The sequence below is a fragment of the Aegilops tauschii genome, chromosome 5, assembly GCF_002575655.3.
Source record: "Aegilops tauschii subsp. strangulata cultivar AL8/78 chromosome 5, Aet v6.0, whole genome shotgun sequence".
Lineage (NCBI taxonomy): Eukaryota > Viridiplantae > Streptophyta > Magnoliopsida > Poales > Poaceae > Aegilops > Aegilops tauschii.
In genome coordinates, this window is record NC_053039.3 from 403,277,173 (window position 1) to 403,349,261 (window position 72,089).

A 72,089-nucleotide genomic window follows, 5' to 3' on the forward strand; every position below is an offset into this window, starting at 1 on the left:
TAATTTAGGTGTTTCGTATATTGTGTTAGCTAGCTAATTAATAGAGAGAAGTGTCCTCTCTTATCTCCGTGCTTGGTCGACGCTACGTACTATACATATAGAGAGGACTCGACACGCTAGCTAGTAAGCAAAAATGAAGGAAACAGAAGATCATCATGAACATATGCATACAGAGAGAAGTGATATCGACCTCTCCTTCTCCGAGAGATTGGTCGAACAACAAGTTTCTACTGGCTACAATATAAGATCTCTTACAATATAATCCCCTAATTATATATGAACTCAAGGTCCACATGGTATTCTCCATCTTTATCGATCATGTGGTCAAGAAAGAATGCCGCCAATTCCTCTTAAATTGCTCGCATGCGATCTGGTGCTAGGAGTTCATCCCGCATCCGAAACATCTAATTTGAAGAAGGGGGTCAATACATATATATGAATGAATGAAACTCAACACAAATGATGGTAATAAAATAAAATTGTGAATATTATTGCTTGCGCACTTCATATTGTTTTTTAGTGTAGCCCCGCTCACAGGTCGTGTGGCGGATGGACTCGCAAACGTAGTATCCACAGTAATTATTCCCGACTTCCTGCCAGAACCACTTTACAAGAAATAGAGGTCAATCAAACTGATAAGCAAGCATGCTAAATGGTATTGATGAAACTAGCGCTTGAATCACTAGGAGATGCGCGGAACATGCTAGCAGTACTTACTTTCGGGAGTTTAAATTGCAGCTTCTTTGGCAGTCTCGGAGCTTTTGAGGTAAAAATTTTCCAAACCCTGCCAGACAAAAAAACAATTACTTGATATCAGGAAATGAACAAAGTTGCCGATATGGTGCGATAATGATCGATTTAACTTACTTCTCGAGCATTTGAGTCATGTCCGCATACTCCTGGGGATCTTTTCGTCTCAAGTCTAAGACGGTTACTAGTCCCTGCTCAAGCTTAATCTCTAGGATAATATAGTGGAACCTGCGCATGCATGCATAACTCATCAATTACATTACTATAACCTCGACTAATAAGGGAAACCGAATATGCACAAGAAAGTAACACTCACTTGAAGTTGTAAGGAAAGAGTATTATAGCTTTGTTTTGATTTAATACCAACGATTGTAGCAAGTTGGCCTCGGTATCTTTTTCCTGAAATTCAACCGTATATGTATCTATGAGATTTGTGTTAATGAACACAATATCACCGATTTGTCTTTTCTTCAATTCGGCGATCTTCAGTCTGCATAATATAGTGAGGATAATTATAAATACATGCAATGAAAGAGCTGACCTATATATAGAGACTTAATGACAGAAGTAGTACTTACAGACAGTAGCAAGTGACCGTTAATTTATCGATGGCCTTCTGATTGAAAAACTGGAAGAACCCCTCAAATGGAACATTCAACAGATCAATTCCAACGAGGTCATGCTCCTCTTTAACTCTCAGCGTCAAAATATTCCTCCCCCCAGACTCTCTGCAGGTTTTCATGTACCAATCATGGAATCTTCGCATCATCATTGTTAGAGATCTTTCATCTTTGATGAGAGGCTTCCCGTACTCGTATATGTGTTCGTCCACCTCCAAGAAATAATAATGTACATCGTCGGGCAGGTAATCTCCAAGATTGGTATAACCGGGCACCATCCTCTGATCATTAGCGACGATATCGCTAGACACCTTGAGCGGGGGGCACGATTGGTTCGCTTGTTCGCCGAGCTGGGCAATTTTTTTCCTAGCTCGTCGTCCTGCTAACCTTTGATCACTGATAGTACTTCCCGACCGCTCCGCTTCGATATATGACCTTTCAATAATGCGCTCATAGTTGCCTTTCGGAGGAGACTTTGGTGGTTTCCTCAGGGCATCCAAAGTGCGCTTTGCTTTCACCGGATCTACCTTCTCCTCCGGAGGTGGATGTTTCTTTGCTTTCACCCCTTCAAAGAAGTTTGTCACTTTGGCTCGCACGATCTTCGCGTTTTCCTCCGGGGTCCTCTCGTATGGTAACTTCTCTGGAGTCTTCAGAGAAGGACCGAATCTGTATTGCCTCCCGCCTCTGGCTGTACTGCTAGACGCCGGAGCAGACGGAGCGGCTGCGGCTGTCTTCTTTCCTTGCTTACGAGGCGGAGGAGAAGGACTACGACGCGCTAGAGCAGCCGGCGGGGCGGCGGGTCTCTTCCGCCCTTGCTAACGAGGCGGAGAAGGAGGAGGTTGGCTGCTCGGGCGCGCCGGTGCAGGTGGAGATGGAGGTGGAGTGCCGCCACGCGCCGGAGAAGGAGGCTGAGTGCCCTGATCACTCGCTAGAGGAGGAGGCGGAGGAGGAGGAGGAGGAGGAGGAGTGCCCTGACTCGCCGGAGGAGGAGGAGGAGTCGGAGGCGTCCAGTTCGGAAGGTTGATGAGCTCCTTCCGCCATAGGCATGGAGTCTTCAGAGAAGAACCCAGCCGAGTCTCCCCTTCACCTGTAGGTCAAGCTTGAGGTCCTCAAATCTGTCCGTTATTTCATCCACCATCACCCTAGCATATCCTTCTGGAATTGGCCGGCAGTGATAGGTTGCGCCAGGTTCAGGAGGTGCAACAGAGCCAACAGCCGCCTTGACTTTCAATTTCATCCATTGTGTCATAAGGTGGCAATGTTGAGACTCCGTGATAGCATCCACGAGGTAGCTAGCAGGAGCCGTGAAGACAGGCTCCTGCTGAAGCAGCTCGGTGGAAGCCACGTTGCTTCTCCGCTGAGATGGCGGGGTAGCTTCGGGGGAAGCTTCGGCAGGTCGTTTGCTGCGATCTGCTTCTCGTTCCTCTATCGCTTGTACCCTTGCATGCAGCGCCTGCAGTTGGGTATGCTTCACTTTCTTCCTCCTCTCCTGGCATTTGTAACCGCCTGCGTCCGGAAACCCAGCCTTCCACGGAACGGAGCCTGGCGTGCCTCGTGTCCGTCCAGGGTGCTCAGGATTCCCGAGGTCCATTGTGAGCTCGTCGTTCTCTGTGTCTGGAACGAACGTCCCTTGCTGCGTTGCATCGATATACTCCTGAAGCCTCATGACGGATATTCTCAGTTGCTCGTTCGTCCAAACGCACTTCCCTGGTATAGGGTCCAATTAAGGTTCCGCCAACCCCGAAGAACCAAGTCCGGCAACGGTCTGGCCAGTTTAATGTCTCTGGTTCGACCCCTTTATCAACCAGGTCATTCTCAGCCTTGGCCCACAACGGCCGGGCTTTGAGGTAGCCACCTGACCCCGTGCGATGGTGAAGCTTCTTCTTCGCAGCATTTTTCTTGTTTGTCGCTGACATCTTCTTACTCTTGTCCGATGTCTTGTGGGCCACAAATGCGGGCCAGTGATCTCTGATCTTCTCATACCGGCCGATGAATTCTGGTGTCTTTTCTTTGTCGACAAACAATGTTTTCATCTCATTCTTCCACCTCCTGAATAGTTCTGCCATCTTCTTAAGAGCATGAGACTTGATCAATTGCTCTTTAACTGGCTTCTCCGGATCCTCCTCTGGCGGTAGGGTGAAATTTGCCTTCAGCGCGGTCCAAAGATCATCTTTCTGCATATCGTCGACATAAGACACCTCAGGGTCTTCCTTCTTAGGCTTAAACCATTGGTGGATGCTGATCGGGATCTTGTCCCTAACAAGAACCCCGCACTGAGCAGCAAATGCTTCCTTTGTCCAGATGGGTTCAATCGGCATGACCGCGCACGATTGCTGTGATCTCAAACCTTTCATCCGAGCGCAACTTTTTCTTCGGGCCTCGTCTCTTTACCGAAGTTGTGCTCGATCCGGAGGGCTAGAAAAAAGAAGAAAGACGAGAGTTAATTAATATGTGTACATACCAAAACAATGAATGCATCAATTAGCTAGTCAGCACAGACTTAACTAATATATATACCTGGCCGGACTCGGTTCGGTCACCGGAGCCGTCATCACGGTCTCCTTCTTGCACCGGCATTGGGTCACCGGAGCCATCATAATCATGTCCTTCCTCCTCCATTATTTGATCACCGTAGCCTGCTTCTTCACCCTGTCCTTCCAGACCATCGGTGTCATTGAGAAACGACAAGACGGCATCACTTCCTTGTGCGATTATGTCCCCCAACACCGCTTCTGTTGATTTGTCTCGGGGGTGCTCCATAGTTTCTGCAAATATTTACAACATGGCAATTATTATTCAAACATGACAGATGGATATATTAGTGGCAAACGTAGAACTAGCTAGCTAATCACAATAAGGAATCATATTAGTGGCCTCGACGCTGCTTCTCTAGGGTTTGGGGTGGCCTCGACAACGCTTCAAGGGTTTGGGGTGGCCTCGATGACAACACTCTTTTAACTTGGTAAATTTGGGTGGCCTCGAGAGAGTTTGTCGGGTAGGGGCGCAGCGGGAGGGGGTAGGAGACCAACATCATTTTTTTTAGGGTTTGGGTGTCCTCGAGAGTTTTGGTCGAGCGAGAGGGCCGGGGAGTGCTCCCGTGGTATAAGTTATCACGGTCGAGAGGGGGTTATATCGACAACGACGACATACATACATGGGAAAATAATGTTATTGGGGAGGGGGTATATCGAACCCCCCCCTCGTGTTGAAGTTATCGGGAGGGGGTATATCGACAACGACATACCCAATAAAAAATAAGAAGACAAAGAAGAAATAAAAAGAGGAGAAGAAGAAAGGAATAGAGGAGAAGATCGAAGAAAAAAAGAAGAAAAAAAAGTGGAGAAGAAGAAAGGAATAGAGGAGAAGAAGAATTTTCTCTTCTTCTCCTCCTCTATTCCTTTCTTCTTCTCCTCTTATTTTTCTTCTTTTTTCCTCTTCTTATTTATTTCTCCTCTTCTTCCTCTCCTCTTCTTCTCCTTTCTTCCTCTTCTTATTTTCCTTTTTCCTCTCATTCTTTTTCTTCTTCTTCCTTTCCTAGCTAGATATATAAAACTTTTCTAAAAATGTAACTTTTGCATATAAAAAACTTTTTCTTCTTCCTTCTTCTTCCTTCTATTCCTTCTTCCTAAATATATAAAACTTTTCTAAAAATTAAACTAACCTAAAATGTACTAAATCAGAGAACATATATAGATAAAACTTTTCTAAAAATCTAACTTTTGCATATATGTATTTTTAAAACATCATTACAATTGAAAAAAATACATACATACATACAAAAAACATGTAAAAAGTACATACATACATATATGAACATACATCAAAAAAATACATACATACATATATGAAAATCTAAAAACATGTAAAAATAGCATGTATAAGTAAAAAAATAGCACGGCGGCGGCGGGGCCGGCAGAGGCGCGGTGCTCACAGAGGGAGGAGCGCGCGGCGGGCAGCGTCGGGGCGAGCAGGGGCGCGGGGAGTGGCGCGGCGACGGCGTCGGTACAGGAGCGGCGCGCGGCGGGGCAGGGGCGGCGCGCGGCGACGGCGTCGGGCGAGGGCGCGGGCGACGGCAGGGGCGGCGGGCGGCGTCGGGGCAGCCTGGCGACGTCATGTGCTCGGCGTCGTCGGGGGCAACTGTGGTGATGAACTCTGCAAAATTGCTAAGTGCTACTTATATACCAAGAGCATTGGTCCCGATTCGTCCCACCAACCGGGACCAATGCCCCCTTTAGTCCCGGTTGGTGCCACCAACCGTGACCAAAGGTCAGTTTTCAGCAGCCCAAAGGGCGGGAAGTGGCGGCCTTTGGTCCCGGTTGATGGCACCAACCGAGACTAAAGGGGGGGCATTGGTCCCGGTTGGTGCCACGAACCGGTAGCACCCCTTTAGTCCCGGTTGGTGGCACCAACCGGGATCAAAGGCCTGTGCTGCCCACGTCGCGGCCAAATCTTTAGTCCCACCTTGCTAGTTGAGAGAGCTCGAGAGTGGTTTATAAGCGCTGCTGCGCCAACCCTCTCGAGCTCCTCTCAACTGCAGGCTTTTGGGCCTAATTTGTCACGATGTGCTTGTGGGCCTACTGGGCCTCCTGCGGGCCTGAATCCTGGCCCATGGTTGGGTTTCTAGTCTGATTTAAGCCGTGGTGGCCCAGTAGGTGGCACTTTTTTTCATTTTTTTCTTGCTTTATTTATTTTATTTTGTTTCTACTTACAACAAAAAACTAATTGTTCCTATTTTTATTTATTTTATTAAAGTTTATTTATTTTACTTTTATAAAGTTTATTTTATTTCTACTTCTTTATTTTATTAAAGTTTATTTTATTTTATTTTCTACTTATTTATTGTATTAAATTTTAATTTATTTTATTTTGTTTCTACTTATTTATTTTATTAAAGTTTATTTTATTTTATTTTGTTTCTACTTATTTATTTTATTAAATTTTAATTTATTTTATTTTGTTTCTACTTATTTATTAAAGTTTATTCTGTTTCTTTCTGCTTTTCATGTTTTGAACAGAAAATACTTGGGATAATTAGATTTATGCCCCTAGTTGTGTCCCACTCGGCTGTTTTACCCCTAATTTCCAAAAGTCGTCGCTTCTATCCAAGTCACTTCGCTCCTCTTATGCTTTTGCCCTTTGACCGTTTGGCCGTCAGTTTGAAAACTTCATAACTAATTCATACTAAATCAGAAAAATGCAAATAAGATACCAAAATGTTCGGAAAAACATCACCTATATGTCAGTGTCATTTGCATTCATGAAAAATGTGTTTGAAAGTGCCCATCCGAGTTTTAGCTCTTATGCTACCACCATGAATAATAAAATCTACAAAATTTCAAAAAACTCAAAAACAAATTTGGTGGCAAAGAATGACAAATGTTTTAAGTGCTTGCCAAGTTTCATCAGGGAATGACATTCGTGGGTGCCCCAGCAAAAAAACAATCAACACTCCAAAATAGATTATTTTTTTGCCACGACTTCCACGAATGTCGTTCCCTGATGAAACTTGGCAAGCACTTAGAACATTTGTCGTTCTTTGCCACCATATTTTTTGAATATTTTTGTATTTTTTTAGATTTTACTATTCATGGTGGTATCAAAAGAGCTAAAACTCGGATGTGCACTTTCCAACACTTTTTTCATGAATGCAAATGACACTGACATATAGGTGATGTTTTTCTGAACATTTTGGTATCTTATTTGCATTTTTTGATTTAGTATGAATTAGTTATGAAGTTTTCAAACTGAACGGTCAAAGGGCAAAGCATAAGAGGAGCAAAGTGACTTGGACAGAACCAGTGACTTTTGGAAATTAAGGGTAAAACAGACGAGTGGGACACAACTAGGGGCATAAATCTAATTATCCCAAAATACTTTGATAATTTCAGTGGCATGAATTTTATATAATTTTAGTTTAAAAGATACTAGAGGTTTATAAAAGCTTTTTAGTTCATTCCTTTTGCTATTAGAGTTTTATAAAAGTTTTTTAGTTAATTTTCTTTTTGCATTTCAAATGAACTGTGAAAAGGTTGAAAGTTGGCATGGTATCATCATTTCATCGACTTAGCATGTGCAAGAAAGTAAAGTGGGTTACGGCAAAACTGGATGCACTTCGTGTACAAAACGGACAATCTCTTTTGAAGTATCAGGGTTTCATACGGAAACTCGTCTGTTACAAAGGGATTTCATTTTTTTGAACTTATTTGAACTCCATAGTTTTTCTGTGTTCAAAATGCACCATTCAAAGCCACATCATCAATTTTCAACCCTTCCTGACTTCTTTTATTATTTTCATGCATTTACTGATTATTTTGAGCTATAAGACCCTGAAATTGAAAAGCAATTCAAATGAACTCTGAAAAGGTTGAAAGTTGGCATGGTATCATCATTTCATCCACATAGCATGTGCAAGAAAGTAGAGAGGGTTACAGCAAAAACTGGATGCACTTCGTGTACAAAACGGACAATCTCTTTCGAAGTATCAGGGTTTCATACGGAAACTCGTCAGTTACAAACGGATTTCATTTTTTAAAATTATTTGAACTCCAGACTTTTTTTGTGTTCAAAATGCACCATTCAAAGCCACATCATCAATTTTCAACCCTTTCTGACTTCATTTGTTATTTTTCATGCATTTACTCATTATTTTGAGCTATAAGACCCTGAAATTGAAAAGCATTTCAAATGAACTCTGAAAAGGTTGAAAGTTGGTAAGGTATCATCATTTCATCCACATAGCATGTGCAAGAAAGTAGAGAGGGTTACGACAAAAACTGGATGCACTTCGTGTAGAAAACATACAATCTCTTTCGAAGTATCAGGGTTTCATACGGAAACCCGTCTGTTACAAAGGGATTTCATTTTTTTAACTTATTTGAACTCCATAGTTTTTCTGTGTTCAAAATGCACCATTCAAAGCCACATCGTCAATTTTCAACCCTTTCTGACTTCATTTGTTATTTTTCATGCATTTACTGATTATTTTGAGCTATAAGACCCTGAAATTGAAAAGCATTTCAAATGAACTCTGAAAAGGTTGAAAGTTGGCATGGTTTCATAATTTCATCCACATAGCATGTGCAAGAAAGTAGAGATGGTTACGGCAAAAACTGGATGCACTTCATGTACAAAACGGATAATCTCTTTCAAAGTATGAGGGTTTCATACGGAAACTCGTCTGTTACAAAGGGATTTCATTTTTTTGAATTTATTTGAACTCCATAGTTTTTCTGTATTCAAAATGCACCATTCAAAGCCACATCATCAATTTTCAACCCTTTCTGGCTTCATTTGTTATTTTTCATGCATTTACTGATTATTTTGAGCTATAAGACCCTGAAATTGAAAAGCATTTCAAATGAACTCTGTAAAGGTTGAAAGTTGGCATGGTTTCATAATTTCATCCACATAGCATGTGCAAGAAAGTAGAGATGGTTACGGCAAAAACTGGATGCACTTCATGTACAAAACGGACAATCTCTTTCGAAGTATGAGGGTTTCATACGGAAACTCGTCTGTTACAAAGGGATTTCATTTTTTTTAATTTATTTGAACTCCATAGTTTTTCTGTGTTCAAAATGCACCATTCAAAGCCACATTATCAATTTTCAACCCTTTCTGACTTCATTTGTTATTTTTCATGCATTTACTGATTATTTTGAGCTATAAGACCCTGAAATTGAAAAGCATTTCAAATGAACTGTGAAAAGGTTGAAAGTTGGCATGGTATCATCATTTCATCCACATATCATGTGCAAGAAAGTAGAGAGGGTTACGGCAAAAACTGGATGCACTTCGTGTACAAAACGGACAATCTCTTTCGAAGTATCATGGTTTCATACGGAAACTCGTCTGTTACAAAGGGATTTCATTTTTTTAACTTATTTGAACTCCATAGTTTTTCTGTGTTCAAAATGCACCATTCAAAGCCACATCATAAATTTTTCAACCCTTTCTGACTTCATTTGTTATTTTTCATGCATTTACTGATTATTTTGAGCTATAAGACCCTGAAATTGAAAAGCATTTCAAATGAACTCTGAAAAGGTTGAAAGTTGGCATGGTATCATCATTTCATCCACATAGCATGTGCAAGAGAGTAGAGAGGGTTACGGCAAAAATTGGATGCACTTCGTGTACAAAACGGACAATCTCTTTCGAAGTATCAGGGTTTCATCGGAAACTCGTATGTTACAAAGGGATTTCATTTTTTTGAATTTATTTGAACTCCATAGTTTTTCTGTGTTCAAATGCACCATTCAAAGCCACATTATCAATTTTCAACCCTTTCTGACTTCATTTGTTATTTTTCATGCATTTACTGATTATTTTGAGCTATAAGATCCTGAAATTGAAAAGCATTTCAAATGAACTCTGAAAAGGTTGAAAGTTGGCATGGTATCATCATTTCATCCACATAGCATGTGCAAGAAAGTAGAGAGGGTTACGACAAAAACTAGATGCACTTCGTGTACAAAACGGACAATCTCTTTCAAAGTATCAGGGTTTCATACTGAAACTCGTCTGTTACAAAGGGATTTCATTTTTTGAACATATTTGAACTCCAGACTTTTTCTGTGTTCAAAATGCACCATTCAAAGCCACATCATCAATTTTCAACCCTTTCTGACTTCATTTGTTATTTTTCATGCATTTACTGATTATTTTGAGCTATAAACCCTGAAATTGAAGGCAACATATAGCTCTCATGAATAGATAAGTGACCAAATTAATAGAAGTTCATCATCACATTAAAACCAAAGTACATACATAGTTCTCATTGAACAACATATAGCTCTCGAGAGCATCTAATTAAACCATACATTGAAATTATGTAAAACATTTCAATACAACAACAAATGCGATGATAATCGCAACCAAGGTAACAATTCATCCAACTGCATAATGATACCAAGCCTCGGCGTGAATGGCATATTTTGTAATCTTTCTAATCTTCAACCGCATTGCATCCATCTTGATCTTGTGATCATCGACGACATCCGCAACATGCAACTCCAATATCATCTTCTCCTCCTCAATTTTTTTTATTTTTTCCTTCAAGTAATTGTTTTCTTGTTCAACTAAATTTAACCTATCGACAATAGGGTCGTTGTAATTTCCGGTTCAACCACCTCCTAGATAAATAAAATCTATGTCACGTTGGTCGGCATAATTGTCATAAACAATAAATGAACCAAATAGTTATAAAAAGATAATATATACCACATCCGAATCATAGACAGGACGAGGGCCGACAGGGGCAGATACCAAAACCATCGCACTATATAATAACAAGGAATAATAAAAGTAAGAAAATTAGACAAGTATCTATCTGAAGTAAGAACTTTTTTCTTTCAGAATGAAAATAAGAACAAGAGGCTCACCACGATGGTGCCGGCGATGAGATCGGCGCGGGCGATCAACGGCGGTGAAGACGGGGACGGGACGTGACGGACCGCTAAACCTAGACAAATCTCGGGGGAAATGGAGCTCGGAGGTCGAGTTTCGAGAGGAGAAAGATTAACTAGTGCGGCTCAGACATTTCATCGAACACCTCATGTGCATAGGAGCTGAGCTAGAGCACCCAAATGCCCTCCCCTCGCCGGCCATAAAAAACAGAGCACTGTGGAGTGCTCTGCTGTGGCATGGGGTGTTGGGAATCGTAGCATAATTTAAAATTTTCCTACGCTCACCAAGATGCATCTATGGAGTATACTAGCAACGAGGGGAAGGGAGTGCATCTACATACCCTTGTAGATCGCGAGCGGAAGCGTTCCAATGAACGTCGATGACGGAGTCGTACTCGCCGTGATCCAAATCACCGATGACCGAGTGCCGAACGGACGGCACCTCCGCGTTCAACACACGTATGGTGCAGCGACGTCTCCTCCTTCTTGATCCAGCAAGGGGGAAGGAGAGATTGATGGAGATCCAGCAGCACGACGGCGTGGTGGTGGATGTAGCGGGTCTCGGCAGGGCTTTGCCAAGCTTCTGCGAGAGAGAGAGAGAGGTGTTGCAGGGGAGGAGGGAGGCGCCCAAGGCTGTAGGTTGCTGCCCTCCCTCCCCCCCTTTATATAGGCCCCCTTGGGAGGGGGGCCGGCCAAAACCCATCTAGGGTTGGGGGGGCGGCGGCCAAGGGGTGGAAAGGGGTGCCTTGCCCCCCAAGGCAAGGGGGAAGTCCCCCCACCCTAGGGTTCCCAACCTTAGGCGCATGGGGGGAGGCCCATGGGGGGGCGCCCAGCCCACTAGGGGCTGGTTCCCTTCCACTTTCAGCCCATGGGGCCCTCCGGGATAGGTGGCCCCACCCGGTGGACCCCCGGGACCCTTCCGGTGGTCCCGGTACAATACCGGTAACCCCCGAAACTTTCCCGGTGGCCGAAACATGACTTCCTATATATAATTCTTCACCTCCGGACCATTTCGGAACCTCTCGTGACGTCCGGGATCTCATCCGGGACTCCGAACAACTTTCGGGTTTCCGCATACATATATCTCTACAACCCTAGCGTCACCGAACCTTAAGTGTGTAGACCCTACGGGTTCGGGAGACATGCAGACATGACCGAGACGCCTCTCCGGTCAATAACCAACAGCAGGATCTGGATACCCATGTTGGCTCCCACATGTTCCACGATGATCTCATCGGATGAACCACGATGTCGAGGATTCAGTCAATCCCGTATGCAATTCCCTTTGTCAAACGGTATGTTACTTGCCCGAGATTCGATTGTCGGTATCCCAATACCTTGTTCAATCTCGTTACCGGCAAGTCTCTTTACTCGTACCGCAATGCATGATCCCGTGACTAACGCCTTAGTCACATTGAGCTCATTATGATGATGCATTACCGAGTGGGCCCAGAGATACCTCTCCGTCACACGGAGTGACAAATCCCAGTCTCGATCCGTGCCAACCCAACAGACACTTTCGGAGATACCCGTAGTGCACCTTTATAGTCACCCAGTTACGTTGTGACGTTTGGCACACCCAAAGCACTCCTACGGTATCCGGGAGTTGCACGATGTCATGGTCTAAGGAAAAGATACTTGACATTGGAAAAGCTCTAGCAAACGAAACTACACGATCTTTTATGCTATGCTTAGGATTGGGTCTTGTCCATCACATCATTCTCCTAATGATGTGATCCCGTTATCAACGACATCCAATGTCCATGGTCAGGAAACCGTAACCATCTATTGATCAACGAGCTAGTCAACTAGAGGCTTACTAGGGACATGGTGTTGTCTATGTATCCACACATGTATCTGAGTTTCCTATCAATACAATTCTAGCATGGATAATAAACGATTATCATGAATAAGGAAATATAATAATAACCAATTTATTATTGCCTCTAGGGCATATTTCCAACAGTCTCCCACTTGCACTAGAGTCAATAATCTAGTTCACATCACCATGTGATTAACACTCACTGGTCACATCACCATGTGACCAACATCTAAAGAGTTTACTAGAGTCAACAATCTAGTTCACATCACTATGTGATTATCACTCAATCTGTTCTGGTTTGGTCATGTTATGCTTGTGAGAGAGGTTATTAGTCAACGGGTCTGAACCTTTCAGAACCGTGTGCTTTACGAATATCTATGTCATCTTGTGGATGCTACCACGCGCTATTTGGAGCCATTTCAAATAATTGCTCTACTATACGAATCCGGTTTACTACTCAGAGTCATCCGGATTAGTGTCAAAGTTCGCATCGACGTAACCCTTTACGACGAACTCCTTTCCACCTCCATAATCGAGAAAATTCCTTAATCCACTAGGTACTAAGGATAAGTTCGACCGCTGTCATGAGATCCTTTCCCGGATCACCATTGTACCCTATTGACCAACTCATGGCAAGGCACACTACATGTGCGGTACACAGCATAGCATACTATAGAGCCTACGTCAAGCATAGGGGACGACCTTCGTCCTTTCTCTATCTTCTGCTGTGGTCAGGTCTTGAGTCTCACTCAATACTCACACCTTGTAACACAGCCAAGAACTCCTTCTTTGCGGATCTATTTTGAACTCTTTCAAAATCATGTCAAGGTGTGCTGTCTTTTGAAAGTATCATCAGGCGTCTTGATCTATCTCTATGGATCTTGATGCCCAATATGTAAGCAGCTTTATCCAGGTCTTCCTTTGAAAAACTCCTTTCAAACAACCCTTTATGCTTTCCAGAAATTTTACATCATTTCGGATCAACAATATGTCATTCACATATACTTATCAGAAATGTTGTAGCGCTCCCACTCACTTTATTGTAAATACAAGTTTCTAACAAACTTTGTATAAACCCAAAAACTTTGATCACTCCATCAAAGCGTATATTCTGACTCCGAGATGCTTGCTCTAATCCATGGAAGGATCGCTGGAGCTAGCATACCTTTTAGCATCCTTAGGATCGACAAAACCTTTCTGATTGTATCACATACAACCTTTCCTTACGAAAACTGGTAAGGAAACTTGTTTTGACATCCATCTGCCAGATTTCATAAATGTAGCTAATGCTAACATGATTCCGACGGACCTAAGCATCGCTACGGACGAGAAAAACTCATCGTAGTCAACTCTTTGAACTTGTGAAAATACTCTTTGCCACAAGTCGAGCTTCATAGACGGTAACATTACCGTCCGTCCGTCTTCTTCTTAAAGATCCATTTATCTCAATGGCTTGCCGATCATCGGGCAAGTTTACCAAAGTCCATGCTTTGTTCTGATACATGGATTCTATCTCGGATTTCATGGCCTCGAGCCATTCGTCGGAATATGGGCCCACCATCGCTTCTCCATAGCTCGTAGGTTCATTGTTGTCTAGCAACATGACTTCCAAGACAGGATCACGCATTACTCTGAAGTAGTGCGCATCCTCGTCGTCCTACGAGGTTTGGTAGTGACTTTGATCCGAAGTTTCATGATCACTATCATAAGCTTCCACTTCAATTGGTGTAGGTGCCACAGGAACAACTTCCTGTGCCCTGCTACACACTAGTTGAAGCGACGGTTCAATAACCTTATCAAGTCTCCACCATCCTCCCACTCAATTCTTTCGAGAGAAACTTTTCCTCGAGAAAGGAATCGTATCTAGAAGCAATTACTTTTGCTTCCAGATCTGAAATAGGAGGTATACCCAACTGTTTTTGGATATTCTATGAAGATGCATTTATCCGCTTTGGGTTCGAGCTTATCAGCCTGAAACTTTTTCACATAAGCATCGCAGCCCCAAACTTTTAAGAAACGACAACTTAGGTTTCTATAAACGGTGTCGTCTCAACGGAATTGCGTGGTGCCCCTTTTAAAGTGAATGCGGTTGTCTCTAATGCCTAACCCATAAACGATAGTGGTAATTTGATAAGAAACATCATGGTATGCACCATATCCAATAGGGTGCAGTTATGATGTTCGGACACACCATCACATTATGGTGTTCCAGGCGGTATTAATTGTGAAACACTTTCCACAATGTCTCAATTGTGTGCCAAACTCATATCTCAGATACTCATCTCTATGATCATATCACAGACATTTTATCCTCTTGTCACGATGATCTTCAACTTCACTCTGAAATTACTTGAACCTTTCAATAATTCAGACTAGTGTTTCATCAAGTAAATACACTCAGCATCTACTCAAATCATCTGTGAAGTAAGAACATAACGATATCCACTGCATGCCTCAGCACTCATTGGACTGCGTACATCAAAATGTATTACTTCCAATAAGTTGCTCTCTTGTTCCATCTCACTGAAAACGAGGACTTTCAGTCATCTTGCCCATGTGGTATGATTTGCATATCTCAAGTGATTCATAATCAAGTGAGTCCAAACGATCCATCTGTATGGAGTTTCTTCATGCATATATACCAATAGACATGGTTCGCATGTCTCAATCTTTTCAAAAACGAGTGAGTCCAAAGATCCACCTACATGGAGCTTCTTCATGCATTCTACACCAATATGACTCAAGTGGCAGTGCCACAAGTATGTGGTACTATCATTACTATCTTATATCTTTTGGCATGAACATGTGTATCACTACGATCGAGATTCATTTTAGGTGCAAGACCATTGAAGGTATTATTCAAATAAACAGAGTAACCATTATTCTCCTTAAATGAACAACCGTTTTGCGGTAAACATAATCCAATCATGTTCAACGCAAACACCAAATCTCGATGGTAGAGGGAGCATGCGATGCTTGATCACATCAACCTTGGAAACACTTCCAACACATATCGTCATCTCACCTTTAGCTAGTCTCCATTTATTCCGCAGCTTTTATTTCGAGTTACTAACACTTAGCAACCGAACCGGTATCTAATACCCTGGTGCTGCTAGGAGTACTAGTAAAGTACACATTCATATAACGTATATCCAATATACTTCTGTCGACCTTGCCTGCCTTCTCATCTACCAAGTATCTAGGGTAGTACTGCTTCAGTGACCGTTCCTCTCATTACAGAAGCACTTAGTCTCGGGTTTGGGTTCAACCTTGGGATTCTTCACTAGAGCAGCAAACGACTTGCTGTTTCATGAAGTATCCCTTTTGCCCTTGCCCTTCTTAAACTAGTGGTTTTACTAACCATCAACAATTGATGCTCCTTCTTGATTTCTACTCTCGCGGTGTCAAACATCGCGAATAGCTCAAGGATCATCATAACTATCCTTGATATGTTATAGTTCATCACGAAGCTCTACTAGCTTGGTGGCAGTGACTATGGAGAACTATCACTATCTCATCTGGGAGATTAACTCCCACTCGATTCAAGCGATTGTGGCACTCAGACAATCTGAGCACATGCTCAACGATTGAGCTTTTCTCCCTTAGTTTGCAGGCTTAAGAAACTTGCCAGAGGTCTCATACCTCTTGACGTGGGCACTAGTCTGAAATCCCAATTTCAGTCTTCAGAACATCTCACATGTTCTGCGACGTTTCAAAAACGTCTTTGGTGCCACAATTCTAAACCGCACTGAACTATCACGTAGTCATCAAAACGTGTATGTCAGATGTTTCGTAACATCTACAGACGACGTTGAGGTTCAGCACACCGAGCGGTGCATTAAGGACATAAGCCTTCTGTGCAGCAATGAGGACAATCCTCAGTTTACGGACCCAGTCCGCATAATTGCTACTACCAACTTTCAACTAAATTTTCTCTAGGAACATATCTTAACCAGTAGAACTAAAGCGCAAGCTATGACATAATTTGCAAATACCTTTTTGACTATGTTCATGATAATGAAGTTCATCTGATTATGAACTCCCACTCAGATAGACATCCCTCTAGTCATCTAAGTGAAACATGATCCGAGTTTAACTAGGCCGTGTCCGATCATCACGTGAGACGGACTAGTCAAGATCGGTGAACATCTCCATGTTGATCGTATCTTCTATACGAATCATGCTCGACCTTTCGGTCCTCCGTGTTCCGAGGCCATGTCTGTACATGCTAGGCTCGTCAAGTCAACCTAAGTGTATTGCGTGTGTTCCGAGGCCATGTCTGTACATGCTAGGCTCGTCAACACCCGTTGTATTCGAACGTTAGAATCTATCACACCCGATCATCACGTGGTGCTTCGAAACAACGAACCTTCGCAACGGTGCACAGTTAGGGTGAACACTTTCTTGAAATTATTATAAGGGATCATCTTACTTACTACCGTCGTTCTAAGCAAATAAGATGCAAAAACATGATAAACATCACATGCAATCAAATAGTGACATGATATGGCCAATATCATCATGCTCCTTTGATCTCCATCTTCGGGGCACCATGATCATCTTCGTCACCGGCATGACACCATGATCTCCATCATCATGATCTCCATCATTGTGTCTTCATGAAGTCGTCACGCCAACGATTACTTCTACTTCTATGGCTAACGCGTTTAGCAACAAAGTAAAGTAATTTACATGGCGTTATTCAATGACACGCAGGTCATGCAAAATAATAAAGACAACTCCTATGGCTCCTGCCGGTTGTCATACTCATCGACATGCAAGTCGTGATTCCTATTACAAGAATATGATCAATCTCATACATCACATATATCATTCATCACATCTTCTGGCCATATCACATCACATAGCACTTGCTGCAAAAACAAGTTAGACGTCCTCTAATTGTTGTTGCAAGTTTTTTTACGTGGTTTGTAGGTTTCTAGCAAGAACGTTTTCTTACCTACGTATGACCACAACGTGATTTGCCAATTTCTATTTACCCTTCATAAGGACCCTTTTCATCGAATCCGTTCCGACTAAAGTAGGAGAGACAGACACCCGCTAGCCACCTTATGCATCTAGTGCATGTCAGTCGGTGGAACCTGTCTCACGTAGGCGTACGTGTAAGGTCGGTCCGGGCCGCTTCATCCTACAATGCCGCCGAAACAAGAAACGACTAGTAGCGGCAAGAAGAATTGGCAAACTCAACGCCCACAACTGCTTTGTGTTCTACTCGTGCATAGTAACTACGCATAGACCTGGCTCATGATGCCACTGTTGGGAATCGTAGCATAATTTAAAATTTTCCTACGCTCACCAAGATGCATCTATGGAGTATACTAGCAACGAGGGGAAGGGAGTGCATCTACATACCCTTGTATATCGCGAGCGGAAGCGTTCCAATGAACGTGGATGACGGAGTCGTACTCGCCGTGATCCAAATCACCGATGACCGAGTGCCGAACGGACGGCACCTCCGCGTTCAACACACGTACGGTGCAGCGACGTCTCCTCCTTCTTAATCCAGCAAGGGGGAAGCAGAGGTTGATGGAGATCCAGCAGCACGACGGCGTGGTGGTGGATGTAGCGGGTCTCGGCAGGGCTTTGCCAAGCTTCTGCGAGAGAGAGGGAGGTGTTGCAGGGGAGGAGGGAGGCGCCCAAGGCTGTAGGTTGCTGCCCTCCCTCCCCCCTTTATATAGGCCCCCTTGGGAGGGGGGCCGGCCAAAACCCATCTAGGGTTGGGGGGGGCCAAGGGGTGGAAAGGGGTGCCTTGCCCCCCAAGGCAAGGGGGAAGTCCCCCCAACCTAGGGTTCCCAACCCTAGGCGCATGGGGGGAGGCCCATGGGGGGGCGCCCAGCCCACTAGGGGCTGGTTCCCTTCCACTTTCAGCCCATGGGGCCCTCCGGGATAGGTGGCCCCACCCGGTGGACCCTCGGGACCCTTCCGGTGGTCCCGGTACAATACCGGTAACCCCCGAAACTTTCCCGGTGGCCGAAACTTGACTTCCTATATATAATTCTTCACCTCCGGACCATTCCGGAACCTCTCGTGACGTCCGGGATCTCATCCGGGACTCCGAACAACTTTCGGGTTTCCGCATACATATATCTCTACAACCCTAGCGTCACCGAACCTTAAGTGTGTAGACCCTACGGGTTCGGGAGACATGCAGACATGACCGAGACGCCTCTCCGGTCAATAACCAACAGCAGGATCTGGATACCCATGTTGGCTCCCACATGTTCCACGATGATCTCATCGGATGAACCACGATGTCGAGGATTCAGTCAATCCCGTATGCAATTCCCTTTGTCAAACGGTATGTTACTTGCCCGAGATTTGATCGTCGGTATCCCAATACCTTGTTCAATCTCGTTACCGGCAAGTCTCTTTACTCGTACCGCAATGCATGATCCCGTGACTAACGCCTTAGTCACATTGAGCTCATTATGATGATGCATTACCGAGTGGGCCCAGAGATACCTCTCCGTCACACGGAGTGACAAATCCCAGTCTCGATCCGTGCCAACCCAACAGACACTTTCGGAGATACCCGTAGTGCACCTTTATAGTCACCCAGTTACGTTGTGACGTTTGGCACACCCAAAGCACTCCTACGGTATCCGGGAGTTGCACGATGTCATGGTCTAAGGAAAAGATACTTGACATTGGAAAAGCTCTAGCAAACGAAACTACATGATCTTTTATGCTATGCTTAGGATTGGGTCTTGTCCATCACATCATTCTCCTAATGATGTGATCCCGTTATCAACGACATCCAATGTCCATGGTCAGGAAACCGTAACCATCTATTGATCAACGAGCTAGTCAACTAGAGGCTTACTAGGGACATGGTGTTGTCTATGTATCCACACATGTATCTGAGTTTCCTATCAATACAATTCTAGCATGGATAATAAACGATTATCATGAATAAGGAAATATAATAATAACCAATTTATTATTGCCTCTAGGGCATATTTCCAACATGGGGTATATATAGCCAACTCATTTGTCCCGGTTTGTGGCTGGAACCGGGACTAAAGCCCAGCCTTCTGTCCCGGTTCAAGCCAAGCACTAGGACCAATGGTTGTGGGCCAAGAGCAAGGCCCATTGGTCCCGGTTCGTGCCTAGAACCGGGACAAATGGGTCCATACGAACCGGGACCAATGCCCACGAGGCCCCGGCCGGCCCCCTGGGCTCACGAACCGGGACGAATGCCCCCATGGGTCCCGGTTCGTGACTGAACCAGGACTAATGGGCTTGCCATGCCCGAACCAAAGCCCTGTTTTCTACTAGTGGAGGTGAGGCGAAATAAAAACCGCAGGTACCGGCCACCAACCGAGACATTAGAAGTAAAGATATGCATGTAAGATATTAGTTCTACCAAGTAGCATCTGTCGGAACTCTATTTTGTTTGCATTTACTTCCGGTTGCTAGCAAGATATATATATACGTATCTCACTTAGTGCCATCATAATTTTCTCGTATGAGGGATCTACAGTGCATCGAATGGCTCTCGTGTTTTGACTAATATTCTTACCTTCAAACTTTCCAAGGGATGCTTAACTGGTCTAATGAAACTAGAGTTTATATATTTTCACACGAGCAAAAAGGTCCGCAGTCCGCAGATAATGAAACTAGCCAACACCAGAAGCACTTCCAAGATCAAGAACCATCATCCAGCGTGGGAATCCACGACGCTCAGCTCCTCCTTGCTTAAAGATCTCAAACACGACTTGTTCCAGCAGTTTTGTGCACCGCTGCAACCCCAGTTTTGCAAACTCCTCTTGCAAAATACTCCCTTCGGTCCTTTTCACTCCACGTATTAGATTCGTATCAGGTCAAATTTTGCAAAGTTTAACCAAGTTTATATTAAAAAATATCGACATCTACAATACCAAATATATACTATAAAACTATATTTCACAATGAATCTAACAATATTGATTTGGCATTGTGAATGTTGATATTTTTTTATATCTTTAGTCAAAGTAGAGATACATTGCCTTCGGACAAAACTTATATGTAGACTAAAAAGGACTGGAGGAAATACTCTAATCATTAATCCAATGCAAAACTATCTGAAAAGAACAACACCAGGTTGAGAAGGCCATTTTTTCTGGAAGCAAGCTAAATTGAGTGCTTTCCAAATACTCCACAGCACAGCTGCAACCCCAACATAAAAGGGCTTCTTTTTCTCAGAAAAGGACATTAAGCCACACATTAAAACAAGTAGTTGCATCAGAGAAATCACAGTTGATTCCTAAGCTACAACTCACTATGTTCCGAATACATCTGGCTAAAGGGCACCAAAAGAAAAGATGATTAATTGACTCATGCTTGCCACAAAAAAAGACAACTTGGTTCACAACTTCCACCCCTATGAATAATCACATCTCTACTCTGGCCGGCCAAAGAAGGACATGGGCAATGATCATCATTGTCTGTCGTTGGTAAATATGCAGGGCGGATATAAACGCAATGTTAACATAATCACTTGCAGACCATTCACGAGAAAAGTCCTTCAAATAGTTCGCCGATGGTTATTGCTTTGCTTCTTGCCTGTAGTTGGTCTTTGCGCCGATGGCTATAGTTGGTCTCTTCAAATAGTTCACTTAACTTCCATTTTATGCTTTAAATAGTGGACTTAGCTTCCATTTTATGTTTCAAATAGTTCACTGGCTTCCCGGGTGCAGTTGGTCTCTGCACCAATGGCGCAATAGGTCAACTAGTATAAGAAGAAGAACAAGAACAATAACAAGAATATTAAGATTCCTCCCTACTTAAAAGGTAATTCCTCTGTTGTCCTCATCCCTGATGTCCATGATGATATGGTGAAATTGTTGATGTTACTGGCTCTTAATGGTACTGAAAAATCTGCCATTATTCATGATATAACTGATAGTCAACTTGCTCATAATATTGCTTTTGCCAACAACAATCTCATGATTGTTTTACCATAATCTGATGATATCTTTTATGACTTGCATTAATTCCACTATGGATTATATGCCTTTTGAAGTGTTGCATGATGCTACTCTACCTCTTGAAACTTCTTAATGGACTATTGTGGGTAAATATAAGCACCACCCTAATATACATAATTATTCTAATGACATGTGATTAATATGAAATGTTAGGACTAGTCGTCTAGGTTGTATGAAAGCTATTGCAGACACTAATGCTGTTGATAATGAGGAATTTCTTGGGCTACATGAAACTAAAAAATAAACAATTTCTCCTGGTTTCCTTAGTTTCATTTGTGGTAGCTTTGATTTTTCTTGGGTCTCTCTTCCTGCTAAGGGGGCCGCTAGGGCTATCCGGGGTATGTGTTATAGTGGACGATTTAAAATTATTGGGTTTTCTTTGAAGAAGTACTATGTGGTAGTTCAAACTAGAACTAAATCAGACAATCTTACTTGGCAACTAGTTGTCATCTCGAGCATAATTGGTTTGATACCAATATTTGGCATTGCCAAAATTTGGCAAAATCAAAAGTTGCCAACATTTGACAACTTTTTGTGAGATTGGCAAGAAAAGTTGGTAGCCAACCAATCACTAGCCAACATTTGGCATTTGCCAAATATTGGCATGTCAACTTTTGGCAACAAACCAATTATGCTCATACTGCCTACTCTCAACATAAAATGGAGTTTATTGTTGAACTTCATGATGTGATAGAAGCAACTATTTTGCCTACCCTACTTGGAGGTGATTTTAATTTGGTTAGATTTGCAAAGGAATAAAGTAATGAGGTGGTTAATCATCTGTTAACCCACCTTTTTAATGACCAATTCAGATACATGGATCTTGTTCGAACTTAAACTTGCCAACATATATTTTACATGGCTAGTAATCAATATAACCTTATCCTTGATGCTCTAGATATTCTTTTTGCTAGAACTGATTAGGATCAAATCCCTTAACATTCTAAAAGTTTCAACTAGGGCTGTAAGTGATCCTTTTCTTATGCCAGGTGATTCTAAATTATCTACCCTTTCTAGGCGTTTTTATTAATTTATTCTCAAGTTACATCTACTGAAACTTACATCTTATTTAATTTCCTTGTCCATTTTGTAAAAAAAACTATTTAGTATAACTCAGAGAACATCACACACCCTATCGCTACTTCTGATCTGTTTGCGCCTGGTCGTCATACGGACCTTATCCCATATGCTAACCTCCAGCATTCTCTGCTTTCAGTCCTACTATCTCTGCAGGTTCTACTGACATCCTCTGTTAGTTAGTAAGTGAAGATGGTAAACAATTTATCCCTAATAATAAGAAGGGTAAATCTGAATAACAACAGTGCCAACAAATGAGAGTGGAAGAGGGGGATTCAAAGCAAACTGCTAATTGACATTACACATCTTAAGATATGAGCACAACCTACTAGTACATTTTATGCAATGTATAATTATCTATTTGCTTACACCTCAACTTTAAAGCTTTACACTCAAGATATCTCAGCCAAGTTCTTAGCTACATTCACATGCTCTCTAGAAACACTACCAAGTTATGTAGATACTTAAGCATAATATCTAAAATGATACATACAAACACATTATGATAGATTAAGGGTATGCATTAACTCGTAAGTGAACCTGAAAATGTTTATTTGTTAAAAATAAATGGGAAATCCGTTGTAACAAAAGATTTTCTCAAACAACCCAAACTAGACAATAAAAATTGTAATAAAATCCAGCTTTAGTTTACACTATATTTCTTGTAATGATGAATATTACAATTGTATGGTGGATTATATCGTAATATTTTTAACTATTATTTTGCATTGTTAATGATACTATTTTCGCCGAAATGTAGTTGCTCATACGGTGCATATCAAAACATCATGTATTAAAGTTAAGCCGAATTATGGCAAAGTAAAATTGTTCAGTATAAATCTTATTTTGGAGAACAAATCTTTAGATTCAATCGAACTTGCCTGTAGCGTTGACGAAGTCTAGGACTGCCTGGAAGAGATGCAGAAGACTCGGGTGATCTTTGGGTGAACTTGTTGGTGTACTCTTGGAGTCGGTCACCAGCTTCCTCTAGGAAGTCGTTGCCAACCTCCAGATACCATCTACATCGACAACCACCACGTCCATCACCCACGATTACATCATCAACAACGACCACTTCACCTTTTGATACCTTCACCAGAAGAAAGGCTGACACATACCACTTCACCTTTTGACACCTTCACCAGAAGTAGTCATCGTGACATTTTCATCATATACATCACTGCTATCTTGAGCATCGCATAGTGAGCATCATGTACACCTTTTGGTGTTCTTGAGCAAACATCATTACTATCTTGACCATCATACACATCTTCATCATATAGATCATTTCTATCACGAGCATCATATATATCTTCTGGTGTTCTTTGTACTAACTTGATAGATGATGAATAGGTAAGAAGTTTTTCTGCAAAAAAAATTGCTTGCACATCACAATGTGTACATGACTAAACTCATAGGATTTCTTTGGGACAGACTATAGATCAGTCAACTGAAACAAAATTTGTGTCAATCGACTGAGCACAAATTTTGTTTCAGTCGATTTGCTGCCAAGTTGGAATGGGGACACAACGCTGGACGGATCGATCCCCTCGGTGGGACACATGCATGCACAGTCAACCGCTAATATTATTAAGCACCGGCCATTAGCATGTAAATTAATCACAAGCAAAACACTTGTCACTGCCATTATCTGAACGACAACATGATGTGTTATACGCAGTGCAATTGTTACTGACTATATTTGCATTCCCACCTTTTTTTACATAGTGCATACAATACATATATGCACATATATCATTTTTTACAATGTGTTATATGCAACGCAATCGTTAGTGACTATATCATTTCGAAGGAAGAGAAGAGGCTATTTAAACCCATATTTCTAACATATTTATGTCTAGTAATCATCACACAAGACAACTTATTATTAGAATCATTCTGATAAATTATAAAATAAAATAATAGTGGAATGATATCGGTATTGCCTCTAACGAAAGAAAATAAAATAAAATAAAATTCAAAATCAAAATAATGAAGTTTTCTATGGAAGAATGAAACCTTTAAGAAGAAAGAAAATAAAAAAAATAAAACATAATCAAAATAATAAAAATTTCTAGGGAATAATGAACCCCTTTAAGAAAAGAGAAAAAGAGAAAAAAAATTGCACACAAGTTTGCACTGAAATTGCACTTTTAGTAATATGCGTGCAACGAACATATAATATTGCAATTTGGCACTCTACTATAATTTACACACATGTTGTATAGTACTTGCGTGTATACTTATTTAAACACACAGAAATATAATCTTTTCTAGAAAAGAATGAAGTAGTGGCATTGGTACAACCCTTTAAGAAGAAAGGAATGAAAAAATTAATCATGATAAAATTTGCACATAATTTACACATAAATTGCACTTTTTATAGCTATGCAAGAACTAACATATACTAGTAGAATTTACATAAAAAATAAGTTTCAAAGAAGGAATGAATTAGTGTCATTGGTATTACCTTTAAATAAGAGAGAAATGGAAATAAAAACTTAAAATAAAATTTCGTCAAAATTCGTACAAAAAATCACTTTTAATAATATGTAAGAAGAAACATATAGTAGTGAAATTTCCATAGTCTAACATAAAGTATACTTGTAGTACTTGTGTGCATATATTTACACACACTCAACATCCAAAAAAACGCATAATGAAAAAAAAAGAAAAATCAACAAAAAAACTAAAACACACAAAAAAATAACCAATAAAAGGAAATAAAAAAAAGAAAAAAATGCATAGAAACAGAAAACCGGAATAAAAAATAAAGAAAAAATACTCACAAAAGAAAGAATGAATATGTGGCATTGTTATTACCATTGAAGAACAAAGAAAATGGGAAAACAGAATCTAAAAAAAACACTGACATAATTTACACGAAATATACATAAAAATTGTGCTTTTTAAAAATATGCAAGAATAAGCATACAAAAGTGAAGCTTTCGCAAAAAAAAAATCTAAGAACAAATGAATAGTGACATTTGTTATGAAAATGAAGTAAAGACAAACAATATCAAAATAATTTTTTTTTCCGAAAAGGAATGAATTAGTGGCGTTGGTATTTCCTTTAAGAAGAGAGAAATTTTAAAAAAAAGCTAGCACAGAACTTTGCACCGAAATTGCACTTTATCGTGATATGCAAAAATAATCATAATCATAAAATTTTGTCACATATTATATAGTATTTGTATGTATATAATTACACTCAGCAAAAACCCACAAAAACAAAAAAATAACCAATAAAGAAAAGGGAAAAAGGAAAAAGAAAAACGTAACCCAGAAGAAAAAAAGCCCAAGAAGCAATTCGACTGACCCAAAATAGGGGTCAGTCGATTCCACACAGCCCAACCCAACAACAGAATTAAACAGAAAAAATGAAACAACACAGATCTCAAAGCGCATCCAACGAACAGAAAATCGATTGACCACAAAATGAAAAGTCAGCTGACTGATATGTAGGTAAAGTGGATTTCTTTTCCCTTTATTTATAGTGTACTTGGGAGAATCTATGCACGGACGTGTTCATCTCAGTTTATGTGTACAGCCGATTTCCTCTACATCATGTGTTCATCTCAGTTTATGTGTACAGCCGATTTCCTCTGCAACATGTGGTCAGACAGAGGCCAGAGGGTACAGCTAACTCAGTCCCTGCGCAGGGTGAAGCTGTCGTACACCTTGCCGTCGCTGGACCGCCGGTACTCGAACTGGAGCGACCTGGCGTCGGACGCCGTGAGCTTGCCGAACCCGTAGTCCATCTGCCGGTACACGCTCCACGGCGGGGCCTCGGCGGTGAAGTTGGACAGGTGGCTGCCGCCGCCCCCGACGACGACGTGGACGGTGCCATGGCCGTCCGGCAGACACCGCTCCTCGTAGACGGGGCACGTCCGCTCGTACTGGTGGACGTGGCCGTAGAAGGCGACGTCCACCCGGTGGCGCCGCCACAGCCCCTCCAGGCTCTGCCGCGCCATGGGCTCCGCGAACGTCCCGTCGAAGCCGTAGAAGAAGCCCGAGGAGTAGCCGAGGACGCGGTGCGCGATGAAGACCAGCCACGGCTGCCTCGCCCGGTCCACGCTGCCCAGGCAGCGGTCCAGGAAGCTGTACTGCTCCGTGCCCTCCCGCCAGTCGTGCTCGCTGTCCGCCACGCAGAACCGGAACATCCCGTAGTCCATGGAGTACCTGCCCAAGTGCCCAGCACGAGGTTAAACGTTAAACCAACCATCACCATGGATGCATGCCCTGCAGTGCTGCCATTGATGATGACAAGAGTGTAATATAGTACCAGTAGTTGTCTCTCTTCTCCGTAGGAACGTAGTACATGGTCTCGGCCGGCACGCCGCACTCTCCGCCGGAGTCCGTGCCGTTGTACAGCGACCCGCTGTTGGGGAAATCTCGCTCGTGGTTCCCGCTGCAACGTCGGTGGATCACAGTCATCCAAGTTATTATCAGAGAGTGAAATGATTCAGGAAACGCTCTTCGTGATCTTGGTTGTTTATAAAACAAAATAGGATGAACTTGCAGACCTTGCCATCATGTAGGGCACTCGGGAGGTGATGGGCTCGACCTGCTGCGTGAACTGATCCCACTGCGACAGATACCCGTTGGCGTAGGAGATGTCGCCGATGTGGAACACGATGTCGGTGTTGTCGAGGTCCCTGATGAGCGCGTCGGTGGTGTTGAGTGATGCAGGCTGGTAGTTCTGGTACTCGTTGCTTCCGTCCCTCTCGTCCTATAAATTAACCAGCGCAGCATGTTAGTTCAGAAGGACCATGCATTTGGCACACCTAAAATGTGTATGATCATGTAATAAATCTACACTTCACCTACAGAGATCTGAACTAACTTTTATGTGCTTGCACATGTTTACCTTTCCCATGTCGCCGAAAATAACGACCCTCTGCAGCGACTTTTGCCCAGGATAAGGAGGTGCTCTGAAGGATTTAGGCTTGCCCCATATGACTTGTCCATTACGGAGCCTATGACCAATTTTGTAGTAGTATCTATAAGATAGAAATTGCATTGTCAGAACAGTATCACTCACAATTGAGAGAATTCTCGGTAGGACAGAGGACTGGAATTTACTCTTTCTCTGGTGAGAGATTCTTCAGGAAAGCTGTGTGTATGAAGCCTGGATCCCTCCAACCAACACTACGAGCCGGTTCTCCTGCACAACCAAAAAGTCCATATCAGGTAGGAGTAACAAACATTCTCATTGTCTAGCTAATATAGGTCGTACTGGAGGTAGCACCGCCTGTTGGTTGCACCGAGTTCCAGACAGTGTTTCAAGCTTTGTATTAGCGGGCTGTAACACTATACAAGTGGAATAAAATACCCGTTTGCCCCCCAAAAAAAAACATTCAGAACCATGGTCATGGATAGTCGTGAGCACCAAAGACATGTATCATATTCATACCACAGAGGCTCTCACGACCAAAGGTGACGGTGTCAGCTGCTGCGTGCACAGGATGGCTCCCTTTCATGCCCCATTCAACGAAGGGGTGCGCCTCACTGATGCCATAGCCGCTTGTCCATGTGACAGTCATCTGCATTGCATAGCAGAAACCAGCCGTTCTGTGAACCTTCAGCAGCAGATATAAGCGTTACCAACAATTGTCATTTAAGTGCCAGCAAAACCCCACCTTGTTCCATGTTTTTCCGAGTGCTAGGCGTGGGTAAACGGGCGCTTTCGGGTTCGCGAAGACGATCCTGTTCGACACCGCGACGAGCGTTGGCTGCAGATGGATTAGATGAACTCGGTGCGTTATTTATGAATGATGGTAAGTGGATAGAACACCAGAATGTCATGTGTGTTACTAGGAGTAACTCACATTTGAGAGTCCACCGGTGAAGAATCCGAAGGAAAAATCCTGGCGCTGGTTGATCAGCTGGAACTTGAGAGCCCCTGTCGCTGACTTGTTATAACCTGACGAGTAGTTTGTAAACTGATACTGAAACCAACAAAAATAAAGCAATTCAATCAAGTTATATAAAACTCTGAAGGATGTGAAGATTGCGCTGCTCAATGTATATGGCACGGACCTTTATTGGCGCCGAGCATATGGCAGGGCCAGGGCCCGACCCATGGGAACCAGGGCATGTGGACCCGCTGCAGGAAAGAGCGAGAACTAATCAGATGAGGGACACCACTTGGTTCATCACTCGGTCGGACCACAGTTGAAAATCTGAACATTCAGAAAACGAAAATGCACTAGAGTAGCTCATACGTACTTGAAATTGGAAGGGGAGAATACCCCGATCCAGTCGCCGTCGCTTGCACGTGGTATTTTGAATTCTACGGTCACCCAAGCCGTATCTTCGCCCTGCCGTCCACACCATCGTGTTAGATTTTCTTTTTTTGTTACGCGGCAAAATAAAAACAATTTAGCTAAATAACAGTCTTCTAATCGGGGTCAGTCAATTTTTGACAGTTTGCCGGAGTGAGCCGGAAGGAAGGAAAGAGAAGGAAGGGCTCGCCGGAGGGCAACCTCATTATCTATCTTAGGGTTCAGGGTGGGTACGGTGGTGGACGGCGGTGGCGCACTTCGCCGGAGAAAAAATCCATCGCCGGAGAAAAAATCCAATTGCGGGTGGGGCTAGAGGGACGGCCGGGGGCAGCGATTCCGGGGAGGGCAGGGCGGCGAGGCGGTCTCGGGAGGGCTGGCGGCACGTTTGGCGGTATGGGAAGAAGAAGGTCCAAACGCCACACGATCTTCATCCAACGGTCCACAAATCGGCTGACCCTAAATGAAAAAAAATCAGTCGACTGATGTGTAACCCCTTTCAAATAAAAAAGCACTGACCTAAAAAATACGGTCAACGACTAAGCAATCACGTGCGCATATTCCATGGAATGTACCATGAGTTTGGCTTTGACTGGCGGTGGCGGCAGTCGGCACGCGCCGTGTGAAGGCAGAGCGATAACAGTGAGCGCACGTCAACAATGGAGGAATATCCTCCTCACTGCACTGCACTAGCTAGCAAGCACGCACGCACGCGTAGAGTAGGTACCATCGCCCTCGGTTCATGGGTTGACTTGACCTGGATAATGGAGGCCGCATTGGACACCCATGATGGATCGGATCCATCTTCCGCTGGAATGTGGCCACCCACCGCGAGCTTCGGCACGTTGTCGCGAGGCGATTGGGAGGGCGGAGGATGCAAGCACGGGAGGGGAGGCCAGGGGAGGGGGGCCGCGCCGAGAAAACGGCCGGCCAAGCAAGCATCCGACGAGAGGAGCAGGACGACTGAAAGACAACTGGCCGCTTGTGCGTAGCGTAGCGTGCGATGTGCGTATGCGTATGCATGCCAGGACCAGGGCGGGAATGAAAGCGACAAGTTTGGCTTTTTACGTTTCTTTTGAAGACTTTGAGACCTTGTTGAAACCTATTTATTTGCTTTAATAAGATGGTTGTATGCATCGTTCTGATGCAGAGGCCCGGGAATCCTCTTTTTTGAAAAAAAAAAGGCGTCGGCTTGGGGGCTCAGCCGGCCGCGCAGGACGGCGAGGATTTGAGTTGCAAGTTTCAGGGTTAAATTCACGGGCGGAGTTTCTCAAGGATCGGATCAGCAGTGAACCAAAATACGCATGTTTGCGACAGTTTTCTGAAAGAGTTGCAGAGTTGTAGAGCCGGCCTGCCTAACCTACCGGTCTCAACTAAGAGCTGTACTGGTAATACGTCTTTCTGTATCTCATGGGGTAAAACGAGTGCAGGCTTGATCTGTGCTAGCGCTACTAGAGCTAGATTAAAAAGCGCAATGGAAGCAGGTACTCGTATAAGAAAGTCGGAAGGTGCTGCCTGCTGCGTGCGTACCCGCGAGCCGAGGAGCTTGGGCAACGCCCGCACGGCGGCGGAGGCGTCCAGGGCGACGCGGGCGTGGTGGATGGCGATCCGCGAGAGCGGGTGCACGCCGTGGCCGTCGGCGCCTCCGCCCCAGCAAGCGGCGAGCAGGAGCAAGGGCAGGCACGGGGCGAGGCGGGCGCCTCTCATGTCTGCTTGCTTGCTCTTGCTCTTCTGTCTGAGGCCGGCTTTCCTTTCTTTTATGGAAGGATGGAGCACGCTCCGTGCCGCGACACGAGAGAGCACGATTGCGCGAGAGAGGGGGCGGGTCGACATGGTGTTGACTCTGCTTTTTTTTTTTTTTGATCAAATGGTGTTGACTCTGCTTTGCAACGTGTGGGTTTAGGCTCCGGAATTCCCCGTCTTTTTTGTATTTAACCGGAGGAGACGAGATTCGCGCTGATGCGTCCACACCACACGCGCAAGAGATTGTCAACAGGGCTACTCGACTTTGCAAATCCGCGGATATACAAGTGGTCGGATTTCTTATAGTGTAGATTCACTCATTTTACTTCACGGTCTATATTGAAATCTTTAAAAGGATTTACATTTAGGAATGAATGGAGTACATGCAAATTCATGCACGTCCATCATACACGGCAATGTCACATAAATAACAACGGAATGCTGGTAGTGAAAATACATAGTTCTTGCTTAAAATTTATTTTAAATGCACAACTCAATTAGAGCTTGAGAAGAGAAGAGGCCCTCGTGCACTCCTCCGCCGCCGCCCGCCGTTGCGGGAATGAGGCGAGCCGATTTGTTTCCAAACCAGGTGCTGTACACTGGCATACTGTTGAAAAAGTCATGTGCTATCTGAAAGGTAAACTATGGACTGGGTATAGTGATGAAGGCCACAACTGGGGGTGGCGTTGTTTCCTGGCTTCGAGATCTTTTGATGGACTTGCCGGCTATCCTTATGAACTGTGACAATCAGACTGTTATCACCAAGGTGAAGAGTTCAAAGGACAACATGAAGTCCAACAAACACATAAAAATGAGATTAAAAGCTGTCAGAAAATTAAGAAATTCCGGAGTGATAGCGTTGGAGTATGTCCATACGGCTAAGAATCTGGCAGATCCCTTTACAAAAGGGCTATGACATGTTGTGATAGATAGTGCATCGAGGGAGATGAGTATGAGACCCACATGAGTTGCCATGGTGGTAACCCAACCTATGTGATCGGAGATCCCGTGAAGTAGGACCTGGGAAAACAAGCCAGTGATGAACTGATGAGAGTAACTATACTAACCCACTCCGTTGGAGATGCAATACTCTCAATACTGTATGGTAGGATGACTATTGTCTTAATGCTCAATGTGTTCCAAAGCTTATGTAAGCAAGATGCTATCCTACAGAGCGATCTTTGGAGGAACACACTTATATGAGCTCGACTGCTGGTCACAGTCTATGCAATTGGGGTGATCTCTAGTAAGTTCATGAATAGGCCAGAAGTGTGACTTATATGCTCCATCCGAGGGGTCAGCCTAGTACTAGTAAGACATGTGGTGAAGCTTCTTTACGCCAAACTGCCCCACTGACAATTCAAGGCTTAGTTCATTGTTCGGTTGTGAAGGAGTGTAGCTACTTGCTTTAGGTGAAGTTCAAATGTTGGTAGCAAAAATACATAGTTCTTGCTTAAAATTTATTTTAAATGCACAACTCGAACCTTAGCTCTTTGGTTTATGTAATGGGCCCACATATGCTCCTTATTTAGAAAGTTCACAAGTTCGTTTGAAAAGGGCAAAGAACTCCTTCAGTGGTTAGTTGTTAGTTCTACCTCTAACCCTAATTATGCTTTGGTTAATGGCCTCATCACGTATAAGAAATCTATTTGGATTGCCTCTGATTTGCTCCTCCAGACCAGGATTTGTTTGGCTTTCCATGCTAGCCCTTTTGGGAGGTCATTCAGGATTTCCTTTCACTTACAAAAGGGATCCATGCCTTGTTCAAATGGAATGGCATGAAAACTTTTTCAAGGAATTTGTTCAATCTTGCATTGTGTATCAACAGACAAAACCTGAAAGAATGAGTTACCCTGGACTTCTTTCTCCTTTACCAGTTCCAAAAAAGGCTTAGGAGACAGTTACAATGGATTTCATCTTAGGGCTCAACCTTCATATCAGTTTGACAGCATCGTGGTTGTGATTGATAAGTTTACTAAGTATGTCCATTTTATCCCTGTGAAGCACCCTTACAGTGCTATGAAGATTGCCGCATTGTTCTTGGATCACGTGTACAAACTGCACAGTATGCCTTTCTACATTGTTTTTGATCAAGATCATGTGTTTACTGGCAAGTTTTGGCAACTGTTGACCAAGAAAACTGGCACTCATCTCAATATGAGCACTGCGTATCATCCGAACACAAATGGGCAGACCGAGTGAGTTAACCAGCAGATTGAATGTTATCTGAGATGTTTCATTTCAGCTCATCCTCAGAAATGGAACAAGTGGGCCCCTTTCCCTGACTTGTTATAAACTGACGAGTAGTTCGCAAACTGATACTGAAACCAACAAAAAAAAAAGCAATTCAATCAAGTTATATAAAACTCTGAAGAATATGAAGATTGCTCTGCTCAATGTACTATATGGCACGGACCTTTATTGGCGCCGAGCATATCGCAGGGCCAGGGCCTGACCCATGGGAACCAGGGCACGTGGACGCGCTGCATGAAAGAGCAAGAAGTGATCAGATCAGGGACACCACTGGGTTCATCACTCGGTCGGACCACAGTTGAAAATCTGAACATTCAGAAAACGAAAATGTACTAGAGTAGCTCATACGTACTTGAAATTGGAAGGGGAGAAATACCCCGATCCAGTCGCCGTCGCTTGCGTGTGGTATTTTGAATTCTACGGTCACCCAAGCCGTATCTTCGCCCTGTCCTCCACACCACCGTGTTAGTTTTTTTTCTTTTATGGAAGGAAGGAGCACGCTCCGTGCCGCGACAGTAGAGTAGAGAACGCAATTGCGCCTGCGCGAGAGAGGGGGCAGGTCGACATCGACATGGTGTTGACTCTGCAACGTGTGGGTTTAGGCTTCGGAATTCCCCGTCTTTTGTATTTAACCGGAGGAGACGAGATTCGCGCTGATGCGTCCACACCACACGCGCAAGAGATTGTCAACAGGGCGATTGGAGACCCAGGGAACCGTTGATGAGGACCCGCATGCTAGAGGTGGACATGAGGATGACAATCCCACTCGATCCAACATCTTCCGAAACCCAGGTATCGAAGGACGTCGATGAGGAAAGGCCAAAAGACCGTGCCGAAGTCAACAACAGAAGCACATATGTGAACTTGAGATCAAAGTCAACAGCAGCAAGCACATTCTGACTTGTGAAAAATTTCTTCAACAGGATCTCTGTTGCAAAAAATAAAATAAAAATCGTAATTTTTTTTGCAGCAACACCGTTGTTGCCAAAATTTCGACAACATGACCTCTGTTGGTGAAAATGCGGTTATTGCAACAAGTAGGATGTTTCAAAGGGAGAACTGTAACGATACATTTGTTGTAAAGATGGTTGGTTACATGGGTAAGGGCATGTACATTAGTTGAGACACCTTGAGTCTGTAACAATCTTCCAGGTCAACTATAGACAGTAGTAAAAACGACCTCTACAATAGATCGTCTATTTCCCATCTGTAGCACCCTGAAATTATAGGATCTGAAAAAGAAATCTGGAATCATGGGATAAGGCAGTTGGGAAGGGGAAACGAGGAATTACCGACGGCTCAACGTACAACGGTGGAAAAGCTATCGGTAAGTAGCGATATTTGTGGGATTCGACCGTTTGCCAAATTATAGACACTCTCTTTCTCTCCCTATTCTCTCTCTTCCACGTAATAAAAAATTTCACGTGGCATGGGCTATAGACGGCTGAGTGGATGCTGTTGTACATGCCATAAATCGGGCGGTCAACCACAACTCCGTCTAATGGTCAGGGAGGCGGTCGATATTTTTCTATTAGGGCATGTCCAATGGAAAGCGCTTACATAGACGCTTAGGAATAAAAAATAAATGAATTATTGTTTAACGTTTGGCTTAGAGCCTGTGCCTCCAACGCTAATTGTGATTATAAGCCCTACGCGGTCAAACAATGAAACAACTAGCGTCTGTTTCCTCCAACGCAGAAATATCTCCAGCTAGTTGAGGCAAAAGCCTCCTAGGAGATTTTCTAGGGGAATTTTAGCGCCCGTTGTTAGCGCCTGACTCCAGCCCAATCGCTCGTGCGAAAAAAAGCAGGTGAAGCGCCCGGTGAATCCTTTGGAGTCGACGCAACAGAGTTTCCCGGGGTTGAACAGGAATCGGACGGGAATAGAAAGAAACTACCTGGAAATCAATCCTAGCGCCCGGCTGTAGGCCCGTAGTCACAATAGGAGTAACTTAACTAATAACATCACACATTTCAATACAAGATTGCTTATGCGGCAGCTAATTAATAAGGAAAGAGAGGTTTGTGGTAACTTAGTTAGTTACTGTAACATCACACATTTCAAGGCATAATGAGTCTATAGCCTAATAAATAAACTCTTTCATGATACTACTCATATGTTACTACCCACTATGAAGAGAGTAACATAGACTAGTAACATCGGCAAGTTACTACTCTATGTTACTCCCCACCGTGAGCAGTCTTATGCGCCTAGCGTCGCCCGTAGTAGTAGTATTTGGTGCCAACAATTAGCCCTGGTGGCCACGCAAAAAAGAAAATACAGCCTTCGTGGAAAAAACTCTCGTATGTCATGTGGACGCATCACCCCGAATCCCGTCTCCTCTGGTTAAATACCACAAAAAAGGGGGAAAGCCGCCCTAACACGTTGCAGAGTCAACAGCATGTCGACCCGCCCCCTCTCCTCTCTCGCGCAGGCGCAGTCGAGCTCTCTCCTGTCGCGGCACGGCGCCTGCTCCTTCCTTCCATGATAAAAGAAGAGAAAGGAAAGCCGGCCCCCGTTCCCTGCCTGCTCAGACACAAGAGCAAGCGAGCAAGCAGACATGAGAGGCGCCCGCCTCGCCCCGTGCCTGCCCTTGCTCCTGCTCGCCGCGTGCTGGGCCGGACGCGCCGACGGGCACGGCGTGCACCCGCTCTCGCGGATCGCCATCCACCGCGCCCGCGTCGCCCTGGACGCCTCCGCCGCCGTGCGGGCGTCGCCCAAGCTCCTCGGCTCGCGGGTGCGTACCTTCTGGCTTCCTTTCCATTGGCCTTTTTAGCTCGACCCAGTAGCAGTAGCGCTAGCACCGTGGTTACTCGAGGAGATACAGCCATACTACTACGGTTCTCACTTCTTCAGACCGGTAGGTAGGCAGGCAGGCAGCGCATGCTTTAGCTCTACAACGTTGTAACTCTTCCAGAAAACCGTAGCAAACATGCGTATTTGGTTCACTGCTGATCCGATCCTCGAGAAACTCCCCAAATTTTGCCCTGAAACTCCCCAAATAACTCAATCCTCGCCCTTGTCCTGCGCGGCCGGCTGAGCTCAACCCTCCTCCCAAGCTGACGCCGGAGCTAGCGTTCATGCGCGGTGATGAAGCATGTCGCTTTCATTCCCGCGCTGGCATGCCATGCATGCTTGCCCAGTTGGCCCAGCACATCGCACGCTAAGCACAAGCGGCCAGTTGTCAGTCGTCCTGCTCCTCTCCTGGGATGCTTGCTTTGCTTGGCCGGCCGTTTTCTCGACGGACCGTGTCCGCTTAGGTGCATGCATCCTCCGTCCCAATTGCTTCGGGACAAAGTGCCAAAGCTCTAGGTGGGTGTCGACGTTGGAACCGAAGATCATGATGATTCATGGCATGGGTGCCCATTATCAAAGTCAAGTCATCCCATGGACTGAGAGAGATGGTATGGTACCCTACGCGTGCTAGTGCGGTCACGTGTCGTGGCGTCGTGTGATCCCACGTTGTGTGCCCACCGCCGCCGGTCAAACTGACATTCCATGGAATATGCACGCGTGATCACGCGGTGTGATTCCCGTTGACCCTTTTTTTTTTGGTCCGTGATTTTTCATTTTGCCGCGTAACAAAAAAAGAAAATCTAACACGATGGTGTGGACGGCAGGGCGAAGATACGGCTTGGGTGACCGTAGAATTCAAAATACCACGTGCAAGCGACGGCGACTGGATCGGGGTATTCTCCCCTTCCAATTTCAAGTATGAGCACATTTTCATTTTCTCAATGTTCAGATTTTCAACTGTGGTCCGACCGAGTGATGAACCCCTCATCTGATTACTTCTTGCTCTTTCCTGCAGCGCGTCCACGTGCCCTGGTTCCCACGGGTCAGGCCCTGGCCCTGCGATCTGCTCGGCGCCAATAAAGGTCCGTGCCATATACACTGAGCAGAGCAATCTTCACATTCTTCAGAGTTCAAAGTTTTATATAACTTGATTAAATTGCTTTTTTTTTTTGTTGGTTTCAGTATCAGTTTGCAAACTACTCGTCAGTATATAACAGGTCAGGGACAGGGGCTCTCAAGTTCCAGCTGATCAACCAACGGCAGGATTTCTCCTTCGGATTCTTCACCGGTGGACTCTCCAATGTGAGTTACTCCTACCAACACATCACATCCTGCTATGCTATCCACTCTCCCTCATTCATAAGAACACACCGACTTCATCTAATCCATCTGCAGCCAGCGCTCGTCGCGGTGTCGAACAGGATCGTCTTCGCGAACCCGAAAGCCCCAGTTTACCCACGTCTAGCGCTCGGGAAAACATGGAACGAGGTGGGGTTTTGCTGGCACTTCATATCGATTGTTGGTTCCGTTTATGTTTTGCTGTTGGAACTTCACTGAACCGTGGGCTTCTGCTATGCAATGCCAGATGACTGTCACATGGACAAGCGGCTATGGCATCAGTGAGGCACACCCCTTCGTTGAATGGGGCATGAAAGGGAGCCATCCCGTGCACGCACCAGCTGACACTGTCACCTTTGGTCGTGAGAGCCTCTGCGGTAAGAGTAGACTCTTCTCATAGTAAAAATTTAGACGGTGCGCGGTGCTGATTTGGTTTGAAGTTTGAACTGGTTCCGTTCAGTATGCATACCCATGAGGCCATGACAAGTACCATGGGTGCATGGTTCCATCTCATGTGCTGATTTGGTTCTGAATGTTTGTTACCTGATTCCTCTCCCTGTACTTTTGGTTGTGCAGGAGAACCTGCTCGTAGTGTTGGTTGGAGGGATCCAGGTTTCATACACACGGCTTTCCTCAAGAATCTATCGCCAGAAAAAGAGTAAATTCCAGTCCTCTGTCCTACAGAGAATTGTCTCAGCTGTGCCTGTGCGTAATACTGGTCTGACAGTGCGGTTTCTCCCTTGCAGATACTACTACAAAATTGGACATACGCTCCATGATGGAAAAGTTGTATGGGGCAAGCCTAAATCTTTCAGAGCACCTCCTTACCCCGGGCAAAAATCACTGCAGAGGGTTGTTATTTTTGGCGACATGGGAAAGGTAAACATGTGCTTGCCAGCAACTATTTATTCAGGTTACAATTGCCGTATACATTTTACGTATGCCAAATGCGTCCTTCAGATTATTATTATTTTGCGAAAACGCGTCCTTGAGAATTAACATGCTGCCCTGGTTTGTAGGACGAGAGGGACGGAAGCAACGAGTACCAGAATTACCAGCCTGCATCACTCAACACCACCGACGCGCTCATCAGGGACCTCGACAACACCGACATCGTGTTCCACATCGGCGACATCTCCTACGCCAACGGGTATCTGTCGCAGTGGGATCAGTTCACGCAGCAGGTCGAGCCAATCACCTCTCGAGTACCCTACATGATCGCAAGGTGTGCATCTTCATCCGGTTCTTTCAGGTTCATGATCTAGAATCATTTGACGAGTCAATTCACTCTTTGATAATAACTTGGATGACTCTGTGATCGACCGACGTTGCAGCGGGAACCACGAGCGAGATTTCCCCAACAGCGGGTCGCTGTACAACGGCACGGACTCCGGCGGCGAGTGCGGGGTGCCGGCCGAGACCATGTACTACGCGCCGACGGAGAAGAGGGACAACTTCTGGTACTCCATGGACTACGGAATGTTCCGGTTCTGCGTGGCGGACAGCGAGCACGACTGGCGGGAGGGCACGGAGCAGTACAGGTTCCTGGACCGCTGCCTGGGCACGGTGGACCGGGCGAAGCAGCCGTGGCTGGTCTTCATCGCGCACCGCGTCCTCGGCTACTCCTCGGGCTTCTTCTACGGCTTCGACGGGGCGTTCGCGGAGCCCATGGCGCGGCAGAGCCTGGAGGGGCTGTGGCGGCGCCACCGGGTGGACGTCGCCTTCTATGGCCACGTCCACCAGTACGAGCGGACGTGCCCCGTCTACGAGGAGAGGTGCGTGCCGGACGGGCACGGGCAAGGCACCGTCCACGTCGTCGTCGGGGGCGGCGGCAGCCACCTGAGCAGCTTCACCGCCGTGGCCCCGCCCTGGAGCGTGTACCGGGAGATGGACTACGGTTTCGGCAAGCTCACGGCGTCCGACGCCAGGTCGCTCCAGTTCGAGTACCGGCGGTCCAGCGACGGCAAGGTGTACGACAGCTTCACCCTGCACAGGGACTGAGTAGCTGTACCCTCTGGCCTCTCACCACATGATGCAGAGGAAATCGGCTGTACACATGAACTGAGATGAACACGTCCGTGCATAAATTCTCCTAATTCTACTCTAAATAAAGGGAAACGAAATCCTCTACAAGTTTAGCCATGTACACAAGATACCAAGTGATGTGCAAACTACTTTTTTTTACGGGGAAACTTCCGATCTACTCATTCCCTGTCAAGGTAGTAGAAAGAACATCAGAAGATGTATATGATGAAGATGTGCATTTTTTTCGATAAAGATGATGAAGATGTACATGATGCTCAAGATAGCAATGATAGATGCTCAAGAACACCAAAAGATGTATATGATGCTCACTATGCGATGCTCAAGATAGCAATGATGTATATGATGAAAATGTCACTATGGTGGCAATACTCAAATAGCTAGTCTCAATAGGATCAACGAAATGGCAAAGGGTAGAATTGCTAAAGAAGGTAATGGCAAGGTGAAAGGCAAAGCTTGTGACGGAGTGATACCTCACGCCACCTTTAGCCTTGACGAAGTAGGTATCGGCATTGCTTCCGGTGAAGGTGTCAAAAGGTGAATTGGTCATTGTTGATGACGTAGTCATGGGTGATGGACGTGGTGGTTGTCGATGTAGATGGTATCCAATGGACACTTGGATGATGCTTGGGCGATGAAGCGATGAAACAAGATCAATGGTTGGTGGAGGTGTTGAGCGTCCATGATTTTCCTCATAATGTTTGTTGGCCAAAAATGTGGGAACCAATGTGATGATCAAGAGTACGTTGATAGATTCAAGGCGAGATGAAGAACACGCAATCAGAGTCGGGATATGAATGATATGGCTAAAGCGGTCAAACACCCGCAAGATCAACCCATATCCATATGGGACAAGAATATTCTTTATCCATGTGTGTATACAAACAATGTGAACAACGAGATTTGTATGCCAAATTCTAACAAACAGAGATTTCTATATTATATTGCTTCCATGGCCAATATAAATGAAGAAGTCTCGATTTAGATACTAGGGACTGTGTGAGGTTCTCTAAACAATGTTGCATTTGCACCCGCAAAGGATCACAGGCAGCGCCAGGCGCTAATGAAGTCGCGAAGGAGCACGGACTCAGTAAACTCGAAGATGTCAAGAAGCTAGCTAGTCAGCAACAAATGGATGAGGAACGAGTTCGAGCCGTGGTGACGGGTGTGACACCCCTCCGCTCCAGGCACTACATGATGGAACAGCTGGACAAGGTCACCATGAAGTGTTGGAAAATCCAAAACAAGTACAAGCTTTGCCTCCTCAACCGCGCCACAAACACCTTGTAAGACATGCACAATCTCACATATGCACGAACCCGTTGAACACCAATTACAAGAAATACCTTCTTGGACGTGTCATCCATCTCATACAGCTTGGTCTGGAGGTTGGCAACGACTTCCTAGAGGCAACTCGGCGGCTCGGGACCGACTCCAACAATACACCAACAAGTTCCCCCCAAGTGTCACACGAGTCTGTTGTATCTCCTCTAGGCGGTCCTAGACTTCGTCAATGCACCGACCAAGTTCGACTGAATCTAAATATTTGTTCTCCGGAACAAGATTTATACTCAACTTTTTTACTTTACCATAATTCAGCTTGCCTTTAATGCATGATGTTTTCATATGTACCGTATGAGCAACTACATTTCGGCAGAAATAGTATCATTAACAATGCAAAAATAATTATTTATATTACGATACAATCTGCCATACAATTGTAATATTTATCATTACAAAAAATATAGTGTTAATTGAAACTAGATTTTCTTGCAATTTTTTGTATTGTCTAAATTGGGTTGTTTGAGAAAATCTTTTGTTATAATGATTTCTCATTTAATTTGAACAAACAAACATTTTCAGGTTCTGTTATGAGTTAATGCATGCCCTTGATCTACATAATGTCTTTGTATGTACCATTTTAGATATTATGCCTAAGTATCTACATAACTTGGTAGTGTTTCTAGAGAGTATATGAATGTAGCAAATAACTTGGCTGAGATATCTTGAGTGTAAAGCTTTAAAGTTGACGTGTTGCCAAATAGATAATTATACATTGCATAAAGTGTACTAGTAGGTTGTGCTAATATTTTAACATGTGAAATATCAATTAGTAGTTTGCTTTGCGTCCCATCTTCCACTTTCATTTGTTGGCAATGCTTTTATTCAAAGTTACCCTTCTTATTATTAGGGATAAATTGTTTGCCATCTTCACTTCCAAACTGACAGAGGATGTCAGCAGAACCTGCAGAGACAGTAGGACTGAAAGCAGAGAATGCTGGAGGTTAGCATGGGATAAGATTCAGATCCTTTCCACCCTCACCAGGATAGCTCTCGCGAGGCTGTTCATCCACTGTACTTGTTCATCCTCAACCCCTCGTGAGGCCAATCCACCACAAAGCAGGAGTAGGGTTTACACCGCAAGGTGGCCCGAACCTGGGTAAACTGCCGTGTCCATCTTCTTCCCCGCTCGCGTGCGTTCGACGTAGTTAGCCGGCGGGGCGACGAGCTTGAGACTTGAGAGGTTGAGATCTTCGCACACGCCCCAGAGTTCGAACCTTCTTGGGTCTGCGGAGCCCTACATCCGCCGCTGCTGCTGCTGTCATCGTCATCAGCCTCACGCCCCTCGATCATGGTCTGGTCCTCGTCTCCAGTGACGGTAAACTCCGCGATAAGGGTGTAATGGCTTCCTCCTTTATATTACTCCTCTTCTCCATTTCTAAAACTTGGAACGGAAGTAGGTGGCTTCGGCCAGGCGAGGGATGAGCCTCAATTGCAATTCGAATATGTTGTGAGGGCGGTTGGGCGGAACAGCATAATTCTCCTCTTCAAATCCCATTCCTAGATCGAATTCGTGTTGATTAGTTAGATCCTTACAGATAAGTAGTTCATTATTCAATGGGCTAGTAGTAGTTTTACCTAATCCCCTGATGTACTCTCCTGGCTACTCCATAGCCTACCAAGGCCCAGTTCTTTTGGCCGATTCTCCCATAATCTTGAGAATCGATCCTCCACCCAGGTTCTTCCAGAATCTTAAACCCATATTTTTTTTACAATTCTAACTAGTTAGGATGTGAACAAATTGTATAGAAAATATGGGTACAAGATTCTGGGAGAAGCTGGGTGGAGGGTCGATTCTCAAGATTCTGAAAGAATCACCCAAAAGAACTGGGCCCAAATTTCCCTGTATATTGGCTTGGCCATGGCCAGTTGCACATACGCCGCAGTGGCCTCATTGCCTTTCATGTAATGGATGGTCTTTCTGCTTGGCGTACAAACTACACATAACATGAGTAATATCTCCGCGAACTCCTCATGGGAGGTGGTGTCCACGAGATGAAACAGCCATTCCCGAGCGGCGCACAGGTGTCACATCGTTTGATTGCATGGAGAATCCGGTTAACAGGTCGACGGGGCTCTTCTTAACAAGTTTCAAGCATGTCGCCAGTTAAGTTTGATTGCATATTTGATTCTTTATCACGCTTTAAACTGTCCACTTCACTTCAGCACAAAGAAAGGATGCCCTGTTTTCTATTGTTTCATTTCCTTTCCTACCTACTAGACCCAGATGATTGATGAATAAGTTTAAATAAGAGCAAAGCGTAATACCAGCATCGAAACCAATACTACCTGAAAGAGGTATGTATGGTTCCAATACAACATGAGATTCTAATATTGTTGCACTTCAAAGTTGACATAAAGATCACTAAAGTATACCTCTCTGGATCTGCCTCAACTAAAAAAGAAAGCCTACAGCACATATTCCTCAGCAACAGCACTCTAGGATTACAGATAACATAATTCTCTCCGTTTCACATCCGAACGAAGCTCAGAAATGGAACAGAGATCATAAAGAGCCGTCCAGCAGAATTTATGGATCAAGATTCCATTTATGCCTGGTACAAAATATCATCCACTACAACTGAATGTTCTCCATCAGCGTACCATACAACTTGCAGAATTAGAAGCTAGCGAAATCATTAAGCATCTATGCATTCTCCATCAGCTGCAAGACCTCAATTTCTGTGGGCAATGAAGGGATTGCCCCTTTCTTTGTGGTGGTGATTGCTCCGCATGCATTGGCAAATTTAATCGCCTCCTCGAGCTTTTCCTGATTCTGCAGCAACCAGCAGATATGGAATTAGTGAACCACCTACTTCTATGCACGAAAAAGGGCATGAGACATACAGATCTAGATTAAAACTAGCACAGTAATGCTGAAGGAAATGCTTGTAGGCAAGCTTACTTGCAATGATGATGGATCTTGGACAATTTTCCGGAGCAGAGCACCAACAAATGCATCACCAGCACCTGTTGTATCAACTTGTTGTATTTTGTATGACGGGACAACTCCACGGAAATCCTATAGTCAAATACAACAAAGTTCAAGTCTCAATTACAGCATGAGTCTTCAATTTTCAATGGTAATTGTGCAAGAGTTATTATATACTTGTCCTGAGTGCATACAAAGCAAAGCCCAGTGAAGCTTAGATTTGACATACAAAGTACAACCAGCACTAACAATAGATTGTAAAAACTTGTAGAGCATACCCTGGCATAGTACTTGCAGCCTTTGCCTCCAAGAGTGACCAGGAGGAGCTTAAAGGTAGGGCGCCAGAGCTTCATGACAACATCGTCCTCTACTGAGTCGATGCCAGTCAAAAACTCGACCTCAGACTCACTGACCTTGACAATGTCTGCCTGGTCCCAGATACTCAAGATCTTGGTGCGAGCCTCCTCACGGGATGACCACAATGCCTCCCTTGGGTTCGGATCATATGAGAGAAGCGCGCCGGCCTCTTTGGCGATCTCCATGGCGCGCAGATGTGCCGACCGGCAAGGCTCAGCAATCAAGCTTATTGATCCATAATGGAAGACTGTAGCCTGTTTGGATTACAAGTTGTGAGTCATTTTCCTCGAAGAAATAGTAGAACAGTGCAGTACAGAAACTTCGAAAGAAATCAACAGATTTAAGAGTCATATCGTTAGAGTTGAACACTTTCTTATAAATTCTCCACGCAGAGCACAAATCTAACCATGAACAGTTGAAGCATCTAGCAGCACCTGATATGTGGTAGTTCTCCATCATAGAACTATACATACAAGCCGACATGACCTCCTGCCCCATGGATGAAAATGTTGATCACCTGCTTCTCCGTTTCGAAAAAAAAAGTTATGATCTGCACCACTACCATGTGGAACATTTAGAAACGCCACGGTGCCCTCATCTTCAATGGAGCTGATGAATCGGTTAACTTGGTCATCCGTAGGTGTGCTGAGGACATTAGACTATGGTCCTGGAGATGTTCATATCGAACGAACTACCTGACATGCACAATTCTGAAATTACGTCTCAGTTTCACAGTACCAAATATAAGAAGTTTTGGTGAACTGCCAACACTTGTTATATTTAGGAACAGAGGTAGTATCAAATGTGCAAACATTTTCTCAAAAGTTTTAGTGCTAACCATGACAAGATCTATCCGACATAGCAAATCAGCTAACACTCGCAAATCTTCAATTATTGTGCATCACAACGAAACATGCTTCACATTGGATTCTACTGTTGTACATGGCACGGGTTAAAGTATCAGACAGATCCAGTAAAAGAACAAGTACAGTACCAACCAACCGGACGGCACAACAAAATCCGACCAAGATCCGCCTAATTTGCCAAGGAAGATTCAGCCCCCGAATTGCACGAAACGAAAAGGACACCTAGAAAAACAAGAGGAACAGGACGAAGAAAATTCCACCTGATGCGCACCAAATCAGCAGCACAAGAAACCTAGCTAGCGCTCGCGTCCGGATCCAAGAAACTGGCCGAAGATTCTACTACGCTCGATTCGATGGGATCGAGTTGGTTCCCCAGATCGCAAACAAAGAAACCGGTAACAAGGAGAGTCGTGGTTCGCGTACCCTCTTGATGACGTCGACGTTGAGCTCGTCGGCGGTGAGGAGCATGTCGGCGCTGGGGTTGCGGTAGAACATGAACTCGCGCTCCCCGTCGGCGCGCAGCGTGACGAAGGCGAGCGCGGTGCGCGCCCCCGCGTCGAAGACGACGGCGCCGTCGTCGACGCCGTTGTCGCGGAGGATGGCGGCCAGCATCCGGCCGAACTCGTCGTCGCCGAGCTTGCCGACGAAGGCGGCCTCGCCGCCGAGCCGCGCGACCGCGATGGAGACGTTGGCCGGCGCGCCCCCCGGGGCCTTGAGGAAGGCCGGCGCCTCCGCCAGCGACACCCCCGCCACCGTCGGCACGAAGTCCACCAGCATCTCCCCGAAGCTGACCACCAGCTCGCCCCCGCCCGCCATTTCCGGGCACACGGACGGAGACAGGGAGAGAAAGAGAACGGGGGGATGATGTGTGCGCGCCGGGACGGAAGTCCACCCAACATCACCTGACTTGAAGACCACGATGGTCGTCATGTTCGTCTATTCTTTTATTCGTCTCCTGGTGTCCCACATGTTTGTTTATGCCATTTTTTTTCCAACGTGACCGACAGTTGATGCCATGAAACTATATACTCGTACTACTCTATACCGAAATACTGGGAGCTTGTACTAGTCTCTCCTAACTACAAGTATTTTGATACAGATGGAGTATTTTTTTCTAACACAGTACAATTTCATATGGCCGTGTATATATGTATACATTCATCTTATGAGCGCACTCACGCATATTCTATAGACACTTTAAAATACTGAGTTGTCACATCATTTTGAGATTGACAAAGTCATCATAGACACCTCATATTCGATGAAAACATCTTCTCACACTAAAAAAACATCATCGAAAAGTCTAAAATAAATTTAAAAAATGCAAGGCTTTAAAATCTTAACTGAGCGTAAAATACCCACAACAAAAAAACCACCATCTAAATTACGCTCAGTTAGATATAACGATATAATTTGATCTCATAAAAAATAAGTGTATATCAACCGTTGCGACGAGACAAATCTACATGATGTAGTATCAGGCCATCTCTAGTGCGGACCCTCAAACCTCTCGTATCCATCCAAACTGCGCGATGCGGACCTCGCAACCGCAAGCCATTCAAAAGAGTCCCGCATCCATCCGTGGACCAGTTCGGACTTTCGTTTCCCCCAAACTAGAACCAAACCAGGGGGCTTTGCGGGAATCCGGATACCAACCACGTAGGACACCGACACTCCAGAGCCACCCAAAACAAAGGCGGAGCCCACGCATTTGGAGTTGGCCGCACTGATTCCGCTGCAAAATCACTCTTCCTCAACTCTCTCCTCTTCCATCCCGCCGCTCTCCACCCAAATTCCCACCCTTTTTCGTCGTCGCCTCTGCATGGAGGACCCTTATGAAAAACCGCCAGAGTCGGTAGCGGAGGATCCGGCGAAGGCGGCCGCCCGCAAGATTAACTCGGCGACACGACAAAATCACAGGCTTAGGAAGAAGGCAAAGGTGGCGCCGTTCAAGAAGAAGAACGTTGGCGGAAGTGGTGGTCATGCAGGAGCGGGCGGGCGGCCGTCCTGCCAACGACGGTTGTGGTGCGGGGCGGGGCCAGGGACGCGGGGCGCCGCCGTCGTCGCCGTCTGTGTAGAGGCTGCTCTGACCGGAGCAATACAAGGCTTCCTACTTCTATGTCGGCCCGCAGTTCGGTAAGCAGCACATGCCTTTCTGCGTCAATGTCAACGCGCCACTGCTTTCTTGGAGTCTACATCGTTGCAGCTTGACAGTTCACAGGCGGCAGGCGTGGAGCAACTCGGTGCCTGTCGGTGTCAAAACCGGCGGATCTCGGGTAGGGGGTCCCGAACTGTGCGTCTAAGGTCGATGGTAACAGGAGACAGGGGACACAATGTTTACCCAGGTTCGGGCCCTCTCTATGGAGGTAATACCCTACTTCTTGTTTGATTGATCTTGATGAATATAAGTATTACAAGAGTTGAGATCGTAATGGCTAAACCCTAGGAGTCTAGCTTGTATGACTACGATAATGAATATCTCTATCCGGACTAAGCTCTCCGGTTTATATAGACACCGGAGAGATCTAGGGTTACACAAGGTCGGTTACAGAGGAAGGAATCTACACGTTCGATCGCCAAGCTTGCCTTCCATGCCAAGGAGAGTCCTATCCGGACACGGGTGTAGTCTTTGGTCTTCGTATCTTCACAGCCCATCAGTCCGGCCCATAGCTAACAGGCCGGACGCCCGAGGACCCCTTAGTACAGGACTCCCTCAGTAGCCCCTGAAATTGGCTTCAATGATGAGGAGTCCGGCGCGCAGATTTGTCTTCGACATTGCAAGGCGGGTTCCCCTTTCCGAACTCCAAGATAGTCTCCAGACGTAATGATTGTATCCGGACCTGTAACACACACCACACACAAACCGCAGAGAGAATATAATACTCCATGAGTCCAATCCGCTGACAACTTTTTACAACATGACATCACGTCTGCCCGGTCATAATTTTGAACCGTTTTTCATCTGCCGCTCCATGTTTCGAGACGCGGTTGCCATTGGCACGTCTTGTCAAAGCAGAGATCGTGTCCCCTTATTGCGGGATTCTTTATCGACACGGACGTGGGTAACCCAACTGTCTTTGGGGTACAACTCCTTGGGAATAGGCAAGCTTTAAGGCCTGGGAGGAGGCGTTCGATATTCACGGCCTTTATAAAGGGGTACAGACCCGTCTTTCTTCTCCATGCTTGCTTCTTCCTCAACCCTTACTACCTCGAGTTCCAACACCCAGGTTTCGATCGCCGCAAGCCTCAGTCATGTCCGGATCCAGCTAGTGGGTGGCTTCTTCTATCACAGAGGAGGATATCGCGAAGCTTCAGGCGGCAAGATATCTGACCGCAGAAATCCTCCATCGGCCTCCCACGGAAGGGCAGGTTATCCCCACCCCCAGATACGGCGAGAAGGTCGTGTTCGTTTCCCACTTCCTTCGAGGATTAGGGTTGATACGTCTCCGTCGTATCTACTTTTCCAAACACTTTTGCCCTTGTTTTGGACTCTAACTTGCATGATTTGAATGGAACTAACCCGGACTGACGCTGTTTTCAGCAGACTTTCCATGGTGTTATTTATGTGCAGAAACAAAAGTTCTCGGAATGACCTGAAACTCCACGGAACATCTATTTGGAAAATAAGAAAAATACTAGAAGAAAAATCCATGTCAGGGGGCCCACACCCTGTCCACGAGGGTGGGAGGCGCGCCTGCCCCCTGGGCGCGCCCCCCTACCTCGTGGGCCCCCTGACGCTCCACCGACCTCAACTCCAACTCCATATATTCACTTTCGGGGAGAAAAAAATCAGAGAGAAGGATTCATAGCGTTTTACGATACGGAGCCGCCGCCAAGCCCTAAAACCTCTCGGGAGGGCTGATCTGGAGTCCATTCGGGGCTCCGGAGAGGGGGATTCATCGCCGTCGTCATCATCAACCATCCTCCATCACCAATTTCATGATGCTCACCGCCGTGCCTGAGTAATTCCATCGTAGGCTTGCTGGACGGTGATGGGTGGGATGAGATCTATCATGTAATCGAGTTAGTTTTGTTAGGGTTTGATCCCTAGTATCCACTATGTTTTGAGATTGATGTTGCTATGACTTTGCTATGCTTAATGCTTGTCACTAGGGCCCGAGTGCCATGATTTCAGATCTGAACCTATTATGTTTTCATGAATATATGTGAGTTCTTGATCCTATCTTGCAAGTCTATAGTCACCTACTATGTGTTATGATCCGGCAACCCCGAAGTGACAATAATCGGGACCACTCCCGGTGATGACCGTAGTTTGAGGAGTTCATGTATTCACTATGTGTTAATGCTTTGTTCCGGTACTCTATTAAAAGGAGGCCTTAATATCCCTTAGTTTCCATTAGGACCCCGCTGCCACGAGAGGGTAGGACAAAAGATGTCATGCAAGTTCTTTTCCATAAGCACGTATGACTATATTCGGAATACATGCCTACATTACATTGATGAATTGGAGCTAGTTCTGTGTCACCCTATGTTATGACTGTTACATGATGAACCGCATCCGGCATAATTCTCCATCACCGATCCAATGCCTACGAGCTTTTCACATATTGTTCTTCGCTTATTTACTTTTCCGTTGCTACTGTTACAATCACTACAAAACCCAAAAATATTACTTTTGCTACCGTTACCGTTACTTCCATACTACTTTGCTACTAAATACTTTGCTGCAGATACTAAGTTATCCAGGTGTGGCTGAATTGACAACTCAGTTGCTAATACTTGAGAATATTCTTTGGCTCCCCTTGTGTCGAATCAATAAATTTGGGTTGAATACTCTACCCTCGAAAACTGTTGCGATCCCCTATACTTGTGGGTTATCAAGACTATTTTCTGGCGCCGTTGCCGGGGAGCATAGCTCTATTCTTTGAGTCACTTGGGATTTATATCTGCTGGTCACTATGAAGAACTTGAAAGACGCTAAGACAACAATCTATCCCTCAACTACGAGGGGAGGTACGGAACTGCCATCTAGCTCTGCACTTGATTCACCTTCTGTTTTGAGTAAGCTTGCGACGCCTAAACCTGCTTCTGCTATTCGTTCTGATATGTCCCATGTTATTGATGATGCCACTTCTGCTATGCATGATACTTATGACGAAACTACTTCTATGCTTGATACTACTGTGCCACTTGGTGAATTTCTTGATGAACAACTTGCTAGGGTTAGAGAGAAAGAAATTATTGAAACTGATAACATTGATGAAAGTGATGATGAAGACTCTCCCCCTAATGAATATGAATCTCCTGTTATTCCTGAGGGTTATGTTTTTGAAAAAGAAGCTGCTTTAGCTATTTTAGCTTGCAAAGATAGATATGAGCTCAAGAGGTTATTAGCTAAATGGAAGCAGCAATCTCTTAATGCTAGAATGAAACCTGACCCTGCTTTTGCTACTTCACCTATCTGTGTTACTGATAAGGATTATGAATTCTCTGTTGATCCTGATATAATTACTTTGGTTGAATCTGATCCTTTTCATGGCTATGAATCTGAAACTGTTGTGGCACATCTTACTAAATTAAATGATATAGCCACCCTATTCGCTAAGATATGGTTTAATTCTCTTGATCCTGGTTGTGTGCGTAGGCCCCAGGATATGATTTATTACTTCTCTGCTAAATATTTCCCTGGTCATAAGAAACAAGCTGCTTTGAGGGAAATATACAATTTTGTGCAAATTAAAGAAGAGAGTCTCCCACAAGCTTGGGGGAGGCTTCTCCAATTACTTAATGCTTTGCCTGATCATCCTCTTAAGAAAAATGAAATACTTGATATCTTTTATAATGGACTAACCGATGCTTCCAGAGATTACCTGGATAGTTGTGCTGTTCTGTTTTCAGGGAAAGAACACCGGATGAAGCTGAAATTCTATTGAATAATATGTTGACAAATGAAAATATTGGACACCTCCTGAGCCAGCTCTTGAGCCAATTCCTGAGCCAATTCCTGAGCCAATTCCTAAACCAACTCCGAAGAAGAGAGGTGTTCTATTTCTCAGTCCGGAAGATATGCAAGAGGCAAAGAAATCTATGAAAGAAAAGGGTATTAAAGCTGAAGATGTTAAGAATTTACCTCCTATTGAAGAAATACATGGTTTTAATTTACCGCCTGTTGAAGAAACATATGATCTTAATCCTCTACCTATTGAAGAAACTCATGGTCTTGATAACCCGACATAGGTAGTAAAGGTAAATTCTCTCTATAGATATGATAAAGCTGAAATCCCTCCTACTAAGTTTGCTAGCCAATGCTTGGATGAGTTTGATAACTTTATGCTTAAGCAAGAAGACTTCAATGCTTATTTTGGTAGACAATTAAAACAAAATGCTTATATGATTGAACACTTGAGTAATTACATGGCTAATGTTAAAGGTGAACTTAAAATCATTAGTAAACATGCTTCTATGGTTACCACTCAAGTAGAACAAGTACTTAAAGCTCAAAATGATTTGCTCAATGAATTGAATAGTAAGAATAATGATTATGCTGTTAGAGTGGCTACTAGAACTGGTAAGATGACTCAGGAACCTTTGTATCCTGAAGGCCATCCTAAGAGAATTGAACAAGATTCTCAGAGAAATAATATTGATGCACCTAGTCCTTCTAAAAGGAAGAAAAAGAAAAATGATGGGACTTTGCATGCTTCTAGTGAACCTATTGCTGAACCACCTGAGAATCCAAATGATATTTCTATTTCTGATGCTGAAACACAATCTGTTAATGAACATGAACCTAATGAAAATGTTAATGATGATGTTCATGATGATGCTCAACCTAGTAATGATAATGATGTAGAGATTGAACCTGATGTTGATCTTGATAACCCACAATCAAAGAATCAACGTTATGATAAGAGAGACTTTGTTGCTAGGAAGCACGGTAAAGAAAGGGAACCTTGGGTTCAGAAACCCATGCCTTTTTCTCCCAAACCATCCAAGAAAAAGGATGATGAGGATTTTGAGCGCTTTGCTGAAATGATTAGACCTATCTTTTTGCGTATGCGATTAACTAATTTGCTCAAAATGAATCCTTATGCTAAGTATATGAAAGATATTGTCACTAATAAAAGAAAGATACCGGAAGCTGAAATTTCCACCATGCTTGCTAATTACACTTTTAAGGGTGGAATACCTAAGAAACTAGGAGATCCAGGGGTACCAACTATACCATGCTCCATTAAAAGAAACTATGTTAAAACTGCTTTATGCGATCTTGGAGCCGGTGTTAGTGTTATGCCTCTCTCTTTATATTGTAGACTTGATTTGAACAAGTTGAAACCTACTGAAATATCTTTGCAAATGGCTGATAAATCAACTGCTATACCTGTCGGTATTTGTGAGGATGTGCCTGTTGTGGTTGCAAACGTTACTATTTTAACGGACTTTGTTATTCTTGATATTCCCGAGGACGATAGTATGTCTATTATTCTTGGAAGACCTTTTTTGAATACTGCAGGGGCTGTTATTGATTGCAACAAAGGCAATGTCACTTTTCATGTTAATGGTAATGAGCATACGGTACACTTTTTGAGGAAACAACCTCAAGTCCACAGTATTAATTCTATTGGAAAAATTCCATCGATCATTTTTGGAGGTTTTGAATTTCCTCTTCCTACTGTCAAGAAGAAATATGATATTCTTATTATAGGGGATGTGCATATCCCCGTTGAGGTAACATAGTGTTATTCGAAATTTCTCCGGTTCCATGTTATTCGGAATGAGTTTGTTAACAAGACTTGATCAACCTTGTTAGTGGATTCCTTTTGATGAGCATGAGATGGATGAAACTAGAAGCACAACCTTCTGTACCCTCTTTCTACTTTCTGTTATTTAGTTGAAATAAAGTAAAAATAGTATTTTTCTGTCTGTTTTTTGAATTATCCGTGCAATATAAAAATACCCCGAAAATAAAAGTTCTCCAAATGCCCTGAAAATGGAATATGATTTTTCTGGAATATTTGAGAATATCTTGCACTGAGAACACAACAGGAGGGGCAAGCACCTGGCCACGAGGGTGGAGGGCGCGCCCCCTGCCTCATGGGCCCACGGTGGCCCCCTCCACTTATTCCTACACCCACACACTTCTTCTTCCTCCCAAAAAATCACCATCCAGCTCAAGCACGAGTTCTAGCTCATTTTGCTGCGATTTTCGATCTCCTTGCTCAAAGCACCTCTCACAAAACTGCTTGGGGAGATTGTTCCTTGGTATGTGACTCCTCTATTGGTCCAATTAGTTTTTGTTCTAGTGCTTTATTCATTGCAAATTTGTGCTGCCTAGGTGACCATGTTCTTGAGCTTGCATGTCAAATTTATATGGTTCCAAGTAGTTCTAATGCTTGATATAGTCTCTAGGCACTTGTAGGAGTAGTTGCTATCAATTTTGTTGAGTTTGGTTCACTTTTATTTTGAAGTTACTAAAAATTTCAGAAATTTTTCAGAGGAAGAAATATGCTTAGGAAAATGTTCCAAGGTGGTTCTTCAAGGAAGCAAGGACCCAGGCTTGCAATGCGTGATGCTGACGATGAGCCACCAAGGGACGCTCCAGTGCGGCCTTGTGAATGGCCTTCAGAAAACTTTATGGATCGAGTGGGAATCAAGGAAGAATTTAACGCATATTTGCGTAACGCTGATCTTGCGAGCTTCGAGGTAGAAAAGTGCAGCCAGTACCACTATCTCACTAGTTCATTTGTGAGGAGGTTTGAATTTTCATCTTCATGCAATTCTCCAACTGTCATGTTTGATCTCTATGAAAAATCTTACAGTATGGACTTAGAGGATTTTACCACTACCTGCAAACTTCCACAATGGGGTAGTGCTAGTGAACCCCGCAAATCTGAATTTAGAGATTTTCTTGCTAGTATAACTATGGGGGAATCTAGAGATATAACACAAGCTACCATAGGGAGCATTCACTTTCCTGCTATACATTATTTTGCTCTCTTCATAGGTAGGTGCATAAATGGTAAAGATGAAGCATGTCATATGTGTGTTCCTGACCTCAGTATTCTTAGGAGTGCTGTGTTAGGAGACAAATCTTATAATTTGGGAGGCATTGTTGCACGTAGGTTGCATAATAATAGATTTAATGGAGATTTCTTTGGTGGAATTTATGCAACCCGCTTAGCTGATTTTTTTGGTGTGGACATACGTGAGGATGATATTGAATTGCCTCCTGCTTACCTAGACTTTAATGCTATGGTTCACCACCAGTTTGTTGAGAGGAATGAATCACCTCTCCAGTATCGCTTAATCTTTGACAGACGCTGTGCTGTCCGTATTACTCTCCCTGCTCCTGCCTTCTTTGATTATCAGGCAAAGGGAAGATATGTTATTACCAGAGAGGAGGCAGATGAGTACGAGAGGAGGGCGGAGGCCGCTCGTCGCCACGCTGCAGCTCAGGAGGCGATAGCCGCTGCATCTCAGTACGACCCCAGCTACAACTATGGATATCCGCCAGGCCATCCATGGCAATAAATCAACTTAGGCTAAAAGCCTAAGCTTGGGGGAGTACGTATTTCTCACCGACATTACATTTATGTTCACACACACTCATTACTAGTTGTCGGTGCTCATACTTTTTCACTGTAATATCCATGCTAGTTTATTTTCCTTTTTCTTGCTTTCTTCTTCTGTGTTTAATAAACCTTAAGAAAAACCAAAAACAATTAGTAGTAGCTTTTAGTTAGTTTACCTTTCCTGCTGTAGTAGTAATAATTAAAAAGAAAACCCAAAAAGATTTCCCGTTCTTCTTTTGCTTGTTGGGAGCTTTCCCGTGTAAATAGTTTGTATTTCTTTTCTTTTCTTTGGGGGTCGATAGGAGAAGACCATGATTAAATTGTTGAAGTGGCTCTTATATGCATTATTGTTGATTTAACCAAGAGCCCATATTGCCTTGTCTTCTCCTGTTTATTGAATGCTCGCAGATTCCAGCTTAGTCCAATGCACATGCACTCTTATTATTTTCACATTGTTCGGTCGTGCAAGTGAAAGGCAATTATGACGATATATGATGGACTGACTGAGATGAGAGAAGCTGGTAAGAACTCGACCTCTCTTGTTTTTGTAAATATGATGAGTTCATCGTTCCTGATTCAGCCTATTGTGAATAAACATGTTTGCAATGACAATTAGAGATCATAGTTGCTTATGCCATGCTTGATTAGCTATGAGTTATAATGGTTTACCTTGCGTGCCAACATGCTATTAAAATGGTTGTGATGTGGTATAGTGGGGTGGTATCCTCCTTTGAATGATTTAAGTGACTTGACTTGGCACATGTTCACACATGTAGTTGAAACAAATCAACATAGCCTTCACGATATTTATGTTCATGGTGGATTATATCCTACTCATGCTCGTACTCAATGTCTATTAATTTTAATGCATGTTCATGACTGTTGTCGCTCTCTAGTTGGTCGCTTCCCAGTCTTTTGCTAGCCTTCACTTGTACTAAGCGGGAATACTGCTTGTGCATCCAATCCCTTAAACCCAAAGTTATTCCATATGAGCCCACTATACCTTCCTATATGTGGTATCTACCTGCCGTTCCAAGTAAATTTGTATGTGCCAAACTCTAAACCTTCAAATGAAATTCTGTTTTGTATGCTCGAATAGCTCATGTATCAACTAGGGCTGCCCGTATCTTCCATGCTAGGCGGGTTATTCTCAAGAGGAGCGGACTCCGCTCCTCACTCACGAGAAAATGGCCGGTCACCGGGATGCCCAGTCCCATGCTTTATGCAAACTAAATCAAAATAATTGCAAACAAAACTCCCCCTGGGACTGTTGCTAGTTGGAGGCACTCGTTGTTTCGAGCAAGCCATGGATTGATGCTTGTTGGTGGAGGGGGAGTATAAACTTTACCATTCTGTTTGGGAACCGCCTATAATATGTGTAGCATGGAAGATATCGCCATCTCTTGGTTGTTATGTTGACAATGAAAGTATGCCGCTCAAAAAATTATTTATCTCTGCTTTAAAACCGAGCTCTGGCACCTCTACAAATCCCTGCTTCCCTCTGCGAAGGGCCTATCGATTTACTTTTATGTTGAGTCATCACCCTCTTATTAAAAAGTACCAGCTGGAGAGCACCGCTGTCATTTGCATCCATTACTGTTAATTTATATTGGGTATGACTATGATTGGATCTCCTTTACCATGAATTACAATGTCTAGTCAGTCCTTGATCTTTAAAGGTGCTTTGCATTTATGTTTTGCGGTCTCAGAAAGGGCTAGCGAGATACCATCCTGTTATATCATATTATGATTGTTTTGAGAAAGTGTTGTCATCCGAGATTTATTATTATCGCTCGCTAGTTGATTATGCCATTGATATGAGTAAACATGAGACCTAAGAGTTATTGTGAACATGGTTAGTCATAATCTTTGCTGAAAACTTGAATGCTGGCTTTACATATTTACAACAACAAGAGCAAACAGAGTTTGTAAAAGTTTTTCTTTATCACTTTCAGTTTATCAACTGAATTGCTTGAGGACAAGCAAAGGTTTAAGCTTGGGGGAGTTGATACGTCTCCGTCGTATCTACTTTTCCAAACACTTTTGCCCTTGTTTTGGACTCTAACTTGCATGATTTGAATGGAACTAACCCGGACTGACGCTGTTTTCAGCAGACTTTCCATGGTGTTATTTATGTGCAGAAACAAAAGTTCTCGGAATGACCTGAAACTCCACGGAACATCTATTTGGAAAATAAGAAAAATACTGGAAGAAAAATCCACGTCAGGGGGCCCACACCCTGTCCACGAGGGTTGGGGGCGCGCCTGCCCCCCTGGGCGCGCCCCCTACCTCGTGGGCCCCCTGACGCTCCACCGACCTCAACTCCAACTCCATAAATTCACTTTCGGGGAAAAAAATCAGAGAGAAGGATTCATCGCGTTTTACGATACGGAGCTGCCGCCAAGCCCTAAAACCTCTCGGGAGGGCTGATCTGGAGTCCGTTCGGGGCTCCGGAGAGGGGGATTCGTCGCCGTCGTCATCATCAACCATCCTCCATCACCAATTTCTGATGCTCACCGCCGTGCGTGAGTAATTCCATCGTAGGCTTGCTGGACGGTGATGGGTGGGATGAGATCTATCATGTAATCGAGTTAGTTTTGTTAGGGTTTGATCCCTAGTATCCACTATGTTCTGAGATTGATGTTGCTATGACTTTGCTATGCTTAATGCTTGTCACTAGGGCCCGAGTGCCATGATTTCAGATCTGAACCTATTATGTTTTCATGAATATATGTGAGTTCTTGATCCTATCTTGCAAGTCTATAGTCACCTACTATGTGTTATGATCCGGCAACCCCGAAGTGACAATAATCGGGACCACTCCCGGTGATGACCGTAGTTTGAGGAGTTAATGTATTCACTATGTGTTAATGCTTTGTTCCGGTACTCTATTAAAAGGAGGCCTTAATATCCCTTAGTTTCCATTATTACCCCGCTGCCACGGGAGGGTAGGACAAAAGATGTCATGCAAGTTCTTTTCCATAAGCACGTATGACTATATTCAGAATACATGCCTACATTACATTGATGAATTGGAGCTAGTTCTGTGTCACCCTATGTTATGACTGTTACATGATGAACCACATCCGGCATAATTCTCCATCACCGATCCAATGCCTACGAGCTTTTCACATATTGTTCTTCGCTTATTTACTTTTCCGTTGCTACTGTTACAATCACTACAAAACCCAAAAATATTACTTTTGCTACCGTTACCGTTACTTCCATACTACTTTGCTACTAAATACTTTGCTGCAGATACTAAGTTATCCAGGTGTGGCTGAATTGACAACTCAGTTGCTAATACTTGAGAATATTCTTTGGCTCCCCTTGTGTCGAATCAATAAATTTGGGTTGAATACTCTACCCTCGAAAACTGTTGCGATCCCCTATACTTGTGGGTTATCTAGGGTTTGCCCTCAATCCCTTCGTCTGGGGGCTACTGTTCTATTACGAACTAGATTTTCACGATCTCGCCCCGAACTGTTCTTCTCATCTCGGCGTTTATCGTCACGTGCGAAGCCTTCCTCCGAACTCCTCCACACTTCGGCTTGTGGCTCAAGACCTTCAATGAGAAGCCGCAAGTGATAGAGAGGGAGCAGGCGGAGTGCGGTGGAGCCTCAGTGAGCAAGCTTACCAGCGCTGTCTGGCTAAAAGGATCCTTCACAGAATCTTCCGACTTATGGCAGCATGAGTGGTTCTATATCACCGAGCCCCATGGTTCCAAGTGGGCAGCTGCGCCTGCGTTCTGATCCAGCCCCCCAATTCAGCTTGCACTAACAAGGGGTTGGACTGGGGATCTGTTGACGAAGTGCGGACTCTGCAGAGCCGCATCCGAAGCCTCATTGAGAAGGATATCGATCTTGTCAACGTTATCCAGGTAATGTTGGTCCGCCGGACCCTGCCGTGCCAGCGACGGCCTCTACGCATGTGGGAGTTTAACTCAGAAGGTCCACAGACTCTTCAACACTTCTTCGGTACTACACACGAAGGAATGTGGAAATTATTTTTCAGGAAACGAAAACAGTGGCCAGATACCACCGAAGACATCGGCCTTGACTGTAACCATCCGGACACCCCGGTAAGTATCCGTCCGCCGAACACCTCCTAATCAGGTATCCTGTGGTAAGACACGAAGCACACATCTTTTTCCAGGGCTGGATAAAGAAAGCGGAACAAATTAGGTGTCCGGACCCTCTTTCCGAAGACTCAGCGGACCCCGTGTTAACAAGGATGCTGGTACCGACACCGTTCCAGGCGCCGGTAGAGGAGGGTAAGGTGGAAAGTGGGAAGATCCGGGATGACCTTCATTCCGGAGGTAAATCAGATACCGCCTCCGGAGAAATCAACATTTCTTTGCCCGAAGACAAAGGCGAAGGAGAAGCGAGTATCCCTTCTCCATTCAAGAAGAAAAGGGCCGCCTCCGAAGGTGGGGAGGGGCGGTCTCCCAAGAGGGGAAAGATGCCACCGTCGGGCGGCTCGGGATTGGAAGGTGACGCCGTTGAACAGCTCCGTCGTGAGGACAAGCCCTCAACCAAATCGTAAGTGAATCCGGGGTGCTTTGATCGCATCCCATTCCTTTCCTGTTACCGAAGAGACATGTAACGTGCCTGTGTATTTTTACAGTTCGGCACAGAGTTTTCCCGGGCAATCCTCTTCTTCGGGAGATCTCCTCCCAGAGATGATGGAAAGCGAGACGCCTCCCCCGACCTCGTCGCACAATAAGGCGGACGACTCCGAAGTGTCATCTCGGAGGGTTTTTCTTGATCAACAAGCGGCGCGGGGGATGAAAGAGGCAGTACCCGAAGGTGGACCTCCGGTCGTCCGGGATTCGGGAGCCAACAATGAAGGCCCCGGACTATCCGGTTTTCAGCCAACGATGATTCAGGAGACGGGTGAACGGGTTCCTTCAAAGGATGGTCGTGCTCCTACAGCGGCTTCCGGAGACCCGGCGGCGCCGGATATGTTGAGGGATATGCTGTGAAAAGCATCTGTCTCAGAGGAATAGCGTACCTTGATGGGTACGGTGGTTGAGAAGGTTCTGTCCGTGAAGAGTGGATTGAATGAAGCCTTCATGAGCCTGCTAAGAGGCTTCGAGGTTTGAGATGCAATATTTTCAACTATATTTTATTTGCAAAAATGCACCTGTGTATAGGTAGTAGCCCCTGAGACTCAGGTTGGCTTCCCATGGGAGGCGAACGGAGGATCAAGAAGAAATACTCAAGGACTAATCTGGTTAAGTGGAACACAGGCTGCTTCTCCCTGGCAACTTCCCGGACGACGGATATTGTAGAGCTGCAGCGGAAGCTTGATGTGGCAGGGGATGACATTGCGTTAATCAATATGCGTCTTGACGAGTCGCAAGGTATGTATTTGGAGCAGCCTGTACACATACATGTTTGTAATATAAGCATGACGCTGAAAGTTGCATACTGGGATATGCATGGCTGCAGATGGTGCCGCCGCCGTTGAGATTCTTCGGGCGGAGCTGGCCCGGACCAAGGAGTAGGCCCGGTTTAGTAATGTGGCTGCCGAAAAGGCATTGGCTGAATTAAAGGCCGAACAAGCTGCTCGGCGCCAAGACGAGGAGAAAATATCCACGATGGCGCTCGAACTAAAAGATGCTACTAGCCGCTGTGAATTCCTTGAGAAGGAGAATGAAGCCAAAACGGCTGAACTTGACCAGGCTTTATGAGAGGCGAGAGAAGCGCGGTCTGAATCCAGAGCGGCCCGTGAGGAGATCCGGCAACCTGGGGAGATTGCGGTCGGTAAGCCCTTTTTGCTACATACTAAGTTCGGTGATCGGAACTATGCTCAGCTTAACCAAGTGTGGAGTTCTCCGGACGAGTTTTTAGACTTGCCAAAGGGTTCTTCCGATGCGGCGCAGTTTTACCAAGCGCGAGAGGGGTATGCAACGGAGAAGCTTTTCTGGTCACAATTTGGTGCGTCAAAGCACCCTCTGTTGCTGAATGAACAGATGTCCCAATGGGCCGAGCTTCATAAGATATCTGGCGCTGCTATGAAGAACGTCATAATCCGGCTGTGGCCAATTGAGCCTGTTCTGAATAGCTACTTCGGCTTGGTGCAACGGCTTGTTGATGCGGTGACACGTATCGAAGCTGTGAAGCGGTCGGCGTGCATTGAGGGTGCACGGATGGCCTTTGCCCGTGTCAAGACATACTGGGGGAAGATGAAGGCCATCGATGTTGCGGCGAAGAGTCCACCCAAGGGCAAGGACCATCACGCACCGGAGCATTATTTTGAAGACGTCTTAGAGGCTGCCTGCTTGATAGAGGGTCAATGCTCGAAAGACATAGTATTCGAGCGAGGTTTAAGGGAATTGTAAAAGACAATTTTATATTTAATCTATTCTTATGTTTTGATCGAAAGCTTTTGTTCCTCCTGTGCGGCTGTTTTTATATAATTTGAAATTTTTCCAGTCATCGGCTTCAGCCCCCTCGTAGGAAGTACGGGGGTGTTCAGAAAAGCATTTGATCACTCTTGACCCAACGTCTTGGTCCATGAAGGAGGTGACAATGTGGCGAACCAGGCAGTCAGACTATAGGGCGTTAACACTTTCACTTAGCCATAGGAGTTTTATGGTGGGTCTACGATATAGCCCCTGGTATGTGCGCGACTTATTTTGAATATGATGCGTTGTACAGATGATCTGAAAAAAGATCCTTCGTATAACATGGAGAGAATCACTAAAGATTCCGATAAGTTGTCGAGTGGTTGACCAGCTCTCGCCGCATCATGACAGTCAGTTTTCGGCTTTCTCTACTGAGGTGCTTGACCAGATGTACTGGAAGCACAATCGCAGTAGTTCTCCCTTTACTACCCTAGCTGATAGAGCGGAACGTAGGGTAGCAAGCACAGGAGCCGGGCAACCCAACTATTGACCCAAGACATGATTCGGAGCTGATGCATATAAGGCCAAACTCGCGACGCCGAAGTACGCTATAAAGCTGTTCGGACTTGCCGGCAACTCATTTGTTCCCATACCAAGCCCCTGGCGAGTTATGCCGAGGTGTGTGTGTAAAACAACCACAGGAGCAAAAATTCGGATCGACTAGGAAAAAGTCAATACTGGACACTAGTTACGTTTACTGGGAGCTGAGTGATATGCCAATTATTATATAGATAACAAAGCCGCAACCCTGGCTATTTGACATGCCAGGGGTCGAAGGCTGAGGAAAAAGGCACTTTACAGGCTCGGAATAGAGAGCTCGGTCTACAAAATGTTATTTTGGACCTCCTGTCGCACGTCTACGCCACCTGTCCTCGGTTAAGGGATTCCTTGACAGGAATAACCCTTGGATGATTGTACGAACCCGAACTCTGGTAGAGTCTTGGGGGTGATCGGCTCTTGAGCTACCTGTGGAGGGGATAATAAAAAAGAAAAAAGGGCAGTTAGAAAAGTAGGGGGGGTGGTTGCAGGCACACCCGTATTGTGCTTCCACCAGTGCCCAGGGTATTTCAAGTGCATAATTATTTATGCGCGGTTCCCACTTCGAAGGCATATTAGGCGAACGGCGGAAGCCGAATTGCTAGTCCAATAAGGACATTGGTCGGTCGTGTTGAATGGAGACCAGCGGCGTGATGGCCGACGTGGTATGCGGCGTGATAAGGCCGCTGTGTAGTTCGGCTGAGGTGGCCGTAGTATGATCTCTTGTATGGAGGGAGTGTTTTGTGCACTCGCCTCTATGGGTGTGTGTCACGTATACCATGTTTACTGTTTTTGCTTCGGGGGAAATTTCTTCTAACCCTCGGTATTTGGTTGGTGAATCTCTTCGTCGTCCCTATCGCCGGGCGGCCTCCTCCCCTTGTGTTCGGCGTTGAGCTTGCCGGCCTGCTTGGAGACCCAACAACTTCTGTTGGTATGATTAGCTGGTTTATCGGGGTGGCCGTGAATCTGGCAGGGTCGATCCAATATCCTGTCTAGATTGGATGGTCCATCTCTGTTCGCCTTGAATGGCTTTTTCCGTTGACCGGATTTGGGACTGCTGAATCCAGCGTTGACCGCTGTGTCGCGTGATCTTTCATTATCATTGCGACTTTTGTGTTTGCTGCGTCGTGGCTTGCCATTGCCGTCTCGGATTTCGGAAGTGCCCGGGTCGCTGACGCTGTTGCTTCTACGAGCGAGCCAACTGTCTTCTCCCGTGCAAAAGTGGGTCATTAGAGCGGTAAGGGCTGTCATGGATTTAGGTCTTTCTTGACCGAGGTGGCGGGCAAGCCATTCATCCCGGACACTATGTTTAAAGGCTACAAGTGCTTCCGCGTCCGGACAGTCGACGATTTGGTTCTTTTTAACTAAAAACCTAGTCCAGAGCTTCCTGGCTGACTCTCCAGGCTGCTGGACAATGTGGCTTAAGTCATCGGCATCCAGTGGCCGGACATATGTTCCTTGGAAGTTGTAGCGGAAGGCGTCTTCCAAATCTTCCCAGCTGCCAATAGAATTTTCCGGCAGACTGTTTAACCAGTACCAAGCTGGTCCTTTAAGTTTTAGTGGTAGGTATTTGATGGCATGAAGGTCATCTCCGCGGGCCATGTGGATATGGAGGAGGAAGTCCTCGATCCATACTGCGGGATCCGTTGTTCCGTCGTATGATTCGATATTCATGGGTTTGAACCCATTTGGGAATTCATGCTCCATTACTTCGTCTGTGAAGCAAAGAGGGTGTGCGGCGCCTCTATATTGGGCCACACTGCGATGTACCTCCGATGGAGTCCGCTTGCGGTTTCCGGCCCGGGCGTGGCTGGGTTTGTCACGTCCGAATAGGTAGCCATCATCGCGTGTCAAGGCACGTCCTCGCGATCCATAGATCGTTCTTGTCTGTCCTGCTTTACTGTCCAAGTCCTGCCGAAGGTCGTATGTACAACCCCGAGCTGTTTCATTCTTGCCTTTACGGCGAGGCGGGGCGGTCTGGTGTCCGGCTTGAGTTGCCGCTTTATCCTGACCGCGTGGCCGTCGGTCGGCCGCGTTATGCAATGATGGTACGGGCTCCAGCGCCTCGTCATCGAACTGAGGTAGCAATTTGCGCTTCAGGTAATTTTTGGCTGGGCCACTAAGGCCGTATTCTTCGGCAGCCAGGACTTCAGCCCATCTATCATTGAGCCGATCTTGGTCAGCTTAAAGATGCAGCTGCTTCTTTTTCAGGCTCCTTGCAGTGGCTATTAGCCGGCGTTTGAAGCGCTCCTGCTCGAGAGGTTCCTCAGGCATGATGAAATCCTCATTGCCGAGGCTCTCCTCCTCCTCGAAGGGTGGAAGATAATTACTGTCCTCCGAGTCTTCGTGTATGGCCTGTTCATCAGGACTAACTTGCCCATCTTCCTGTTCATCTTGTTCGGAGATTGTCCCAACAGGGTCTTCATTGTTTTCGGCATCGTCCGGAGTATTATTTTCTCTGGTGCCAGTATTGCTGTCTTTGGAACGACGTGACTTAGAGCGGCGCCGAGGACGCCGGCATTTTTGCTATGTCTCAGGAGGTTTATTCTCAACTGGATTTTCTTTGTCATCGTCGTTTGTTGTCTTGGGTGTATCCACCATGTACACATCGTGTGAAGGAGTGGCCGTCCAGCGTTCGGTAAGCGGCGGGTTTTGGCCCTTTTCCTCATAGGCATCGTCGTCCGTACTGACGATGTCTTCGGGGCCGTAATCAAGCATGTCGGTTAAGTCCTCGACAGTGGCTATGAGTTGGGTGGCGGGTGGGAAACAAGATTCTCCATCATCAGCCCCTAGTTCAAACCGGACATAACTCGGCTGCGAGTCCCCCGCCAGGGATAGGTTCTTTAATGAGTTTAGCACATTGCCGAAGGGCGAGTGTTGGAAGATGTCTGCGACGCTAAACTCAAAGATCGATAAGCGATCGAGTTCGGCGTCCGCGGATGCACATGGCTCGAAATTTATAACCAGAGACGAGTTCGGAGTTCCGGTGACAAAGACGTTGTGTGACTTTAGGTCTATGTTCGGCTCCAACGCCATGGAATCTGAGGCCTCCGTGGTGGGGTTGAGCCTCCCGTCCTTGGATGGCGCGGTATGCTCCGGATCTAAGGCCGGAGCAGTTACAAGAGCTATCTCCTGAAAGCGGTCCGACGACAGATTTAGGTCATGTTCGTCGAGGTGACCAGGAGCGGTCGCCGCGGTCTCGAATCCGGCGAAGATCAAGTCTCCATGAATGTCCGCGGCGTAGTCCAAGCTCCCAAATCTGACCTGATGGCCAGGGGCGTAGCTATCGATCTGCTCCAGATGGCCAAGCGAGTTAGCCCGCAGTGCGAAGCCGCCGAACACGAAGATCTGTCCGGGGAGGAAGGTTCCTCCTTGGATAGCGTCATTGTTGATGATTAAAGGGGCCATCGAAACCTTTTCGGGGACGACACAGTGGAACTCTCAATGAAAGCACCAATGTCGGTGTCAAAACCGGCGGATCTCGGGTAGGGGGTCCCGAACTGTGCATCTAAGGTCGATGGTAACAGGAGACAGGGGACATAATGTTTACCCAGGTTCGGGCCCTCTCTATGGAGGTAATACCCTACTTCCTGCTTGATTGATCTTGATGAATATAAGTATTACAAGAGTTGATCTACCTCGAGATCGTAATGGCTAAACCCTAGGAGTCTAGCTTGTATGACTACGATAATGAATATCTCTATCCGGACTAAGCTCTCCGGTTTATATAGACACCAGAGAGATCTAGGGTTACACAAGGTCGGTTACAGAGGAAGGAATCTACACGTTCGATCGCCAAGCTTGCCTTCCACGCCAAGGAGAGTCCTATCCAGACACGGGTGCAGTCTTTGGTCTTCGTATCTTCACAGCCCATTAGTCCGGCCCATGGCTAACAGGCCGGATGCCCGAGGACCCCTTAGTCCAGGACTCCCTCAGTGCCCGCACGCTGTTCGCTGATGTGCCTCAAGGGCGAGTTGGCATACGACAACACGGACATGCAATTTTTTGAGATGATACACGACGGACGTGGTGGCGGAGGCTGAGGAAACTACCAGGACGGGAAGATGGATGACTCGGAGTCCACGTAGCCGGGCATGTATACCCATACTGGCACGTACATCCAGTAGGGCACGTAAACCAAGCAGGGCAGGTAGTCGGACACGTACAACCAGCCGAGCACGCAGCCGGATTGGGCCACCAGGCAGCAGGAGCTGGAGGAGGACAGAGGCCCTGATCCGGATGAATTTGTAGTTGATCCAAACAAAAGGGATAGAGGAGAAAGCTTCAACACGAGGGAGGAAGAGTTGTTGTGTGATGCGTGGTAGGCCAGTAGCATCAATCTGATCTATGGCACGCAGCAAAAAGGGCTCAACATTTTGGGCCAGCATTTCATGCTTGATTCCATGAACACAAGCATTTCGAGCCCTACACCGACGTACTTATCCACAACCGTTTGGTGAAGTCTCTCAACTATCGATGGTATATCATTCAAGAGTCTGTATGCAAGTATTGCAGTTGCATTGACTTGAAGCAACTCATCGCACGGCGGCCAAGTGGTGCACGAATCTCCGAGCAAGTAAGTGTGTTGGTCATTTTGGCCTGGATCGGATATGCAAATTGTTGACAATGTTTATACTTTGTGGCCTTCGCGTGCATGCAATTTCTTCTTGATGTTGGAGAATAAGAACTTCATCCTCATGCATTGTTGATTGAAGTTGATGGGAAACCCGAGTGGAATGTATTCATGGCCAACTCCACCAAGACCACCGGCATCGGCATGTGCACCGAGGAAGGAATGGGTGATCCAACCAACCCAACAAAAGAGCCACCAAAGAAGATTAGGAGAGGGTTTTAGGGAAAGAAGTGGAAGGAGGAGAAGGCGAAGCGAGAAGGGTCGGCGGCCAAGATGACAGAGAGGTTTGAGGACATCTTGGTGAAGAAGGAGGAGGCATATGTCAAGCGCTCCAACATGAAGAAGGCATGTAAGGCCGAGAGGTTTATGTTGGGAAACTAGTACAACAACAAAGCCATTAGTCCCAAACAAGTTGGGGTAGGCTAGAGGTGAAACCCATAAGATCTCGCGACTAACTCATGGTTCTGGCACATCGATAACAAGCTTCCATGCACCCATGTCCATAGCTAGTTCATCGGTGATACTCCAATCCTTCAGATCTCTCTTTATGGACTCCTCCCATGTCAAATTTGGCCTACCCTGACCTCTCTTGACATTATCTGCATGCTTTATCCTTCCGCTATGCACTGGAGCTTCTCGAAGCCCCCACTGAATATGCCCAAACCATCTCAGTCTATGTTGGACAAGCTTTTCTTCTACTGGTGCTACCCTGCTACTTGTGAGCTACGTTGGGATTTCCTCAAAGAGGAGAGGATGATGCAGTACAATAGAGTTAAGTATTTCCCCCAGTTAATAACCAAGGTTATCAATCTAGTAGGAGAACCACACAACACCTCGTTAGCAGTACCTACACACAAAATAACAAATACTTGCACCCAACACGAACAAGGGATTGTCAATCCCTCCGCGGTTAATTGCAAGGATCAAATCTCGTAGTGGTAGATAGATAGAACAAAAACACAAAATAAAATAAAGTAAATAAAACTTCAACAAGGTATTTTTGGGTATTAATATATGATAAAAATAGATCCAGGGGCCATACTTTTCACTAGAGGCTTCTCTCTTGAAGATAGCATACGGTGGGTAAACAAATTACTGTTGGGCAATTGATAGAAAAGCGAATAATCATGACGATATCCCAGGCAATGATCATGTATATAGGCATCACATCCGAGAAAAGTATACTGACTCCTGCCCGCATCTACTACTATTACTCCACACATCGACCGCTATCCAGCATGCATCTAGAGTATTAAGTTCATAAAGAATGGAGTAACACCTTAAGCAAGATGACATGATGTAGACAAAGTAAACTCAATCATATGAATAAAACCCATCGTTTTATCCTTAATGGAAACAATACAAATATGTGTCTTGTCCCTTTCTGTCACTGGGATATAGATAACCGCAAGATTGAACCCATCACAAAGCACCTCTCTCATTGCAAGAAAAATCAATCTAGTTGGCCAAACCAAATTAATAGATCGCAGAGAAACACAAAGCTATAATAATCATGCATAAAAGAGTTGAGAGAAGACTCAAATAATATTCATGGATAATCTGGTCATAAACTCACAATTCATCGGACCCCAACAAACACACCGCAAAAGAGGATTACATCGAATAGATCTCCAAGAACATCGAGGAGAACATTATATTGAAGATCAAAGAGAGAGAAGAAGCCATCTAGCTACTAGCTATGGACCCGTAGGTCTATGGTAAACTACTCACACATCATTGGAAGGGTAACAAGGTTGATGTAGATCCCCTCCGTGGTCGATCCCCCCTCCGGCAAAGTACCGGGGAAGGCCTCCAGATGGGATCTCGCGAGAATAGAAACTTGCGGCGGCAGAAAAAGTATTTCAGGTGGCTCTGTGATGTCAAGGGAATATTTGAGAATTTATAGAGGCAGAATTAGGCCAAGAGGTTCCACAAGGTGCCCACAAGCCTAGCCCCCCCTTGGGGCGTGCCTCCCGAGTTTGTCGATCCCTCGTGACTCTTCGGGTCTTCTCCCGAACCTTCTAGGGTCTCTTTTGGTCCAAAAAAAGTCAACCCAAAGTTTTTTCTCTGTTTGGACTCTGTTTGATATTGATTTCCTAAAAAGAAAAAACAAGCAAAAAACAGCAACTGGCACTGGGCATTAGATTAGTAGGTTAGTCCCAAAAAATGATATATAATTTCATATAAAACATCCAAGATTGATACTAGCATGGAACAATAAAAAGTTATAGATATGTTGGAGACGTATCATACCCCAACTCTATCTCGTATATCATCGTTCCGGACTCTATCCTTACTCGTGTGGCCACACATCCATCCGAACATACGCATCTCCGTCACACCTAACTATTGAACATGTCGCCTTTTAGTCGGCCAACACTCAGCGCCATACAACATTACGGGTTGAACCATCGTGCTATAGAACTTGCATTTTAGATTTTTTGGTACTCTCTTGTCACCGAGAATGCTAGAAGCTTGACGCCACTTCTTCCATCCGACTTTGATTCGATGGTTCACATCTTCATCAATACCCCCATCCTTCTGCAGCATTGACCCCAAATTCCGAAAGGTGTCCTTCTAAGGCAGCACCTGCCCATCAAGGTTAGCCTCCTCCTCCTCACGCCTAGTAGGACTGAAACCACACATCATGTACTCGGTATTAGTTCTACTAAGCCTAAACCCTTACGATTACAAGGTCTGTCCCCATAACTCCAACTTCCTATTGACCCCTGTCCGACTATCGTCAACTAGCACCATATCATGCCCGACCCTTGCCCATTTTGAAGGAAATATACCCTAGAGGCAATAATAAAGTTGTTATTTATATTTCCTTATATCATGATAAATGTTTCTTATTCATGCTAGAATTGTATTAACCGAAAACTTAGTACATGTGTGAATACATAGACAAAACAGAGTATCCCTAGTATGCCTCTACTTGACTAGCTTGTTAATCAAAGATGGTTAAGTTTCCTAACCATAGACATGTGCTATCATTTGATGAACGGGATCACATCATTAGAGAATGATGTGATGTACAAGACCCATCCGTTAGCTTAGCATAGTGATCGTTAAGTTTTATTGCTATTGCTTTCTTCATGACTTATACATATTCCTCTGACTATGAGATTATGCAACTCCCGAATACCGAAGGAACACCTTGTTTGCTATCAAACGTCACAACGTAACTGGGTGATTATAAAGATGATCTACAGGTGTCTCTGAAGGTGTTTGTTGGGTTGGCATAGATCGAGATTAGGATTTGTCACTCCGAGTATCAGAGAGGTATCTCTAGGCCCTCTCGGTAATGCACATCACTATAAGCCTTGCAAGCAATGTAACTAATGAGTTAGTTGCGGGATGATGTTGGGGAACGTAGTATTTCAAAAAAAATCCTACGATCACGCAAGATCTATCTAGGAGAAGCATAGCAACGAGCGGGGAGAGTGTGTCCACGTACCCTCGTAGACCGAAAGCGGAAGCGTCTAGTAACGCGGTTGATGTAGTCGAACATCTTCGCGATCCAACCGATCCAAGTACCGAACGTACGGCACCTCCGTGTTCAGCACACGTTCAGCACGATGACGTCCCTCGAGCTCTTGATCTAGTTGAGGCTGAGGGAGAGTTCCGTCAGCACGACGGCGTGGCGACGGTGATGATGATGTTACCGGTGCAGGGCTTTGCCTAAGCACTACGACGATATGACCGAGGTGTGTAACTGTGGAGGGGGGCACCGCACACGGCTAAGAGAAGACTTGGTGTGCCTTTGGGGTGCCCCCCTCCCACGTATATAAAGGACGGGGGGAGGAGGAGGCCGGCCCAAGGGGGCGCGTCAGGTGTGGGGAGTCCTACTAGGACTCCCTAGTCCAAGTAGGATCCCCTCCTCTTTCCTTTTCCGGAGTAGAAAAGGGGGAAAGAGAGGAGGAGTAGGAGAGGGAAAGGGGGCGCCGCCCCCACCCCTTCTCCAATTTGGACTGGCAAGGGGGGCGCACGCCACCTCCTGGCCGGCCCTCTCTCTTCTCCACTAAGGCCCATGATGGTTCATTAACTTCCCGGGGGGGGGGGTTCCGGTAACCCCCGGTACTCCGAAACTCATCTGAAACGTCCCCAACCATTCCTGTGTTCAAATGTAACCTTCCAATATATGAATATTTACCTCTAGAACATTTCGAGACTCCTCGTCATGTCCGTGATATCATCCGGGACTCCGAACAATCTTCGGTCATCAAATCACATAACTCATAATACAAATCAAAATCGAATGTTAAGCGTGCGGACCCTACGGGTTCGAGAACTATGCAGACATGACCGAGACACATCTCCGATCAATAAGCAATAGCGTAACAGATCTTTATCGGTCAAACCGCATAACAACATACGTCATTCCCTTTGTCATCGATATGTTACTTGCCCGAGATTCGATCGTCGGTATCATCATACCTAGTTCAATCTCGTTACCGGCAAGTCTCTTTACTCGTTCCGTAATGCATCATCCCACAACTCACTACTAGGAAAAGGCCTACTAATGGCGCACCTAATTTGGCCATTAATGGCGCATTAGTGGTGCGCCATTAGTGCCACGCCATTAGTATATTTTACTAATGGCGCACCTAATTTGGCCATTAATGGCGCATTAGTGGTGCGCCATTAGTGCCACGCCATTAGTATATTTTACTAATGGCGCACCACTGGTGCGCCATTAGTATCTGGTATACTAATGGCGCACCCCAGATGCGCCATTAGTATATACAACAGTGCGCCATTAGTATGCCTCCCAGGGGGCCATCTATACCCAGGTGCTTTGGCATACTAATGGCGCACAACAACAGGATGCGCCATTAGTAACTTCGGCATACTAATGGCGCACTGTTTAGTGATGCACCATTAGTATCCTTTGGCATACTAATGGCGCACTATGATGTGATGCGCCATTAGTATGAATATTAGGTTTTTTTTATTTTTTATTTTCTGTTTTTTGCACAGGTTACAAAATGTATAATTGGACAAAATATAGATAGCACACATCAACAACAGATTCATCGAATACAATAGAAGATTAGTCTCTGAATACAATTCATCATTTTAGTCTCCGAATACAATTCATCATATTAGTCTCCAAATTGAAAAGACCGAACAAAGATAGAACATTATATTACAAGTCTCGAGACCGCGAGTTTGTCTTCACATTACAAGTCGATATCGATCATCTAAACTACCATCACATAGAAGAGAGCTGCGGTCATCACGATGAGCATCATCACGATGAAACTCGTCTTCATCCGGTTCCTCCAACACTCCCTCCCCTCTCCCGCTAGATAGCGGGCGTATCTAGATTCGGCCTCGGCCCTAGTGGCGTACCCTTTGTAACTGTTACCGCTGAATCGGTGAACCTGTCTCCGACACTCCTCCCAGTCGTCGTAGACTCCGGGAACCTTACCCTTGTACACGACATACCACGGCATCGCTATGCAGTAGCCAAACGAAATGTTAGTACCAATTCACAGACAATACATAAGCAATATATAAGTATGCAACAGAATGATTGGAAGAGAAAAGCAAGACATTAATAGCATCGATTACATCTAAGTTGAATGACTCTCGAAACCAAAGAGACATACTACAAGTTCATTAAAGTTTAATTACAACATGAGCCAATCGATGTTTCAGAACTAGACACAGCATCACTGCTTTCGACTCGACTCAAGGGACCGGAGCGTGGATGAAGCCGCCGTCTATCGTGGGAGTCATGAAACAACGGGCGTTGTCAGCCTGCATTTGTAGGATTGTGTCGATGTCACTGTTGGACGGTTGATTTCTGAGGTAGAACTGCCCCGAGGTACGAAGGACATCTTGATGGATGATTTCCGCAAACTCCGACTGGATGCGAAAGAATTCTTGTCTGATGTCCGCGTCCTGGATTGTCGACACGCTCGCGGCCCAATCTTTGAGTCTACTCGGTAGCAGAAGTTGATGATGGTCCCGTACGATCGCCCGCATGTGATGGATGGCGTAGTAGGCACCCTTCTGACCGCCAGGCGGCTGCTTGACGCAGCAGAACGTCGTATTGTGGGAGAACACGTGCTTGCCGTACTTACGAATAGGCCTGGTGAAGGTGCCTCCAGATTTGACGTAGCCGGGGAGAACATCATCAAGAACCTTCTTGACATTTGTGTAGTCTACGTTCGACTGACGGTCCGGGTCGAAATACGTGGCCATGGAATATTTGGGGCTTAGGAGGATGAGCGTGCAATGTGTGTCACTGCAGAAAACACGGAATGTTAAAAGAAAAACGATCGAAATCTAAGAATTCATATGTTACGGGGCGGTTGAGGGGAGGACTTACTCGGGAAAGTAA

The 72,089-nt window shown here is 45.1% G+C and overlaps 3 protein-coding genes across 4 annotated transcripts; 1 reads left to right on the plus strand and 2 right to left on the minus strand.

Moving 5' to 3' along the window:
* Nucleotides 1-26,073: 26,073 nt before the first annotated feature.
* On the minus strand, nt 26,074-30,701 carry LOC109734048 (probable inactive purple acid phosphatase 27). Its single transcript, XM_020293265.4, has 11 exons — nt 30,481-30,701; nt 28,898-28,989; nt 28,709-28,775; nt 28,498-28,617; nt 28,309-28,401; nt 28,083-28,212; nt 27,752-27,833; nt 27,537-27,669; nt 27,193-27,398; nt 26,952-27,077; nt 26,074-26,848 (listed from the first exon to the last, which is right to left on the minus strand). The coding sequence occupies exons 1-11, from the start codon at nt 30,655-30,657 to the stop codon at nt 26,314-26,316; spliced, it is 1,761 nt and encodes a 586-aa protein (XP_020148854.1). The 5' UTR covers nt 30,658-30,701; the 3' UTR covers nt 26,074-26,313.
* Nucleotides 30,702-35,320: 4,619 nt separating this feature from the next.
* Nucleotides 35,321-39,417, plus strand: LOC109734047 (probable inactive purple acid phosphatase 27). Of its 2 annotated transcripts, XM_020293264.4 has the most exons (10): nt 35,321-35,683; nt 36,567-36,658; nt 36,758-36,824; nt 36,925-37,044; nt 37,138-37,230; nt 37,328-37,457; nt 37,657-37,738; nt 37,827-37,959; nt 38,100-38,305; nt 38,415-39,417. In XM_020293264.4, exons 1-10 carry the CDS (start codon nt 35,507-35,509, stop codon nt 39,079-39,081), a joined length of 1,767 nt encoding a protein of 588 aa, XP_020148853.1. In that variant the 5' UTR covers nt 35,321-35,506; the 3' UTR covers nt 39,082-39,417. The 2 variants fall into 2 exon arrangements, with proteins under 2 accessions (XP_020148853.1, XP_020148852.1); XM_020293263.4 differs by having other exon boundaries at nt 35,330-35,683; nt 36,925-37,230.
* A 3,468-nt stretch (nt 39,418-42,885) lies between these two features.
* Nucleotides 42,886-45,532, minus strand: LOC109734049 (fructokinase-1). Its single transcript, XM_020293266.4, has 4 exons — nt 45,043-45,532; nt 43,675-44,007; nt 43,370-43,486; nt 42,886-43,240 (listed from the first exon to the last, which is right to left on the minus strand). Exons 1-4 carry the CDS (start codon nt 45,433-45,435, stop codon nt 43,112-43,114), a joined length of 972 nt encoding a protein of 323 aa, XP_020148855.1. The 5' UTR covers nt 45,436-45,532; the 3' UTR covers nt 42,886-43,111.
* Between the last annotated feature and the right edge of the window lie 26,557 nt (nt 45,533-72,089).

Bases quoted from the DNA above. Each gene is read 5' to 3' on its own strand.
- LOC109734048 (XM_020293265.4), bottom strand. From the start codon at position 30,657: ATGAGAGGCGCCCGCCTCGCCCCGTGCCTGCCCTTGCTCCTGCTCGCC. The intron at 27,670-27,751 runs GTAAATTCCAGT...TCTATCTTATAG, and splicing joins AATCTCTCACCAGAGAAAGA to ATACTACTACAAAATTGGTC. The intron at 26,849-26,951 runs GTACTATATTAC...GCACTTGGGCAG, and splicing joins GAGAAGAGAGACAACTACTG to GTACTCCATGGACTACGGGA.
- LOC109734049 (XM_020293266.4), bottom strand. From the start codon at position 45,435: ATGGCGGGCGGGGGCGAGCTGGTGGTCAGCTTCGGGGAGATGCTGGTG. The intron at 44,008-45,042 runs GTACGCGAACCA...TAATCCAAACAG, and splicing joins ACGTCGACGTCATCAAGAGG to GCTACAGTCTTCCATTATGG. The intron at 43,487-43,674 runs GTATGCTCTACA...ATTTGACTATAG, and splicing joins GCTGCAAGTACTATGCCAGG to GATTTCCGTGGAGTTGTCCC.
- LOC109734047 (XM_020293263.4), top strand. From the start codon at position 35,507: ATGAGAGGCGCCCGCCTCGCCCCGTGCCTGCCCTTGCTCCTGCTCGCC. The intron at 35,684-36,566 runs GTGCGTACCTTC...TGTGGACGGCAG, and splicing joins CCAAGCTCCTCGGCTCGCGG to GGCGAAGATACGGCTTGGGT. The intron at 37,960-38,099 runs GTAAACATGTGC...CCTGGTTTGTAG, and splicing joins TTTTTGGCGACATGGGAAAG to GACGAGAGGGACGGAAGCAA.